Below are 64,953 nucleotides of genomic sequence, written 5' to 3' on the forward strand. Positions count from 1 at the left end.
TATGATTGTGCAATTGACCTTCTCCCAGGCACTACATCACCTCGGGGTTGGTTGTATTCTCTGTCCGGACCAGAGACCAAAGCTATGGAGGAGTACATACAGGAGTCTCCGGCCACTGGGGCTGGCCGTCCTTCTGCATCTCCTGCCGGCGCAGGGTTTTTCTTTGTGGAGAAGAAGGACAAGACCCTGTGCCCGTGCATTGACTACCGGGGACTTAACGATATCACTGTCAAAAATCGTTACCCCCTATCTCTCCTCTCCTTGGCGTTTGAACCTCTCCAGGGGGCTACCATGTTTTCCAAGTTTGACCTTCAGAATGCCTACCACCTGGTTCGGATACGCGAGGTGGATGAGTGGAAGACAGCCTTCAACACAGCCAGTGGACATTATGAGTACCAGGTCATGCCATTTGGATAATGCCACTTTAATAATGTTTACATATCTTACATTACTCATATCACAAGTATATACTGTATTATATATCATCTATTGCACCTTCGCCATCGCTCATCCATACTTACATGTACATATTCTCATTCACCCCTTTGATTTGTGTGTGTTAGGTAGTTGTTGGGGAATTGTTAGATTACTTGTTTAGATATTACTGTTAGATATTGCTGCGCTGTCGGAACCAGAAGCACAAGCATTTCGCTACACTCACATTAACATCTGCTAACAATGTGTATGTGACAAATAACATTTGATTTGATTTGTGGGATGCAATAGATCCCATATTAATACAACCACTAGCAGCAATGTGGCTGACGCAACAGATCAGAAAGTTTAGCTTAAAATGTTGATAAACTGTTAGGCTATTTCTTCCCATTACAAGAGCAGCAATGTGCACATGGTAGTAGGCTATAAGAGAATGTTCCATTAGCGGAAAACACCATTATCAAAAGTGACCGCAAATGCAATTATAAATCTCATGTTTTTATTATAAAGGTACATTTTTATGGTGAAAATGATTTTCCCCAAACTTGAAACTCATGCGTTGCTTATGTATGCCAGTTAGACTCTACACCCCTTGTAAAGCGGATTAATGTGCTTCATTTTAAGAAGTTATTTGGCCACTTTAGTTGTGATTACAAACCTTATCCACACATATAGGCCTATGGGAGACGCTACACGAGGTGTGCGACTATATTTCGAAAAAGATGCAAAAAAAGGGAGTTTCCTATGCTGGGCATAATTTACAAGTGATAATATATAGTTCACAAGTGATAGGCTATTCTTGATTTAATCTTGTCTTTACATATACTAAATAATGTATGTGTGAAATTCGTTTTGATTTAGAATGGACCATTATCACGCACCTGTCTCGAAAAACAGTGTCAGGGGAAAAAATATATGTCATCTATGCACTTAAATAGCGAATTGAGGACGCTTTTCCTGTGGTTGATTTTCATGCCAGCCAGGTAGGCTATACTCCTATTGTTAAGATAAACAATGTGCTTAATATTAGGAAAGTTGAGAAATAAATATAGTAGGCCTAGTCTATAGAAAGCTGATGGGATCCTCTTTTAGTAAAGGCCATCACTCTGTTTTCTCACACAATTTAATAGCCTATAGAAATGTTGTGCAACATGAGCTCATGGGCTCTCATGAAGTGATTAGATTTTTGATTACATTTACATTGATGTCAGAGTGATCAGAGGGACAATCGAGTGCTGAGTGCCAGGCAGTTAACAAGTTTGGTAGACTACTAATGACCAGCAGCAGCATCAGAGCTTGGAGAAGCCTAATTTGACTGCCTTCAGGACTCATGAGCGCCAGTGTGGGTGTAACACAGTCACCGCAACAGCCCTATCCATGACCTCTGGCATCTGTCAAGGTTACTGTGAGGGTTATTAGGCTGAAGCTTTAAAGAATTCTGACTATGCTGCTGGATCTAACATGAATCAAACACTAATGACTAAGACCGATTGAGTTCAGTGATGTTATCACTTTGTTAAATAAATAAATAAATGTATTATTGTATTGTATATTGTTACCATTAAAACATTTTTAATTCTCTCACATAACAGTATGAGGATATATTTTGTCCAAGATATAGAAACAGATGAACAGTAATGACCACATTTTATTATAATGCATTTAATCATCTAGTACTCTAGGTCATTATATGTAGGGTATAGGGTTTTTCTTCAGTTTTGAGCCATTGTCTGCAAGCAAAAGACAATTGACCTTAAAGTTAAAAACTCTTAGGGATCGGATCCCGCTAGCGGGATCAAAATCGACAACATCTGGTGAAGCTGGAGTGCGCCAAATTCAAACTACAAAATTGTAATATTAAACATTTATGAACATACACGTGTCTTACATCATTTAAAAGCTTAACTTCTTGTTAATCCAACCGCGTTGTCAGATTTCAAAAAGGCTTTACGGCGAAAGCATACAATGCAATTATCTGAGGACAGCGCCCCTACATCAAAATACTTTTCCAACCAGCACGGGCTTAACAAAAATCACAAGTAGCGATAAAATAAATCACTTACCTTTGAAGATCTTCCTCTGTTTGCAATCCCAAGGGTCCCAGCTACCCAACGAATGTTCGTTTTGTTTGATAAAGTCCTTCTTTATATCCAAAAAGTCAGTTTAGTTTGTGCCATTGATTTCAGTAATCCACTCCTTCAACATGCATACAAAGGAATCCAAAAAGCTACCGGTAAACTTCGTCCAAACAAGTCAATCAATGTTTCTAATCAATCCTCAGGTACTCTAATATGTAAATAAACGATAATATTTCAGACAGAAAGAACGGTGTTCAATAGAAAAGGAAAATAACAAAGAGCTCACCAAAAGTCTCCCTGTCCTGATGAGAACACCTTGGATAAACTACAACTACTTGTTTGTTTTTCAAGAAACAAGCCTGAAACACTTTCTAAAGACTGTTGACATCTAGTGGAAGCCATAGGAACTGCAATCTGGTTCCTATTTGTTTGTATATCCCATTGGCTAGCATTGAAAAGGTCTGTGACCTCAAAAAAAAATTTGGAATGGAGTTTCCTCGGGTTTTCGCCTGCCATGTCAGTTCTGTTATACTCACAGACATTATTTTAACAGGTTTTAGAAACTTCAGAGTGTTTTCTATCCAATTCTATCAATTATATGCATATCCTAGCTTCTGGGCCTGAGTAACAGGCAGTTTACTTTTGGCATGTCAGTCATCCGGAAATTCCTATGCACTGCCACTTGGCTTTTTTTACACCAACTCTTTTGCAATCCATGTGCTGTTGCAACAGTTCTGCTGCACCACAGTTCAGTCAGTTAATCCCTACTAGGTCTCGGGTGCCATTATTTTAACTATGTGATATTACTCAGCAGCTAGACAGCCTCGGCCTGGGGCCTCATAAATTACGTCATAACTCACCTGACTGATCCAGAGGATGAAGGAGGCAACACGGGTGAAGACAGTAGGTTTCTGGGGGATGTTGCAGCCTTTACCATTCGCAAAGCTGGTGACACCCTGGACATACCACCTACCGTCTGCCCTGACAGTTCAGTGGCCCACCTGAATCACCCTGGGGAGACACAAGAAGACCAGGGTGGAGGAGATGGGGAAAAAAGCAACTAGCCACATTGGAAATAATAAAAAAATGTCTGACGGTAGTACATACACAAAACACGACAAACATGCACTGTACATACCTGCGTTCACTCACGCACACACCCACACAGACATGCACTCATCCACACACACACATACTGTACATTCATACTACGACACACATCACAACTGCTGCTACCAGAATAGTATTATTATTGCTAAAAACTGTACAATTTGAACACTTGCCCCCCAATCTCCCCTTCCCCAAAACACATGTAAATATTGGATTATAAATTGGACCTTCCTGCTTAATAAATGCTTATTCTGCTGAGCCATTTACTTTATGTTCATATTCTTATATTTTATTATGTCTTATTGTTGTTGCATTGTCGAGATGGGACATGCAAGTAAGCATTTCGGTGTATACCATGTGTATCCTGTGCATACGACTAATAAAACTTAAAACTAGAATGCATTCATCCAGTTTGGTGACCACTACTCACATGACAGGCGGACTTGCTCTCTCCGCCAGCGCAGATCATGGTGGTCTTTGCAGAGCTGCCCCACCAGTCACTATGGCTACAGACACTGTGCTCCACCACAGGAAGCAGGGCCTGCTGCAGGTGGTTGGCTGCGGGACCACCAGCTGAGAGAGGGAGAGTGAGAGAGAGAGAGAGAGAGAGAGAGAGAGAGAGAGAGAGAGAGAAAAAAACAAACAACACTGTATAATCATATAGCCCTATATGTTTGCCATCATAATGTGTTATGTCTACATTTTGGCATTAGATGCCTTCATAATGCCTAATAAAGTGAGACAACAGTAAAAGTAAACAAACAGTATTTGACATGGGCTGCATTGAGTGTCTTACAGTAGATGCGCCCCCAGCCGGTGAAATAGCAGGGCTGGTTGTGGGTAAGGATGGCACCGCTCTCTGGAAGGCAGGCCAGCTGGACCTTGTCATTGATCACAGCACTCCTCACCAGCTTCAGGAGGGCAATGTCGTTCCTGAAAGTCATAGGAAACAGCAAACACCAAAGGAAAAGGGCAACACTGTCAGGGCAAGAGGATCTTATGACTGACTTTGACAATATGAGTTCTGTCTGTTATGTTACAGCCCATGTTTAAACAGCAAAGGTAGATGATAACAGTATCATGTTCTGTCGCTGGCCCAGTGCGTTTCAACACCGTCTTCCATTATTTATTCAGCTGTTTGTCTCTGAAAGTGACTCATTATTAGAACCTGTTTTGTACTATATTTCTGGGCAGAAGGCCTTACCCACGTGAGACACAGTTATCGTTCCAGTCAGGATGGAGGATCATCTTGTCCCCCGGACGTGCTTGTTGCACCCTCGACAACTACTATGATTATTATTATTTGACCATGCTGGTCATTTATGAACATTTTAACATTTTAACATCTTGACCATGTTCTGTTATAATATCCACCCTGCACAGCCAGAAGAGGACTGGCCACCCCTCATAGCCTGGTTCCTCTCTAGGTTTCTTCCTAGGTTTTTGCCCTTTCTAGGGAGTTTTTCCTAGGGAGTTTTTCCTAGCCACCGTGCTTCTTTCACATGCTTTGCTTGCTGTTTGGGGTTTTAGGCTGGGTTTCTGTACAGCACTTTGAGAATATCAGCTGATGTACGAAGGGCTATATAAAAATAAATTTGATTTGCTTGTCCACCATGATGGACTCCTCATAACCCTCCTCTGTATTCATGTCACGCGCTGCCACGACCACTCTGTATGTGTGGAACCTGGATCAGATCAGAGGGAAGAAACACTGGTGAAGTAACCTGGTTGGCCCAGATCTGTTTGTGCTGTATAGCCAATTCCCAACAGCCTTAGTTCTCTATACAGCACAAACAGGCCTGGGGAGACTAGGCTACAGGTGAAGAGAATGTTTATTTTACTCTACTGACGAGTGCAGCATTTGGTCTTACAGTGCCACATGCTGGTAGGGCAGAAAGAGTATCAAGTGTTTGTTATGCCCTAGTTTGGTGATAGCTAAGGAGTATGTAAGAGAAAGCTTCTCAGGGAACATTATGGGAACAGTTTTTGGCAGGGTTTCATAGAGCAGCAGGAGAGCCTATATATAAAGGTGTTCAATGTTTCTGTCATACCCCAGCCCTAATTACTTATTGGATGCCTATTATGATACTAGCTATATTTGATAGAATCATACAGCCATTTGCATGGCATATTGTATGCTGGATTCACGTAATGCAGTGTGCAGCCGTCATGACCCAGTTATCAGCGATGAGCGTACCTCCTCAGGTGGGGAAGAACGACTCCAGAGAAACCTAAGAATAAATGGCAAACCCATACATGGGTCTAAACAGTAGCATAATTGTGTGTGCATGTGCATGTGAGTCTATATTAATAAACCAGGAATGAAAAGTATGCATTATGTGCTCTCATCGGATAAGTTACAAATCAAAAAACAGGCAGGTCCCTAATCAGCAATTCAGGTCATATATAGGGACTTGTAGGTCAAGATATGTGGTATAATTAGTTCATGACTTGGGACATTTGTGAAATTATTTAAAAATACAGTATGTATCTACGTATGTCTCCAAAAACGTATGTTACAACAATTTGTCTATTTACAGTATGATACTTTTTATTGTAAACAACTTGTAATAACTCATTAACAACGCAATCAATGTAAGTTTATCGTTACGCTGTACTCTTATTCATACTGTAATTCCCAGTCTTACTTGCCATGGCCGGGGGGTAAGGGGGTATGCCACAACCTGAGACTAATACACACAGAGATAATGACTGGTAGTGTAAGTGATCTCTTAAAAACAGCATTGAAATCTAACCCTAAACCACACTGCTAATCCTAATGCCCACGCCTAACCTTAAACAATTTTTTTCATACTTTTTTACTACATAGCCAATTTTGCAGCTGACTTAAGCGGGAGTCAAGACTCATGACAATAAATGTCAACCTGCTAAAAAAAAAAAACACTTTACAGCAGTAATAATTGTGGAGTGGCACCTTATCACTCCACGGCGGAAGGTGTCAGTGTATATACGTGTCATTCATTATTTTGTGTTGTCACTACGGAAGTGCGAGACATGGCACTATTGAAAGGAGTGATTTCTGGGTTAGCGTTAAGTGTGGCGGTGGTGCAGTTGAAGTTGAAGATTTCTGGTGATGTGACACCTGCCATTTGGTGTGTCTGCTGCATCGCAGACCCGGTGGGGAGCGTGGTGAAGCAGAGGAGTCACTGTCAGCACTTTTGAGTCAATATCCGACAAAGTCATGTTATACAGTCCATTCGGAAAGTATTCAGACCCCTTGACTTTTTCCACATTTTGTTAAGTTACAGCCTTGTTCTAAAATGGAATTAAAAAAATCCTCATCAATCTACACACAATACCCCATAAAGACAAAGCAAAAACAGCTTACATTTTTTTGGCACTGAAAAATCACATTTACATAAGTATTCAGACCCTGTACTTTGTTGAAGCACCTTTGGCAGCGATTACAGCCTCGAGTCTTCTTGGGTATGACGCTACCAGCTTGGCACACCTGTATTTGGGGAGTTTTCTCCCAGTTTTGCAGATCCTCTCAAACTCTGTCAGGTTGGACGGGGAGCGTCGCTGCACAGCTATTTTCAGGTCTCTACAGAGATGTTCAGACTTGTCCCAAAGTCACTCCTGCTTTGTCTTGGCTGTGTGCTTAGGGTCGTTGTCCTATTGGAAGGTGAACATTCGCCCCAGTCTGATGTCCTGACCGATCTGGATCAGGTTTTCATCAAGGATCTTTCTGTACTTTGCTCCGTTCATTTTCCCCTCGATCCTGACTAGTCTCCCAGTCCCTGCCACTGAAAAACATCCCCACAGCATGATGCTGTCACCACCATGCATCAGGTTTCCTCCAGATGTGTCGCTTGGCATTCAGGCCAAAGAGTACCATAAAGGCCTGATTGGTGGAGTGCTGCAGAGACGGGAGTAAAAACTAACGGGGGCACTGTTTAATGCGTTTCACAGGACAAAACATTCCAAGCATTCCAATATACGTAAGCAGGGGGGTACTACAGGTGCCCTAAAGGGACAAACTAGAATATCAATACACAACATATTCCTCCCCCTTTACTTTTGATATCTCATAAGGAAAAAGTAAATATTCACTGTTTTGCATATTATTTTCCTTTTTAAAAACTGTTCTCTTAATGTAAATAAAGGACGTTTCCAGAATAACCTTTCCTGAACTAGGGAAAGACGGTAGACTGTCTGAGTTTCCAGACTTAACCCTGGGGTGTATTCTGCCCCAATGTCAGAGGTTAGTCTGAACTAAATATTCAACCTTTCAGGGGGTCATCTTTCTCTTGAAGGGTAATGACGTTGTACAGGTGAGTCTACAGTCACATTGTCTCTGAGTCTCAGTGGTGATGGTGTATGCCCACACTGGGGTGAAACAGTACCCTGAGTAGGCACTCTGCCTGGTTCAGGTGAGTCTGTAGCACTTTCCGAATTTGTAGGTCGTGCAGTGGATGTTCAGGTGATGGCTCGTAGACATGGTAGGTCTCCAGTAGCTGATCTTGGTTTGTCACTTGACAAGAGTCATCTCTGAGGTTGGTTCCTGGCAACAGTTGATCCATGTGTCTCTTCCAGATGATGTTCTCTGGTCTGTGAAATGTGTAGGACACATGGCCTGTTTGTGTGACCACTGTTGCTGGTTTCCACTTTGGACCTTTGCCGGCAGTTCCGAGCAGGAACTCTCTCTCCAGGTCTGAAGCAATGAAAAGCTAATTAACCTATTGAATTATAAGCATGGCTGGTCAAATGCATTTTCGGCAAGGAACCGATTAACGGTTAACCATCCCTGTATTCTGTGTGTGTGTGTGTGTGTGTGCGTGTGTGTGTGTGTGTGTGTGTGTGTGTGTGTGTGTGTGTGTGTGTGTGTGTGTGTGTGTGTGTGTGTGTGTGTGTGTGTGTGTGTGTGTGTGTGTGTGTGCGCGGCTGTGTGTGTGTGTGTGTGTGTGTGTGTGTGTGTGTGTGTGTGTGTGTGTGTGTGTGTGTGTGTGTGTGTGTGTATTTACCCATTCCGGTCTTGTTCCAGGGGAGAGGAGCAGTTCCCCAGTCCGTAACGTACCTTCTTCGGTGCAATCAAGTCCAACGGTAACATGTTCATCAGAGACTCCTCAGCAGCCCACCCCCTCGCCCTATTGCTGCTAATCGACTGTGACATCACAAAGAGGTACAATTCAATTACCACAACATCAGTACAACTTTATGGTTCCTGAGTGGCATTAGAAACTACTGGTACTGTAGAGAAATCACCATTCACCAACTACTGCACATACACTTGCAGTGACACTAAAGATAAGTCATTGAGGGCCTCAGTAGCTTTATCAATACCAATGTCAATTGAGAGTGGAATTATACAGTTAAATTCCGCATTGGTAAAAAGGGTGCAAGAAGCCAGTCGAATAGCCAGTGTTCAATGTACATAGGGCAGAAGTCTCTAAGGTGTCGCCTCTTGTCATGGACGTTGTAAGGATTGGACCAAGGCGCAGCAGGTAAAGTTCTCATCTTCTTAATTTATTTAAAGAAAACACTTAAACAAAATAAACAAAATGACGAAACAGTTCCGTAAGGCAACACAGGTTATACAGGAAAACAACCACCCACAAAATACAAGTGAAACAAACCCCAACTAAATATGGCCTCCAATTAGAGGCAACAACAACCAGCTGTCTCTAATTGGAGGTCCTACCAAAAACCCAACATAGAAATAGAAAACATAGAACCTAAACCAAAAACACCGAAACACACAAAACAAACACCCCCTGCCACATCCTGACCAAACTACAATGACAAATAACCCCTTTTAATGGTCAGGACGTGACAGTACCCCCCCGAAAAGTGCAGACCCCAAATGCACCTCAAAAACAACAACCCCACAAAAACAACCCCAAACTTAAAGGGAGGGAATGGAGGGTGGCCACCGTCAACAACGGTTCCTGTGCTACACCCCCCCCCCTCCCAATCCTCCCACTACGGAGGTGGCTTTGGGCGTCGCTCCCGTTCAGAAGACTCTAGGCTGGGGAGCGTCGCTGGAGCCTTCTGGCTGAGGAGCGTCGCTGGAGGCTTCGGGCTGAGGAGCGTCGCCGGAGACTCCGGGCTGGGGAGCGTCGCTGGAGGCTCAGTGCTGAGGAGCGTCCTTGCAGGCTCAGGGCTGAGGAGCGTCGCTGGAGACTCAGGGAATGTACCTAAGCAGACATGTTCTGGTCACTGTGCAAAAGTTGAGGGTTATGCCATATTTATTTCTATTAAGCGAAATATTGTTGTAAATGTAATCTCTATGACTGTTGATGTTATGTTGGCACAGTTCAACTGTTGTTCAAACTACAATAGAGTAATTTATTTAATTTGTTTGTCTTAGACAATACCCTGGTGCCTGGCTTCTTCCTGGAGTGGATTCTAGACACAAACAGAATTACTTTGCCTGTGTCTCATTGCAGCAGAACCGTATCCCGTGAACTGAATCCCTCTCGAGGGATTAGACTTTATGCTGGATTTCAAGCAGATGACTCATGAGGAGCTGAATGGCAGTTTGATCATGACAACACTCCTCCCACAGCTTTAAAAGTATTCCCTGATCACACTGTATGTTTCTTTGTGAATAGTAATTTTGTTCATGACCACCAGCTCTCTTAGCTACAGATTGTTACACCAGATAATGTGATTTAACCAAAGATTTTTGGTATTCATTACTCAAAATTACAGGATAAATACTGTTTGCTGTAGCACAGAGAATTTTCTACCAACCTTAGCGATGCCGTCTTCGTCCTTGATTCGGGGAAACAGGAGTCTCATAAAATGTCCGTGTCCAGTTGCAGGGGGTCAGTTTGAATTTAGAAAATGCTCCATTACTCTTTTTGCTCCATTTAATACATTTTTTTAATTTAACCTTTATTTAACTGCTCCATTTAAGTAATCCAACAATGTGTACAATGCCATCTTGTTTATTTCAAGTCTTCTCTCATTGATCGAGACAGGTATCTGTCATCATGAGGGCTACTGAGTGGCGCAGCGGTCTGAGGCACTGCATCTCAGTGCTAGAGGTGCCATTACAGACCCTAGTTTGATTCCAGGCTGTATCACAACCAGCTGTGATTGGGAGTCCCATAGGGCGGCACACAATTGGCCCAGTGTCGTCTGGGTTAGGGTTTGTCCAGGGTAGGCCGTCATTGTAAATAAGAATTTGTTCTTAACTGACTTGCCTAGAAAAATGTAATAAATCATGACACAGCACTTTGGGGTGGACACACACCGGTCTCAATCAATGAGAGAAGACTTGAAATAGATAAGATGTTGGTAAATCACATTAACTGTTGTAACAATCTGTAGCTACAGTTCTCTGCACTTGTGTGTCTCTACAAATGAGACACAGTGAAGTGTATTACACTGTTCATACAACAAATGTTGTATGTTTCTTTTACCCTATAACATTCTTGTTAAATACCCAGTTCTCTAGAGTTAGCATTAAATAGTGTACACTCCCCTGTATTTTAGATTTGGAAAATAAACATTATTCGGATATCATAATGTCTAATTAGTCAAAAAAAGATCCGAATTTGGCTGCTTGTGTAAATGCAGTGATAGTCCTTTATCCGGCTTCGGTACACTGGCAATGATGTTCGGCATGGTGGGCTGGGGAAGCTGAGACTCTTTGTGCTTATGGCGAATGGTCTTGTCCTGTCTGCGGTGAACAGCCAGCTGGATAAGACTCTACCGAATGCGGTGTATGTCTTCTTAACCACCAACTTTTTGGCCCTCTTGCAGAAGATTTGCTGGTACTGCATGTCTCTTGGAAAGAAATGGTTGTGGTGTTAGCATTTTACACATTTTGTTAAAGGGACGTAGGGCAACATGTCTTTGTTGGTGAAGGTGTCAACCGAATGGGACTGGCTAGCGTATTGTTTAGGGACAAGGAGGGGACATTGGGAGCGGCTTTTGAGAGGAAAGATTAGTCAACAAAGTGAATGGGCTGGGTGGCTGAAGGTGTGAAAAGTCTTAGGAGTGCAGTTCTTACACAGTATGAATTGTTGTGTATGTTAAATTGAGGATAAATGGCACCTCAATCTCTTTCATATACAACAATACATTTACTGTCTAAGCCAACATTTACTGTCTAAGCCAACATTTACTGTCTAAGTCAGCATTTCCCAAACTCGGTCCTGGGGACCCCAAGGGGTCCACATTTTGGTTTTTGCCCTTGCTGATTCAAATAATCGAAGCTTGATGAAGAGTTCATTATTTGAATCAGCTGTGTAGTGCTAGGGCAAAAACCAAAATGTGCACCCCTTGGGGTATCCAGGACCAAGTTTGGGAAATGCTGGTCTAAGCACAACCCAGTCATTCCACAGTGCCCTGCTGAAAAATACCCGAAAGCGGCAGCATTTTGGCTACAAAAGCATGAGGGAGCGGGCACACCTTGCATTTATGGAGCATAAGATTGTGGGACAGAAACCAGCAGAGGACACTGAAAGGTATACAATCAAGACTCCAACAGTAATGTCAGAACCACCTCATTCTTCTCTCTGCAGATTCTCAAAACACAATGAAAAGACATGTCTACAAAAAGCCCCTGCAAAGGGCTACTATTGACAAGAATGATCTGTCAAAGTCAATGGGCTGGGGGAGGTTTACAGACAGTACTTCCCCCAGCCCATTGACTTTGACAGATCATTCTTGTCAATAGTAGCCCTTTGCAGGGGCTTTTTGTAGACATGTCTTTTCATTGTGTTTAAATACAGGGGAGTGACTCCAGATAACCTGAGTATTACAACGACAAAAAGTCAAAAGAGAAGAGGGGTAGATTAAATTGATTACATGGTCTGAAAGGTGCTCTGTGGTCCTACAGAAGTTCTGAGATTGCTGGATATTGTTCGTTTGAAGTACATAATGCCATCGTCCAAGTTTGTGAGCACGCCCCATCTACCTTAGCGGGGAGTATCTGCATTTGCTATTAATGCCGGACTTTGTGGTTTATTATGAGCAGACGAATATACAGGAAGTCAAAACTTCCCGATTCTACCAGTGAAATGAAAATGTGCTAGTTTTAGCTTGCGGTTTGGATAATGTTTATCATAAAAATGTAATGTTGTTAATATAGTAATGATTATATGCCGTGGCAGAGCATGGGTGAAATTCCCCCTTAAGCTTGAAAAGCTGGTGAATGGCAAGTTGAACGGTTGCTTCCTGAGCTTAAGGAGAATCGCCATATTCCATGTGTCCTATAAAGCCATATTCTGCTTCAGATCGTAGTCAGATATGACTGTACTGCGCAGCAGAGCATGAGCAAATGGCTCAGCTTCAAAATGTTAGTGATCAATTTAGTGACACCAGAGCCCTGCCCGTACCTTAGTTATGGATTAAAAACAGGCCTTACCCACCCCTAACATGAAGTTTAATGTCGGGTAGCAGAGCTCTACTTTGCAGCCTGAATGGAGAATATTTTATGTACAAACCAGTCCATGGGGGATATGAGCACAGATAGAATAATGAGACAGATATTTCACAGGATGTATAAATGTGAAGCATCCACTTGGCGTTTCCACTCGCTACCAAATATGGTTGTGAGAGGAAGCCCACTGGCCAGCAGTGGGAGAAGATGGAATGAGATGGATTTTGGCCGACATTCTGCAAATGTTGTCATCGATGAAACATTTGATCTCAATACAGTTTTCTGTTCTCAAAACTAGAATATGTTATGAAGAGAGTGGACTAAGTTTGTAGACTTTACCCTTTGCAAAAGTTTTTTAAAATGCCATTGTTTGTTCTGCCCACTATGACTAATTTGTTCCCGTTGGAAACGGCAGGCTCTGGTCCATCTTGTGTATAGCCAGTTGTATAGATTCCATTTGGACGGTAAGATGAAACGACTCAATATCGCGACCTGTCGGACTTTAGGCTAGTGAACGCGTTATTATTGTATTAGACTCACTTTAAGTATAATTGATTGTTTTCCTCCTCATGATCAATAATATACTTATTTATCATTGGATATTATTATTATAATACCGAATACAGCATTCATTAACGTTGCAACAATTAACACGGTGTGCAAAGCTGTTGTTTTTTTCTCCATCTCGACCTCGGACCATGTTTATTAAGATCGGTTTCCATCGGAGGTAAATAAAGGACGAACCAAGCTACTTCCTGTTTTGATATTTTTTGGGGGGGGTTGTTTCGTTTCACTATCGTAGCTAGGCGAGAGACAAGCCAGATAGATAGCTACAATGAAACGCTATCACTTTACTAACAGGTAGGCTGTTAATTAAAAAAACAAGACTGATACAACTAGCGATACCGACATAGCTACCGTTGTGCTTTGGAGATTCCAACTGTTTTTGTGATTGTGGGATATGGCACTGAGTTCTGGCGGTTGGGGTAAACCGCCTGGTCCATCCCCGTCCCAGTCTGATCATGGCGGGCCCGCGCTGGCTAACTGCAATACCGTTTTGATGTCGGTACGGGTGTCGGTTTGCCATTCGGGTATTCGACCGCTTTGCCTCCCAGGAGCTGGCGATGAGGCTCTCCGTCTTCAACTTAGCATGGACCCCAGCAAAGCTGGAGAGTTTCGGCTAGCACTGAGGGACATTAGCGGAAGCGGCCGTAGTGTGGTAAGATACAGTAGATCTAGACGTTACAGAGCAGTGTATCTCGACACCTGATGTAATGCCATGCAATACATTTCATGCGTTGACATGAGAAATTGCAGACATGTTTGTTGGTTGGAGTCACTGAATTGGAATGTTGTTTAACCACATACTACAGTAATCCCATTGGTGGGAAACGATGTCTTGTGGTGATTACAGTTTACTTATCTGTCCTTGTGTTTGTCTGTACAAGGGAAGACAAAATGTTATTTATGGAAGATTATTCCAGCATGTAAACAACTAAACATCAAAGTTAGCACATTGCCACTGGGGTTACAGTTTGTCCCTCTAAGGTGAAGTAGGTCCATATCCATGAAGTCCACAAAGATAAGAGATCTAAGCAAATTATTCTCTTTATTTCTTTCTCCCAGTTCATTGCTGAGTTTGACCTGCGCTCTGTGCAGTATGAGGTCAAGTCCCCATGCCTTCACGAGATGCGCTTGGCCACGCCCCCTCATGACTGTATCCGCTTCAACTTCCGCTGTGACCTGGAGGCTGAGCAGTGGGCCACTGTGGTGATGTCATCACTAAGAGAGGCACACAGAGGTCAGAGGGCATGGCAGTCTTTTTCCTCTTGTCTGCTTGCTTAGATGCATTCATGTCGTTGTGTATTAGGAGTGTCTTCCTAGTATACCATACTATGGCCAGCACAATTGACCACTCTCTCCCTCACTGTAGTTGCTGTAAATAGTTCCCCACATCCTATGGATGACCGACAGCAGCACGCAGCAGCTCTAGAACAGCGCAGCACAGCCTCCTTACCACTCACTGGTGAGTACCCTCACCACACGATTCCCCAACTCTCTCTTTCTACAACATTTGCAAGACTACATAGGGTACATTTTTCTGTGTGTGAATGAACATGTTCTCTCTCTGAAGAGGAGCTGTGCTTGGAGCTTGCCCGGGCGATCGAGGCAGGTGACAGCCAGGGTGCTGCTCAGCACGCGTCTGCTCTAGCTCGTCAGAAGGCAGTGGTCACTATCCAACTGTCTGAGAAGTGTTACGCCGAAGGAGAGATAAGGTGAGAAGTAACAGGCAGTAGCTTGGGAGTAGTCCAAAAGAACATGGATAATTTGTGCTAATGAAGTTTCATGTCTCTATTGCAGTTTGTCTGTGGCAGTGGAAGACATCTCCTCTTCCTGTTGCGTTACAGTGAAAGTCTTTCCCCACATGACTGTCGCAGCACTCAAGCAGCAGGTCAGATATATTTCTGTCTCTGTTTGCTAGAATACTTGGGCTACATTCGGCAAATGAAACTGTCCACGAATCTCTCCTCTGTCATTGCTCTCTCTCAGGTGTTTTTGGAGTATGGCTTTCACCCTCGCGTGCAACGCTGGGTGATTGGACAATGCCTGTGCACAGAGCCTAGGTCCCTGGCCTCGTATGGGGTCCAGAGGGATGGGGATACGGCCTACCTTTACTTGGTCTCAGCCCGCCACGCCCGCCTCACCCGCCAGCTATTCCAGCAGGACCAGGAGGGTGCCCAACTCACCCCAGCCCCCAGCAACGGGCCTCTGTCCCAGGACTGGAGGGGCTACAGCACCCTGCCCTCCAGGCTCAGCCACAACACCCAGGGTAAGTTTACCTCTTGGCATGCACTTACACACATGCGCACACATGACTGAACTCCTTTTTCATTGTTGTGATTGGCTGTAGGGAGCACCGGAATTGGGACCGAGAGGTTGGGTACGAGTGAGATCCGAGACGCCCTCAACCTGGAGACGCTGCATCTAGACGATAAACCTGATAAGCCCAGCAAGGCCAGCAAAACACAGGTCAACCCCGATGTTTAAATTTGTGATTGACTGTTTTTACGCAAGATGATCGAGTTGAGCACCTACTCTTCCTTTACTTGATAGTTCCATGTAGCTAGTGTACCGCTGAACATCACTGGTTGTGATACACTAATAGAAAGTTCCTACTCTCACACACATCCTCTCTGTCCTTCTGATCTGCAGACCGAATGGGCGTGTCCCTCCTGCACCTTCATCAACAAGCCTACACGACCAGGCTGTGAGATCTGCAGTACAGCCAGACCTGACTCACGCAAGCACAGCCGCATACAACAGGTACTGTATCTATTGCATGCCTACAGACAGATGGCACACACTGTTATTCTCCCTTTAGTAAACTACAGTATTTTCTTTATTCTCATCTGTGTGATAAAGGAGAAAGGAAGAAGAGAGGAGCAGATCAGTGCATTGAGCAGTTAACTGCCTCAACCGTAACCTATACAATAACCTGGAAGACTGATCACTCACACACCAACTTAGAGCTACAAACCCACCACCACTACTGACATACTATGATGACAAACCTCTGGACGCTGCAGCACAGACATGGAACTCCACTTGCTGAGGCTCACGAAAGGAACTACCTGTATAGCCAATGAGCTGGCTTTTGACTCTGTGGACATGAGTCAGCATCCTTTGCCTTGTGGCAGACTTTACCATTTATTTATTTTACATAAGGGATGGGGGGGGTGGACTAGTCCAATATTTATTTTAGAGGGGTGGGTGGTGCTTCCCTCCTCCCTCTACCTGATATATCTCAGATGAGATAATATTATATATTTTGAAGTTGGCCAACTGTGAATGTTGATACTTTGAAAGCTGAAAAAAGCTGTTTTTAAAACCAGGGCCTGTATTCAAACAGTCTCAGAGTGCTGGCTGTCCCAACCCCCCAAAAAATATTGGTAGCCTTGGTCTACTTCTATGCGTAATCAGGTGCATGTCTTTACTCAACATTGAGTGCTCCAAACAAAAAAGACTGAGTAAATTTGACAACTAAAAAATGGAATGAAATAAACCGAAACTTGTTTCTCACAAGTGTAGCATAGGTTGTGCACTCCGCAAACAGTGTCCACTTTGACAATGAGAACGGTAAACGACTAATAATACTGAATGCATTCACAGAAACTACCGTAAATAAATTAACGGTAAATGTACTACTGGTGATATGGGTGTGGCATCCTCGCGGCCTCCAATGGATTTGTACACTGAGACAGGCGCAAATCAGACAGGTCTCGTGTGCCATAAAAAAAACACATTTGACTGCTCGACTAAAATCTTGGTCGACGAAACAATCGACCAGTTGGCTAAATGGGGTGAGCCCTACTAGGATCAGATTAGATCATAAATAAATAAACATTGGGGACCTGATCCTAGATCAGCACTCCAACTCTGAGACGATGAGGGGATTCGATTAATGCCCCAGGTGAACCGGGTAAGAGTTGATCGTGTTCGAGTTGGAACCAAGCGTGAGCCAGGTGCCCTGCTTTTGACGGTGAAGTCAGCTCAAAGCATCCATGATGTAGGTTAAGCAGGTGGGGTAATGAGTAGGATTCTGTTTTCACATGCAAACATGATTGCGTGGATAAAAACACTGACAATGAAAACTAGTTAAATTCGAACAGGTATTTTATGTAAAAGATGTTTCTGAACGATGCATCAGGATGCCTTGTTGACATGACTGAGCGGCGCAGATTGCTGTTTGATTTGAGATTGGCGCTTCTCTCTCACCGCTTTTGCCCGTTCATGGTTCAGCTTAATCAGGCACCCTCAGTGTGAATACAGGCCCAGGTCTCGTCTGTCATTGGTTGGTGCCATATTGTTTTATAGGTGGGGAATTGCTTGCTAGGAGGCTGTGGAAGTGACAGGGTTTTAAAGTGCTTTTATTTTTTATAACATTGTATTTAGTGTTTTAACAGAATGTTTGGCAATGTTAATGTTGGCGCGTAATGCGTTTCACCTACTTGCCAATAAGTTTCTGTCTGAACTGTGATAGTGACAATGTTTTGTCAGAAACATGACTGTATAAAATGGTGTTAACTGAATAAACGTAAGTTAATCAAGTTTGAATTCAGTTTTTATTTGAGCATTTATAAATTAGTGTTCAAGTACTTTTTTTATTTTTTATATTTGAAAGTAAAACCAATTCTTAGTTCATACAGTAGATGCAATTATGGATGTTTTTACTTACCATGAGGTTGGCAGTAGGATGTTGCTGCCTCCTTAACATTCTATTTTGCCCCTTCCAATGTCAGTGGTACTGTTGTTCAGTTTGATCAATTAGCAGAATATTCACGAACATAACTAAGAAACATCCAAAACAGTTTCAGTTATGTATTTGGGTATGATAAACCAAAACCATCCCATGCACACAAGCCTGAACCCAATACAACCTTATAGTTGTAATTCTACCACACAAGCCCAACCTAATGCACTTAACCACTCCCGGGCATGTCAGTCATCCTAATCCTTGGTGAAAGGCCAGACCTGAGCACACCTCAGTTCATTCCATAAATGCAGGTCTAGAACCCATTTCATACTTCAGGATAGGTGGAGTTCCCATAACGGCAGGTCTGGGACCAGTCTTCCCCCAGTTACCTTTTACTTCCAGAAGAGGATGTTCCTGAGCAGCAGCCAGCAGGGGTAGATCAGCAGAGCCAGGAGCGGATAGACCAATGAGCCGTAGAGGGCGTGGTCCAGAATGCCCTATGAGATGACGGACAGAAAGAGCATCCAACCGTCTTGCAGAGTACTGCCGGGGCTCAGCAGCACCATGATGGCTGCAGACAGAGCCCTGGGGAGAGAGGGTAAAGACAATACTACAGAACTCTGGTAGGGAAACTTAACAGTGGAGCACCATGACTGCAGACAGCACTCTGAGAGTGAAGGAGGGAGCGAAACATTACACATACACACAGGGGCGGAAATCCCGGGGGGGACGGGGGGGATACGACCCCCCCATCCTTGGAAAAATATGATTTGTCCCCCCCAATATATCACTGAAACATAACTATGTAATTTAAATAATATTAATAATACGCAATGAAAGCAATTGTGCTGATTATAGACACTTAATAGCGTGTTTTTAAGTTTCAAAAGATTGCGACCCCCCCACCCTTTGCCTCACAATGTTTTGATCCACTGCCAGTTCCTTAGTTGGCAAGGTAACAGAGGGGTCGTATCTACTGTCTGAAAGGCACTCAATGAACGTAACTGAAGTGAGGTTACTCCAGTCAATCGCGCACACACACTAGCTGAATATGCAGAGCTAGCGCGCAAATATTAACTATTAAGCTAGCTAGTACCTATTCCATTTATGTGGCCTTGTCAAAGATGGAATCTTTGCTATCGTCAATTTATTCCAAGATCAGCATGCAGATGATGTAAGTTAGTGCTTCAAAGTCCCTGCGATAAGGTTAGCGATAAACTGAAGTCCAAACTGAACAGAACTACACTCCTACCATTGTCTTAAATATATTTAATGGTCTCGTTGCAAAAGCTAAATTGTCGCAAGGGAACTTTTATTTATTTATTTTATTTCACCTTTATTTAACCCGGGTAGCAAAGATTATAGCAAACACCACTGAAACGGAATTGGTGCTCGCTAGCTTTGCAAATTCAGCTATTGTTGGAAGCCAGCCAATATGAAACAAACTATTAAAATTACAAAAGGTAGCAGCATATGTTGTGTAAATGGTGAACTCATACAGCTGTCAACTCTTGTCATTTTAATCCGTTTCACATTTGCTAGCTACCTTTTAGATCGAAGCCCAAATAGAATGATAAAAGATAAGATGATAGAAGCCCATCTCCTACTGTAAATAACCTACACACTGTGTGTGTGTGTAGCCAGCCAGCCAGCCAGGTAGAAAAATGGCAGAAAAATAAAAGACGGACATCAGAGTATTTTTCAGTACACCAAAACGCAAAGTAAGAACCCTAGTAGCCTAATATCTCAAAGACTAGTTGATAAAATGTTCATAAGAAAGAAATGAAATTCTAATGGAAATGTTTCACAATGATATCATTAGGCAGAGCAGGCAACAGATGGCACACAGACAGCAGAGTTGGGGACAGATATGCAGGGACAGACTGGCAGAGACAGGGAGTCTCAGGTAAGTTTGTTGAGTCTTTGTTTGGCAACATTATGAAAGGTTCTCCATTTTTTTTACTTGTAAAATAGGAACATAATTGGAAAATGCCATGGATACCCCCACTCAACTTAAACTGGTGACTGAACTAAGATTTGTTAAAGGCAATGGTATTGCTGTTGTGATTAGTTGTGTAGTTTTGGGTACCGGTAGTTAGGAGTACGGCAAACACCTTATTTCTTTGGTTCCTCAATATACATTTACCATATTACAATGTAGGCTATGTGTTACAGCACTACTTTTGGTGTCCCCCTCAGGAATTGCTCTTGAGAAAATTTAATGTAATTGTCCCCTCCAAAGTTGATATCAGATTTTCGCCCCTGCATACACAATATCCTCGCACTCAAGGAACAGTGGAACAAACACTGCATTGTGCCCTTAGGGCTCGATTCAATCCGTAGCACAGAAGACCTGCTCTACAGCGCGATAGAAATGTAAAGGCAATGTTCGCGGAGACTGATTTCACGGTAAACACTGCATATGTCGGCCAAATCGGGAAATAACCTTTCAATTTCAATAGCGCTACAACGCTGATCTACAGAGCTACGGATTGAATCAAGCCCTTAGGCATTAAACTAGAGTGCAACATCAATGAGAAGACACATACTGAGAAGTATTACTTCTATAAGAAACACAAAATCCCTGTTGATACTTGGTGCTAACATGCAACCTTTGTCCTGATGATGTCCACATTTAGACCAGTGTAGACTATTAAAAGACCCATTGTGATCTGATTGTGATCAGCTCTTCCTGACCACCTCTGTAGTCTTTATCAATAAAGTGTAAACCGATCTGGATGGTCAAACCATTGAAATAATCATTATGCCGGCCTCTAAAATCATTGACAGGTAGCACAATATTGACTTATGGCATCAGTAACTGTCTTAAGATAAAGAAATTCATTTTATTTTTAAACAATATCTGTTAAACGTGCATACTGGGAGGCACCAGCTAATCTGATGAAAATGCGGACACAATGGAGGGATAAGAGATCCATTTTAATACAATGTGTAGAGGCGACCAAGGGTGAAATTAAAATGTAAGTGTTCTCGTCGAACCACAACGCAATTTGGAACATATCCCACCCCTTTTTCATGCGGCTGACAAGTGGTAATGTTAAATAACGGTATTGTTTTTTTGGCATTGTGTTAATTAGTAATAGGCTCAACTTTTACTGGTACGGCGTATCCCCACTATTTATTTTGCCGAACCGGCTTACGCAGAGAGTAGTGACCGAGACGCGTCCAGACAGCAGTGGACGCATCTATTCAGACTACATGTGATTAGGTTACACATCTAGTTGTTTAGTAACCGCTGCGCCACTCAGAAGGCCCTTCTATATTTCATTTCATTCTATGATTACACCTAGGCTATCAAAAATTGCGTGCACACAGGGAGTCCCGTACCGGTAAGAAATTAAATTTACTTTCACCCCTGGACGCAACAAACCTTGATCAGATAATATCACAATACTCACGTTAGCGCAAGGTGTCACTGAGGCTGGAGTTACAGAGAGGGACATGGTGAAATGAAATAATTTACCGCAGCCACAGTATCTTCAAGGTGTGTGTGATAATTGGGGAAAACCTGGCATAGATGCATATTGTTAGTGTGTGAGACAAGATAGTTATGCAGGCAGTGCAGTTTTTTTCAACAAGCACATTGAGTAGCCAGACATAGAAAGAGTAGCCAGCCACACAGCGAAATTATTGAATACCTTCCAAAAAATGAAAATGTGTGCATTCAGTGTATTGTTTGTTTTGGGGGATATTATCTTGGCCTATATGATCAGGAGAATTTTCTCAGTAATCAGGAGTATTTTCTAAGTAAGAGAACATTAATAAACCTTTTTTAACATTTAACCTGTCCTCTCTTGTGCTGAAAGTATTTTACTGCAAGATATGTTGCCACAATGTTTGTTCTTCAAATTAAAACAGAAATGGAAGTAAATAGCCCAAATAGTTTTTATTTTTATTAAAGGTTAAATTTCAAATCAAACAAATTGTGTGATGAGCAATTTTACAAATGGAAAAGTAGGTCTCTCAAATAAACAGAATAGATGCTCAATTAAGTTCTGGGTCCATACATGTTAAGAGAAGAGAAAACAACATCAGTTAAATTTGTGTTTGCAACTCTGTGAATTGCAGTATGTCATTTATTTAAAAAAAAAATACTTTAACATCTGACCCACATATTTTTTTTTTTAAGAATCTTGTAAGAGTCTGCTGACTTCAACAAGCTTCCTTTTAAAGAGGCATTTTCTCAGCCATCTGCACTACAGGTATGATTGAAGAATGAAGGAAGTGTTAATCATGGGCTTGGCTACACAGAAAGCAGCAGTTGACTACTCTGTTGTCAACACATTGATTAAATCAGTAGACCTGTATCAATATCTCTGAAAATACCATATAAGTATCATTAGCTTTTACAACAATTCAATCTGTTTTCTTTTATCATATTTTGGACCAGTGTGAGAGTATCGCTCCACTAGCCTACAGTGGGGGGGAAAAGTATTTGATCCCCTGCTGATTTTGTACGTTTGCCCACTGAAAAAAAAAGGATCAGTCTATAATTTTAATGGTAGGTTTATTTGAACAGTGAGAGACAGAATAACAACAAAAATATCCAGAAAAGCGCATGTCAAAAATGTTATAAATTGATTTGCATTTTAATGAGGGAAATAAGTATCTGACCCCCTCTCAATCAGAAAGATTTCTGGCTCCCAGATGTCTTTTATACAGGTAACGAGCTGAGATTAGGTGCACACTCTTAAAGGGAGTGCTCCTAACCGCAGCTTGTTACCTGTAAAAAAGACACCTGTCCACAGAAGCAATCAATCAATCAGATTCCAAACTCTCCACCATGGCCAAGACCAAAGAGCTCTCCAAGGATTTCAGGGACAAGATTGTAGACCGACACAAGGCTGGAATGGGCTACAAGACCATCGCCAAGCAGCTTGGTGAGAAGGTGACAACATTTGGTGCGATTATTCGCAAATGGAAGAAACACAAAAGAACTGTCAATATCCCTCGGCCTGGGGCTCCATGCAATATCTCACCTCGTGGGGTTGCAATGATCATGAGAACAGTGAGGAATCAGCCCAGAACTATACGGGAGGATCTTGTCAATGATCTCAAGGCAGCTGGGACCATAGTCACCAAGAAAACAATTGGTAACACACTACGCCGTGAAGGACTGAAATCCTGCAGCGCCCGCAAGGTCCCCCTGCTCAAGAATACATATACATGCCCGTCTGAAGTTTTCCAATGAACATCTGAATGATTCAGAGGACAACTGGTGAAAGTGTTGTGGTCAGATGAGACCAAAATGGAGCTCTTTGACATCAACTCAACTCGCCGTGTTTGGAGGAGGAGGAATGCTGCCTATGACCCCAAGAACACCATCTCCACAGTCAAACATGGAGATGGAAACATTATGCTTTGGGGGTGTTTTTCTGCTAAGGGGACAGGACAACTTCACCGCATCAAAGGGACGATGGATGAGGCCATGTTCCGTCAAATCTTGGGTGAGAACATCCTTCCCTCAGCCAGGGCATTGAAAATGGGTTGTGGATGGGTATTCCAGCATGACAATGACCCAAAACACACGGCCAAGGCAACAAAGGAGTGGCTCAAGAAGAAGCACATTAAGGTCCTGGAGTGGCCTAGCCAGTCTCCAGACCTTAATCCCATAGAAAATCTGTGGAGGGAGCTGAAGGTTCGAATTGCCAAACGTCAGCCTCGAAACCTTAATGACTTGGAGAAGATCTGAAAAGAGGAGTGGGACAAAATCCCTCCTGAGATGTGTGCAAACCTGGTGGCCAACTACAAGAAACGTCTGACCTCTGTGATTGCCAACAAGGGTTTTGCCAGCAAGTACTAAGTCATGTTTTGCAGAGGGGTCAAATACTTATTTCCCTCATTAAAATGAAATCATTTTATAACATTTTTGACATGCGTTTTTCTGGATTTTTTTGTTGTTATTCTGTCTCTCACTGTTCAAATAAACCTACCATTAAAATTATAGACTGATCATTTCTTTGTAAGTGGGCAAATGTACAAAATCAGCAGGGGATCAAATACTTTTTTCCCCCACTGTACCTATTGTTCCTGCAGATAATAGACAAAAAGTCTACCAGTGTACAACTGATGAGTCAGTCACTTTAACATCACTGTCTGGCACGTCCTGATGGAGTTCATATCAAAAATACAAACGAGAACTTTAGTTTACTTGTCCCAATGCGATATCATAGACATAACTACATTGTATGATTTATGAATGTAAAGGATATGAGATCGCCTTTATTCAGTCAGTTCCACACCATTTATAAACTAGTCAAGCTTGCTGTTCGTCAATCAAATCAGAGTAAGCCTATGCGCCACCAATTTGTGGCTGTGTACGAATTGCAAAGGAAAATAAATGAATGTGCCAGAAAACAATAGGCTAATTGGAATTTCGACTCATCATGACGACATTATATGGGACGTGCAAATTGACTCACAGACGATGAAGGAGCATCATGCTCTCACCCTTCGTGTAAAGAAATGTGACTGCAACCACAGCGTACACAACACACACCCACAGGTACCGGGAGGTGGGACAGACAGTCAAACCAGCAGTGTTTCCCTGTCATCGCTCACTTTGTGATTGACAGGCACCTGTCCTATCAAGATCGCTAGAAGCTCTGCTGCCTATTTTTCTGATATGCGAATTGAAAAAGTAGCCTAGTTAATTTAAGTGGAAAAAGTACCCGGCTTATAATGAGTGTGTAACCGGCTCTATAGCCGACAGCCAGCGCTAGTGGGAAAACACAGGTTGTGTTTTCTTTGAGTGTGTGTATTTGAGAGGGAGAGAAAGAGAGGGATGTGAGGGTGTGTGTGTACCTGTGTGTGTTGTGTGGCAGGGCCTGCTGTGTAGATGACAATAGCAGTGAGGACCACAGTTTCAGTCTCAGACACAGGGAAGTGTTGCACAGCCATCTGCTGTGAGAGGATGGGGAGGGTGTACAGAGCTACCCCTGTCATATGACTGATCACTACTGGAGTCAGTATAGACAGGATCCCTGAGCTGATGGAAGGACAGAGGAGGAGAAAGTAAATTCCAACCATCCTCCCCTCTTGGCCAGGTCTCCCTTCGGAAAAAGGTAATCTGACCTCAATTGGTGTACCTGGTTAAATAACGGTTAAATAAAACTAGAATCCCCAAGGTCCCAGAGGTCAAAGGACACACGCAGCAGCATGATGACAGCCAGCTGACCGAAGGTGGGCATGTAGTAACCACTGGAGGAGGCAAAGCGAGAGAGTGAGGGCATGAGAAGTATAACTGGTGCAGACGCTCCAGGAGGTTGTTCAGCTTCCCGTATATCCCCTCCAGGAGCCTGAGGATGAGGGACACACACAGGCTTATTTGCATGGAATTTTAAGAGTGAAAATGTCACCATAGAAATTACAAAAATGTTAATGTTTTCTGATCATCTGAATTGAAGCTTGGACATCAGTAGCTGACCTGCCGATAGTGGTGGTGTCGGTCTTGTACTGTCTGAAGGTGTTGATGCCCCTGACGGTGGCAGCCTCTGTGGTATCTAAGGAATGGGCCGTGGTCCCTCCAGGGCCTCCCGCTGGCCTGCTTCAACACCATCATGGTCTGGGCCGCGTAGCTGTAGCCCGACCTCATTCCTCTGGAGCTGGATGGAGAGAGGGCAGTCAGCATGACAGCCAGATAATTACACATGTTATTACTGGCTCGTCCTTACCTGACACAAATACAGAGGAAGGGACAAGCTGAAATGTTTGTGGTGTGCTATTATTAGACCTCTGAAAACATTTTTCCAAATCGAAGTACCTTCTGCAAGTATATCAAATTAATTACTCACTGACGTAACTACTGGCATTTGGACTTCCTCCTTACCTTTCCCTGGATGGTACACAGGTATACCATCTTCTGGCAGAAGGCTTAGAAGAGGTTGGCCAGGTCCAGGTTTGGCAGCTGGCCATTGAGCCCCTCCTTAACCAGGTGCAGACTGGTGATGATGTCAGTGCTGCCTGGATGGAGCCACCTCTCCCCTGCAGCGGAGACCAGTCACCACCTGGGGGACCCAGAGTGAGGCACAGTGGTGGCAGGTTTGGGGTTGATGGTATAGAGACATTGAGAATACATACAGAGTCCATAATGGTGTCTCTACGACTGGTGCATTTCAGGGTTACATCATTACAGAGATGCAGGTACTGACCAGTGGTGTTGGTGTGGTGGTATCCCTCGAGCCAGGCCTGCATGCCGATCAGGTCATGTTCATTCGCCAGAAAGATATCCTTAGCCCAGTGGATCTGACCTGAGAAGAGACCGAATCATTGACTGATTAATTAAAGAAAGAAGGTAGGGGTGTATGCTTGTGTGGTGCTTCTCCAATGGTCTGTGTAAGTAGTATGCTTACTCCTGAAGTACTGGGAAAGGCCCAGCCTGGTTGTTGTTGTTTCCCTCACTACAGGGGGCGCTCAGCACCAGGGCTTCAGTACGAGGGGCTCTGGGGGCCCGCAGGATCCCATAAATGTTAGTGCCATGCACCATCTGACCGAGAGAGACAGACAAACAGAGAAAAGGATGAGTGAGAGAAAGAGAAGAAATTAAAGCCTGAGAGGAAGGAATGCATCTGTGTGAAAGTGTGTGCGCACTGTGATCAAATTAAATGCATGTTTAGACATCTTTGTCTTAGCACACACTCGCATATCTCTCTTTGTTTTCATCGGGGAAGGGAAGTTTGCAGGTGAAGCTCTGAGTAAACACTTCCAGCCCTTGAGACTGCATAGTATACACCAGCCAATCCACCGGCATTCCACTACAGAGGAGAGGAAAGGAGAGGATGAGAAACGCAGAAGGAATGTTATGGGAGAGGACAGGGGGATTATATCATTCTTACAGCTGGAATTGTGATAGGTAAATTAAGCACTGAATGTCAAAGTTGGGGTTAGTGATAGGAAGGGCAGATCATTTTTCCTGACCTTAGTGATAGGCAATAGGAAGAAGGCTTATCAGGCTGACTCACCCTACTTTTATAGGGGAACAATTTAAATGATACCCTACAAAGTGGATTGGATACATCAAGAGGATGCCCAGTTACATTCCATTCCACAATGGATTCTCCCTCAGGATTCTACAAGGACTCACCAAATTGGTGCATTGAAACAGGTGAGAAGGTCGGTCAGGGCTCGCCTTTGTTTGGGTCAGACAGCAGTCCCATATTGTTGCCTTGTACCACTCACACTGGCTCAGCTGGACCCTTGGAATCTAAGACTCACACAATAATATTCAATAATGTAGCGTTAGCTTTAGCGCTCAACATCGTTAACCTAGCTAGTAGCTAACGTACCTGCTAACCCAATATTGATTGGTAAGATGTGTTAGCTGGCGTCATAGAACCAGGTACGTTGCACACGCAAATCCTGAAACGGTGTTTATTTTCAACCAAACAATGTGTCTTAATACCTCTACAAATGTGTAGTTATAAGCCAGAGCCTACCTCTCTGGCACAGTAAGGGTAACACCCAAGATGACAGGTGCAGCTAGGCCATACTGCGCTACATGTTTTTCCTCGTTTCTTACCGTACTATTGTGTGACCAACTCAACTCTCGCTTTAGAAAAAAAAAATCACTTTACATTTTGTTCAGTATACATAAATATAGATTACTGTTTGCCATGTATGACTGGCTCTCCCTGTTGGTTTGGAAGATGACCTTAACAAAGTTTCACAGAAATCCATTTAAAAAAAACACACAGTTCAGGTGATGCTACAAAGCAGTAGGTTTATTTTTGCTGACTGATTTATCTGATGTAGACCCTTATCTATGGCTCTCTGTCAACCAATCATCTCAGTCAAGTTTATGGATCATTCAAAACACAGACAGAACACATCAATGGGTTTAGATTACATTTTTTTATAAAGCATTTCATACAAAAGCATAACACGATTGTACAATAAAATAAAAATGTTTACTCCATCTGCTCCTCTACCTCCCCTGCCTTTCACGCAGACCAATCTACCCCAAAGTCCAAGCTACATCACTCTCCAGTCAGCGCAGACACCACCTGTAGATGCTGCCTCACCACCTCGTCCAACACTTTGCTGACGCCCTTACAGGCCGTCATTGCCGCCTCCATCAGTGTCTCTAGGTGGTCCTGGTGGAGTCGGGCGTCCATCTGTAGCAGGGCGATGTGCCCGCCACGGGGCAACAATGCCAGGGCCAGTGATGTGCCCCCTCCACTCTCTTCAGCATGGCACAGGTCTGCCAATGGGGTCTCATCCACAAAGCCCGCAGTGCAGGCGCACACATAGTCACGCATGGGGATGCCCGCATCGACTACTGCCAGAGTGGCGGCGTTCACACACGCGCTGTAGTTCCCTCCATCTGACTGCAAGATCTGAGAGGGAAGAGGGAGTGTGAAATGTTTCAATTCAAGTCAGGTTTTTTTTTTTAACCCCTTGTTTCAGGGTTCAAATTGATGAAGAAATCTCTATACCCGAGAACATGAAACTAACCAAACAAAACTTAAAAATTGGTTCCAAACCCCAAAGACAGGATAAACAACCACTTTCATTTCACCATTTTATGAATAGCATCAGACTCCACCACAACCCATTTCATAGTTCATTCATATCTGAAATAGTGTGGTACCTTGACATAAATGTCTATTTGAGAGCGTGGGTACAGATTAGTCAACACCGCTGCCTCGAAAGTCTGCTTGAGGTGAAGGCTCATCTCTGTGGACTTGCGATCCCCGTGGGGTCTTCTCTTCCTCTCCGCTGTACTGAAGGTCGCCATGCTGTATTGGCAGTTGATGACAGCACGGTCATGGAGGGTCTTGCTGCGGGAGCCTCGCACCTGGAGAACAGAGAACATTTGATTTTAAATAAACTCCTCTCGAACCCCCTAACTGCAGTCTCACTGATTCTTCAGTGAGATTCTCAATCACTGCATTGGTGGCAGCAGTGGTATACCCTCACGTTTTCTTGGACCATAGGTGGAAAGTGTAGTCTCCCTGTGTATACTACCATATCTGCCAAGAGGTCTGGACCCTAGGCACAGGTGGAAGTGCGCAGGGTGGCTAGTTTAGCTCTCTAGACTAGAACAAGGGGGCCGAACACATTTACGTTGGCTATGTTGGAAAAATTACAATTTGGATAAACAAATTGATCTGAAATGCTAGCCGAGCTGAAGCAATTTCCGTAGGTAATTAATCTCAGTTGTATGTTAGCATGTAACGTTAGCTAACTAGTTATCTTGCTAACACGCTATTTTAGCAAGAAACTTACTTCATGAGGACCATACACAACTGCCAGCGCTTTGGTATTTCCCTGTTCTATGTACGCAGACCCGTCAGCTTGGGCAAATACACCCATACGAGCTTGTACTTTCCGCAGTTCAGCAGCTTTTCTTCCATCAAGACGATATCCTTGATCTGACAATAATTCCAGGCCGGCCATATTTTTAACGTTTGAACTGGCGATAGAATACTACGCACGTGTGTTATACACTACATTACCCACACGCCCACTGGAGTAGATACGGTGGCTTTAGGCAACCGAAATAGTGATGTACAGTTCGCGAATGAGTCATTATTTTTGAACGACTCTTTTTACTGACTCGATTTTTCGTCTTTCTGCGTGACTCGTTCATTTCAGTCGCTCGTTTGACCTACTAGTGCTGGTTGCAATGAGTCAAACAGCAGGATTAATACACGCTCCTACGTCTCAGCGGCCCCAGAGATGTGCTCCAACCACTAACCGTCTGTCATATGAGCGCAGTAAAATAAATCATGAAATAAGCATGGAGAAGAACAATACATGTTTAGAACTGATAATTATTCACATGATGCAAGAATGAGTGCAATTAATTGATTATTGAATGTTATGGACACAGCCTCTTTGTAGAACCAACACATACACAGCCTCTGCTCAAATTACTCGAACTCGAGAACGAATCATTTGGGACTGTGCTTATCACCAAGCAATGCATTCCGCCAAGAGTTGTTCACAATATAGTCTTGTTGCGCCACAACTAGATCTCGTTTCAAATGTATCAATAAATAATATTATTTGTATGCCTAGCAATCAACAAATGTACATTGTTTAAAGCACACGTTTACAAGTCTTGTCACAAATGATAGCTCCAATATACCCCCTATGGTCATCGACTCGAGTTTTCTGTTCATCTTTCGCTGATAGGTGGTCCTGCGTGCTCTGGGTATTAATGACTCAAATGAACGAAATGAGTCGAACGATTCGTTCTTCTGACTGAACGAGTCGGAAAGATCCAAGTCAGTAATAAGAGCCGAACTTCCCATCACTAACATATAACTAAACCAAATACGATGTGGCGACCTTACCAAGACATTTAAAGTAGTGATGACCTTTTTTTAACCAAATCTCTGTTTGATGTAAATTGCATGGAAATGTAACCATTTTCCATTCACTCTTTTGCGAGCATGCGCGTGCTTTCTCATTTGTCTTATCACCACAAGCTCGCACTCATAAGTATCGCTTGAGTCCAACAAAATGGAATAAGGTTGTGTACAACCTCTAAAGACCTGCATCACTGTAGAGAGCTTTGCTATTTACAAAAGTACCTTTTTTTGTGTACCTTTGTGTTTATCCATGGCCCTCTAGCCGAATATGTACTTGGAGCCCTTTCCTGCAGTCCTCATGGGTGTAATATTATTTTTCCTAATTAATAAACATCATGTACAAATTTTTTTTTTTTAACAGAAAATTGTGTGTTATAATTCGTATGTGCTGTATATAAAGTGTAACATTTGGATGCAAACTCAAATTGGAGTACATTTGAACTCTATCTGATATGGTACCAGTGTCTCAATTTTTAAGCCCATAACCATGTGTGTGACGTATATAGTTTTGTTTCAAAGAAGATTTGTTTAAGACCAAGAAACACTGTGACCCTGATTTAGCCCACCGCAGTAAAAAGGTTTTAAGGAGCCTACCGTTCGTTAATACTTAAGGTCCAACAAGGACCTTCTTTCCAGAAGTAGACTGGCTATGGCAGCCAAATACTCCATCTAAACGTGAATAGATTCTCAATTGCAATGCGGTTCTAGAAACGTAAAGCCTTTTACTTTCATATCACATCAAACTAATTTTACAAACGCGAAATACACACTTACTGTACACTGTTTTACCCGGCTTTATCACAGTTGCAGCAGACAGTATTTTTCCTCCGTGACAACACGTTTCTGGCGGCCTTTCTTGCGTTACATACAGGTGTTCGGGACATGCTAGATAGATAATTAGCACAGGCGGTCCTTCTGTCATCCGTAAACAGGCGCTGTAACATGGATATGGCCGTGTGGGGACACTAACCCTATAAAAAGGTGTATCAATTATTTTTTCCCCCTCGCTGATATGAAAGATAAGTATTATGCTTACAAAAATGTACCGCAAGCGATGCGTGTTAATGTTCAGACTGAGCGTCGAGGCTCTTAATTAAATTCCCCCGTACAGAAGACGCCTTTGTTCAATAAACTGACTAATGTAATAGAACTGAGAGTCATGGAGGGCTAGTGGGCCCCATACTGAAGCAGAAGGAGCAATGAGGAAGTCTGTTGGTTTCACAAAAGCAAGTGAAATCTAAAGGAAAAAAATGTCTGGACACTTATACCATTTACATAAAAACATAGATTTGGTACAAAATAAAAGTGAACCACCCATTTAAGACTTTTGGCATAATGGTTTTGGAATGACATTCACAGGGAAGAGGGTTTAAGGTCTGTTCAGGGTAACTCCTAATTAAACTACACTGGTGTCAGGAGTAGGATAGCACATCCCTGACGAGTTTCAGGCACATTTCATTTTGGAGGCAAACTGCCATTTTTTCATATATAGCAGTCTACTAGTAAATCAGACCTATTCTTACTATATTGAACCGCTTCAGCTTCTAAAGAGCTTTGATTCCACATTTAACACATCTCCCATTACCATACAAATATTTTAAGACAGCTAAGGAAAACACATTTTCTTCAGGAAATGTAATCACTTGTGAATCGTATACAATAAAATAAAATGTTGATGGAATTTCCCGAATTACTTAATTTATAGCCAAACTCATTGTAATGCCAAAGCCATCTCATTCGACTGGGAAATTATGAAAATGATTTAACTGAGAGAAGTGGACATGCCAAACAAAACCTATGACATACGCGAAAGTGATAAAAAAAAAGTGAACAAGTACATGAACATTTCAGTCATGATGTGTGATGAAGCCTGGTCTCTCTCTTGGATGATATCCTGCTTTATATAGTTTGACAAATATAAGGCCCACACATGAACACTCCTAGAGCAGTATGCCGGTATTTACACCACAAGATTACAAAAAAAAACTTTCCAAACGTTGACACTTTAAAAAATAAAATGTATTAGCATCTCTAATGTGTATAAATAAAAACATATGAAACAATGCATATACTTATGTAATGAGCTGAACAATGACTGGATTATATGTGATACAAAGGTCAAGGAGCAGTCTTGTTTGTTTTTTTGCCAGTGTATGTCTGTGAGAAAAAAACTAATGTACCTTAATCAAGCATTTCAAACTATGCATACCTATAAGTTGCAACACTACATTCTGTCATAAGAATGAAACAAACAAGGAAAGGAGGGAAATCAAGAACAGCAATAGGGAAAAACATGGGGGGGAAAAAAATTGTGTTTTGCGATCCCTTTTGAGAAGCTTGCAAGACTGCTTAGCATCAATATATTGTTATGAAGTGTGTACTGGTTTTACTAACAATGTTGAGGCAAAAGCCACAACACTATACACACTGAACTGATCAATTTAAAGAGCGCACCTCAAAAGGACTTGATTTCACTTTAACGCATCAGGAGCTCCGCAGCTCCACAAATTCATTTAAAAGTGTCCTTTTTTATTAGCGGACCTGAAATCTTAGGGACCAAAAAACCTTCAGTTTTAATCCATGTATTAAAATGTTAAATATAAAGGAGAGATTACAAATTCAACAAATTCTAGAATTTCTCTGACAACTTGTGTTATTTTCTGTTTGTATTTGGGTTCGCCATTCCCTGCAATGACTTCCCTGTTGCAGGGCTAGAATACCAATGGGCCAGAGAATGGACGCTTTGTGGGGCCGTTGGAATTGGTCTAAAGGGGTCTACTGACAAAGGCAAAGAAAGGAAGGGACCTCTCTTCCTCTGTCACCCAATTAGTTGTATTTTGGTCATGCTCTTAGCACTCAATGGTGTTTAATGTGTCTTACTTAGTGACAAAAAAATATACACAAAGGACAAATACTATTTCTGAAAGCTGGCCAAAACATTGTCCTAGTAGAAGGTGAGAATCATTTTCTATTGAAAAGCATCAGATTTGTAACAGACCATAAAATCGAAACGGTTGACGACTGGAGGCACTGCCCTACAAAACCGCACAACCATGTGTGATACTGCCACAGACGAGTCGGTTTGAAGTTACACTGCGTGGACTTACATGAAATTGGCCTCATATAGTTACCCTCTCTGGTTTTTCTCCTAAATCGAAAAATATCACATCTGTAAAGGGGAGCACAACATCCAAGACAACAACTGCTTCAAAGTTCAAAAACAGAGTGGGGAGAGGGGATAAAAAAAAAAAAAAAGTGGCGTGTCTGCTTTAATACGCAGGTATGTGTGACAGTGAAGGTGTTATCATTGGCACCCAAGGATCATGGCGACCTCATTCAGCCTTGTGGAATGAAGGAACTACGTAGTAATAGTTGAACAATGGTCTCTGCTCCAACCCCAAGTCTTTAGAAGAGTGCAAAGATCCCCTTATTTTTCATGTGTGTTTTAGCCCTGATATATCCACGTGTGCACGTCCTAAAACTCGGAAAACTCCTTTGCGCATTTTTCCGTTACGGAAACGCGGATCTCCTCCTCCTCGTAGTCGTCGAAGTTGCTCGTGTCTCCAGCGCCTCGACACTTTGGTATGAACGGGGCTTCCACCTGACAACACAGAGAGCAGGACAACCAGGAGCGGAGTTAGAGTGTGGATTAGAGGAGACCAAGCCAGTACTTCAATGAGATTCTAATACTGCAAGAATTTTCAGATGCCTAGGTAATACCTCCTTTCAGCAAAATGCATTATGAAGTCATTCTAGTAAGTCAAATAGAAAACATTATGACACCATATAAAGACTATTGTTGTAAGATCACAATACTCAAGAAAGTGCTACTGGACACTAATAAAATACAGAGGCCTTGTCTGAATACCCGTACTTGTGTTAGGATTTTTGGCGATGTGAAAATAGAACGTTTTATAGTACGTGAAATTTAAAAATGTAGCATACTTTAAATCCCAGGATGTCATACTCATTTTGGCTTTTCATTTAGAATTCGCTGCACACTATTGAGGAAGAGAATAAGTATTTTCAGACCCACGTCTGTTTGACAACAGCTAATCAGAATAGGGGACATGCTCTGCAAAAATGTACGAATGGCGTGTGACAAGAGAGATTGTGCATGTAGATTATGCCTTCTCAGTATGGCTGAGTAGTATGTTGATATTTGTTGCTGAAATAGTATGTAGTATGATTAATACACAGTATGTCGTTTTAGTAATTAGTTGGCAAGAATTTGGCCAATGTGTTTCATAAAAGTTAGATGCTATAAAAAGCAATTCAACTTCGCATTGATTGTCCTCATCCTCCAACACAGCCTTGTATGTACCTTCCTCTCGTAGATGGCAATCCAGTCCGTTGTAGCGAACCACTTGTGTCCTTTGATGTCGTTGACGCCGTTCTTCAGGTTGCCGTAGCGTTTGGTCAGGTCCACCTGCAGCAGGTTCCTCAGCAGGTCCTTCAGGTCAGAGCTAAAGTGGGATGGGAAGCGGACCTACAGGGGGACACCGAGGTTTGTCTAAATGGTCATGTATTGAGAAATGTAAATTTGCTCCTAGTTGGACCTGTATAGTAAGTGATTAAAGACAGAAGAGGCTAAGCCAAAAGCAAGCCAAGCATTCATTGGGCAGCTAAAACCTCCTACTGAGTTTAAACTTACTCCATGAGAACATGACAGGTGTTCAAAATGTGTTAAAACCTGAGGTTAAATAGGTAGGCCATTTCAGACATGCTTAATGTAAAAATGGACTTGTCCATACCTTTCCAGACACAATCTTCTCATAGATCTGAATAGGCTGGTCAGCAAAGAAGGGAGGGTATCCAGCAGCCATCTCATATATAAGGACCCCCAGGGCCCACCAGTCCACTGCTTTGTTGTAGCCCTACACACAGCACAATGACAAATGTAGTTCACAGACACATATCTGTAATCTAAATTCATGGCAACAAACTAATGTTCCATGTCTTCAAATGTAGTAATTTAATGCACTGTGTGTGTGTGTGTGTGTGTGTGTGAGAGAGAGAGAGACAGACAGGACTCTCACCTTGCTGAGGATGATCTCGGGCGCCAGGTACTCTGGAGTTCCACACAACGTCCAGGTTCTGCCTTTTACCCTCTTGGCAAATCCAAAGTCTGTCACCTGACCACCAAGAACACGTACAGTCGGTAAAGCATCATAGCAGAGAAAACATAACCCATCATTTCTGCAAAGCACTTTGAGATATCAGCTGATGTAAGAAGGGCTTTAGAAATCCATTTGATTTGACATTGCAGTATACGCCATAGGCAGTGATGTGTCACACACAGTGCTCCAGTTGGGCCGGTGCTCACCGGTACACAGTACTGGCACCTCAAATGTTCTGTTTGAGAACAAGGATGCAAACTGGTGAGGGCCCAAAATGGTAACACAAAAATTCACTTGTATACATGAACAATCTGTGCGAGGAGCAAGAAAATTGGCTTATTTTCAGAGAATAACAAGTAATAAATACACATTTGAATAATCGCAACACTCCTAACTTTACAAACCACAATAGACAGAGAAAATTGTGTCCTGGGGTAGGGGGGAGTTGGGCTCTTTGGTCTGGTTTAAGGTTTATCATGACAGATAATGATAATCTGCCTCCCCAGACAGCAATACATAGGGCACTCTAAAAATCAGTTTTATTTTTTTGCCAAATTCTGTTCTTGGTTTAGCTTTTCCAGGTTTCAGAATTTTCAGAAAAACCAACAAAATGTTATGTTCTAAGTCCACAACCATGCTTAAAAACACATCAGGAGACCACATTTGAGGTCAAGAAATGTATTCATCTATGTGGGAGAGTAGTTGCCTTTTAATTCAATTGTGCATCAGCAAGAGCCTATTGTGTTTGGCTAGTAGCAGTGTTTCTGTAGCGGTGTTTCATGTGAACCTGATTGGTACAAATTTATCATGATATCATTCTACCAGCCAGGTAAGCCTACTTTGCAGACAATATTTAATTTGGAAGTTTTTTTTGGAAAGCCTTCAGAAATGTTTCAGCATGCTAACTGGCTACACAACACACACACAAGTTTTACTTCTTCAGAAAGTTGCAGGAAATGCAACTAATGCATTATTTTCAGGAATTACGAGTTCAATACCTTTAACTTCCTGTGCTCAGTCAATGATTTCAATATGAGACACAGACCCCTTCCCCTTTTTCTCTTCGTATCTACACGATTCACTTGGATGGCCCATTTTGAGATCAAAACGGTGAATATCGCCGAAAAGCGACGGGTTTGCATCCCTGTCAGTAGGCCTACCGGCATCCCTTATGCAACATTGGCTCTAAAATAAGAACCCTGGTGCTGTACAATGAAAATGATCCACTTGAAGCACTGGTCACGCATACCTGGATGTAGCCATGCTGATCGATTAGAAGGTTCTCAGGCTTCAGATCTCTGTAGATAAGGTCTAGTGAATGGAGGTACTCAAACGTCAGTACTATCTGGGCCGCGTAAAACCGTGCGTGCGGTTCACTGTGAAGGAAAGGGAGGAGAATCTGTTTAACTGATCATGTAGTAAGCGCAAAAATGTAATCGGAGTTGTAATTAACTACCAGCTATATGAGCACTGAATTTAAAATAAACAAACACACTCCCCTCTGTATTTATTTGGACAGTGAAGCGAAAACATTTAATGCACTTTATCTAGTCCCCCCCATTTGAAGGCGTCATAAGTATTTGGATTTCTGTTGTAGTGTATTCTGTTGGTACAAAAGTTACAACAACAAAAAAAGTACAAAAGTTTACTATTTGGTCCCATATTCCCAGCATGCAATGACGACGTCAAGGTTGTGACTCTACAAACTTGTTGGATGCATTTGCAGGATTATGTCGTGTGGTAGGTAGCCTGGTGGGTAGGAGCGTTGGGTCGGTAACCAAAAGATTGCTGGATCGAATCCCTGAGCCGACATCTGCCCCTGAGCAAGGCAGTTAACCCCGAAAAACAACTGGGCACCGATGACGTGGATATCGGTTAAGGCAAGCCCCCGGCACCTCTCTGACTCAGAGGAGTTGGGTTAAATGCGGAAGACACATTTATGTTGAATACATTCAGTTGTACAACTGGTATCCCCTTTCCCTTTCTCATTTTGGAGTCATTTTAATTGTAAATAAGAATAGAATATGTTTCTGAACACTTCTACAATAATGTGGATGCTACCATGATTACGGATAATCATTACTTTACAGCCTTATTTACAATAAACGTAACTCCAAAATAACACATTATTTAGAATTAATTTCTATTGGGCACAAAATAATCTGAAACACAACCAAAACAAACTGAAAACGCATCCAACAACTTTGTTGATTCACAAGCGTGATGTAGTCATTGCGTGCTAGGAATATGGGACCAAATACTCAACTTTTATTACTGAATTTTCTAAATACTTCCAACAACCTTCAAAATGGGGGGACTAGATACATAAAGTGCATTCATTTCTAAATGGTAAAACATATGTATGAAAATACCCTCATATAGAAAATACCCTCATATAGAACTTCTGATCTGAAATCTAATTCTGGAGAACAAAGCCAAAATGTTTTAAATTCACTGTCCCCAAAAATTACATAGATGAATGTAGGTAAAAATAAATGTTTCCCAAAACAATTTTCAATCAACAAATGGAAAATCTATAAACAACTTATAATCAACCAGATACTGTATTGATGAGCAGAACGTTCAGACGGACACTCACCTGAACCTTCCGATTCGTCTTAGATGTGAGAACATCTCTCCTCCTGGAACATACTCCATCACCATGTACAAATTGGAGTTGTCCTGTGGAGGGACAGACAGACATAAACAAATCCAGTCAGACCCTGAGGTAACTGAATAATAAAGAGGCCATATGTATTAAGCGTCTCATAGTGCTGGGATAAGCCCCCCGCCCCCCGTGGCCATTTAAATCAAATTCATTATGATCAAAAAGGAAAAATGAGCCCTAAAATCAGCACTCCTAGTTTGAGACGCTTGATTCATAGCCTCTGATCTCAATGGCCAGATTAAAAACACTGTATGCAGAAGGGAAAAAAACTGAACTGTACCTTGAAGGCATAATCAAGTCTGACGAGGAAGGGAAATGACACGGCCTGCAATATTCTCTTCTCATTTAGCGTGTGTTCTATTTGCTTGAGTTTCACCACCTACCAGACAAAGAAGTGATCATCAGACAACAGTCTTGACCGACAATTTAATTACAGTTTAATGATGGCATGACAAAGTTGTAGAGGTTTTTTTGGGGGGGTAGGGCTTTAGTCTTGTAATTACCAGACCATTTATGTTAGCCCGCGAGATCAGGAGGCTTGCGTGGCTAGGACAGCTTTTAGATTGCATTCCAGTAATCACATTTTTGTCACACGCGCCAAATACAACAGCTGTAGACCTTACCGTGAAATGCTTACTTACAAGCCCTTAACCAACAATGCAGTTCAAAAAATTGAGTTATGAAAATATTTACTAAATAAAAAAAATAAGATACAATAACGAGGCTATATACAGGGGGTACCGGTAGCGAGTCAATGTGTGGGGGTACAGGTTAGTCGAGGTAATTTGTACATGTACATAGGGGTAAAGTGACTATGCATATATAAACAGCGAGTAGCAGCAGTGTAAAAACAAAAGGGGGGGGGGGCTGACCATTTTTTGGCCCTTCCTCTGACACCGCCTAGTATATAGGTCCTGGATGGCAGGAAGCTTGGCCCTAGTGATGTACAGGGCCATACGCAATACCCTCTGTAGCGCCATACGGTCGGATGCCGACCAGTTGCCATACCAGGCGGTGATGCAACCGGTCAGGATGCTCTCGATGGTGCAGCCGTAGAACTTTGATCTGGGGACCCATGCCAAATCCCTGAGGGGGAAAAGGTGTTGTCATGCCCTCTTCACGACTGTCTTGGTATGTTTGGACCAGGATAGTTTGTGGGTGATGTAGACACCAAGGAGCTTGAAACTCTCGACCCGCTCCACTACAGCCCCGTCAATGTGGGCCTGTCAGCCCTCATTTACCTGTAGTCCACGATCAGCTCCTTTGTCTTGCTCACATTGAGGGAGAGGTTGGAAAGAGACTATGGTATTATAATCCAGACACTAACAGGTCAGATCATATCCGTGCATGTGATGGGAGGAACCACTGGAAGACATTACTGCCGGCTGGTACTAACATTACACAATCATACTTATGTTATGCCACCAGATAACATCTACAGCAGTGGTATTCAAAGTTGGGGTCGCAACCTTGCAGTGGCGTTGCCCAATAAAAAATTACAAATATTTGAGTACATGTTATTGTATGGAACAAGTCACAACATACATTTGAGAAAGATAATAAAAAAATAAATTTACTCAATAAAATTCTATTTGTTTTCTTTTAGTTTTGATAAGAGATAAATGTAATGAATTAAAAGGTATTTGTTGATGTAAAAATCGAAATGTACCGATTTTTAAGGTTGTGTCATTAGATTTGGGATGGGGTTGCGAGAAATTCTGGTGAAAAAAATGGGTTCCCGCTGGAAAAGTTTGAATACGACTGATCTACAGTGTTTTAATTAATTCTTGTCCCATTTTTTGTTTGATATTATTTTATTGGAGAGTGGAATTGCACACTATCTTTACTGTATTTTTGATACTTCATTTAGACGGGTACAAACAGCTGGGATGAGAGTAAGGAGGTAGACATAGGTGGGGGGGGGGGAAATCAGGGTTGAACCCAGGTCTTCAGTGGGGAGGCATGCATGTGCTTTCTGCCTAGAGTGATACCCACTTGACCAAGGCTTTGCACTTGTTGCCCCGTTTGATGCCCTAAAATAGCATCTCTTCATCCTCTTCCCATAGCAAGGCGATACATTGCCTTGTCAGCTCATACATGGGTTACCCGTCCTTGAAAAGGCCAGCTGTTTTCCACTGGGCACCAACCTTTTGCTTGTCCAGTATTTTCATGGCGAAGAACTGCTCTGTTCCTTTATGTTTGACCAGCATGACTCTTCCAAACGAGCCTGTACCGAGGGTCTTTAGCCTGTCAAAGTCATCTAGGCCCGTCGTGCTCTAGAATGGGTCACACAAAACACAGGGTGTGGATTACCTAATGGATATACCACAGCAGCAGTCCCAGGCTTTTACTCAGTTCAACTTAGATATTCCCCACATCCACGTCTCCTTTTCTATACACATTGGTGAAGGACTTTGGACCTTCTCCCCAATTCGTTTTAGAAGAAGGCAAAGAGATAGGATGTGAGGAATCACAGAAAGAATAAACGAGAAAGAGTCCCCAAACCCTGGATTTGTGGCTCCAACCTTAAAGAGCATTGAAAACATCTCACCTGTGGTGGACATTCCCATTTCCGTAAGAAGTCTTCTTTGGCTTTGGCTAGGAACTCTTTCACTGTATGGAAGAAAGATATACACAGGCACAATTAGCTAACAGGAAGGAATTGTCTGTCAACGCATGATTCATTCCTATTTATTGACTTGGGATTTGATTTGCATGGAGTGGGCAACAAAGTACAAAGGAAATCTTATGTGGAAATTGTAGAACAGTGACAGGGTATCAATTGTAACAAAATCAGTATGAAATTTAATTCAATGGAGACGAAGACTGCTAAGGTCTAACTAACCGAACTCCTATCTGCATTTTACATCCACAAAATACATGTACGGAGAAGGGGGGGGGACAACAACATCAAAACGTTTGTTTGTAGTGATACAAAAAAACACACCAACCAAGACTGGCAGTCTAAGTAAGAAGTGATGCCAAGAGCTCCATTTCTCTTTTTTTAAATAGATAGGGGGATGTAAGAATTCACTAAGACAGGTGAAGAGGCTGGGCTCTCTCGAAGCATGCAGAACTCTTGTGCATCACTTTCTTTCTGCACTGACTGTGCATTAGGGCCCAATACTGTTCACGGGAAGGCTTTAACACTCAGCGTATTATATACAGAATTGTTTTTGACAAGCAAGAACAAACCAAAACACATGGAAAAACACAGCAGACAGGAGATATCCAGAATGACAGAATGCAGATGACAAAAACAGAGGTTGAGGTAATGGTTTTGACAGAACCTAGATCGAAGCATATACTGAACCACTACTACAAGCCAAGCTTGGGTTCATTTACAATAGAATCAATGTGTGCAAGGTTTCGGACTTCTGTCATTTTGGGAATCTAGTGGAAGAATGGGCATACCAAAAGTCTCTATAGATCACCCAAGGATTTGCAGGAACAATGTGGAAGGGATGATGTGGAAGAAAGAGACGAGAGAGAGAGAGAGAGAGAGAGAGAGAGAGAGAGAGAGAGAGAGAGTGCATAAATCTAAGAAGTATATCAGATCAACAAACATGGACCATATGCAGTGAAGAACAATAGAAGATGACAACGAAGGAAAGAAAAAGACAGTATTAGAGACTAGAGGTCGACCGATTAATCGGAATGGCCGATTAATTAGGGCCGATTTCAAGTTTTCATAACAATCGGACATCGGTATTTTTGGACACCGATTTGGCCGACTATTTTTTTTTAACACCTTTATTTAACTAGGCAAGTCAGTTATGAACACATTCTTATGTTCAATGACGGCCTAGGAACGGTGGGTTAACTGCCTTGTTCAGGGGCAGAACAACAGATTTTTACCTTGTCAGCTAGGGGATTCAATCTTGCAACCTTACGGTTAACTAGTCGAACGCTCTAACCACCTGCTTCACATTGCACTCCACGAGGAGCCTGCTTGTTACGCGAATGCAGTAAGGAGCCACGGTAAGTTGCTAGCTAGCATTAAACTTCTTATAAAAAACAATTAATCAATCATAATCACTAGTTAACTACACATGGTTGATGATATTACTAGTTTATCTAGCCTGTCCTGCGTTGCATATAATCAATGCGGTGCTCATTCGCGAAAAAGGACTGTCGTTGCTCCAACGTGTACCTAACCATAAACATCAATGCCTTTCTTAAAATCAATACACAAGTATATATTTTTAAACCTGCATATTTAGTTAATATTGCCTGCTAACATGAATTTCTTTAAACTAGGAAAATTGTGTCACTTCTCTTGCAACAGAGTCAGGGTATATGCAGCAGTTTGGGCAGCCTGGCTCGTTGCGAACTGTGTGAAGATTATTTCTTCCTAACAAAGACAGCCAACTAAGCCAAATGGGGGAAGATTTAACAAAAGCGCATTTGCGAAAAAAGCACAATCGTTGCACGACTGTACCTAACCATAAACATCAATGCCTTTCTTAAAATCAATACACAGAATTATTGATTTTTAAACCTGCATATTTAGCTAAAAGAAATCCAGTTTAGCAGGCAATATTAACCAGGTGAAATTGTGTCACTTCTCTTGCGTTCATTGCACGCAGAGTCAGGGTATATGCAACAGTTTGGGCCTCCTGGCTTGTTGCGAACTAATTTGCCAGAATTTTACGTAATTATGACATAACATTGAAGGTTGTGCAATGTAACAGGAATATTTAGAATTATGGATGCCACCCGTTAGATAAAATACGGAATGGTTCCGTATTTCACTGAAAGAATAAACGTTTTGTTTTTGAGATGATAGTTTCCGGATTCGACCATATTAATGACCTTAGGCTTGTATTTCTGTGTGTTATTATGTTATAATTAAGTCTATGATTTGATAGAGCACTCTGACTGAGCGATGGTAGGCACCAGCAGGCTCGTAAGCATTCATTCAAACAGCACTTTCGTGCGTTTTGCCAGCAGCTCTTCGCAATGCTTCAAGCATTGCGCTGTTTATGACTTCAAGCCTATCAACTCCCAAGATTAGGCTGGTGTAACAGATGTGAAATGGCTAGCTAGTTAGCGGGGTGCGCGCTAATAGCGTTTCAAACGTCACTCGCTCTGAGACTTGGAGTAGTTGTTCCCCTTGCTCTGCATGGGTAACGCCGCTTCGAGGGTGGCTGTTGTCGATGTGTTCCTGGTTCGAGCCCAGGTAGGAGCGAGGAGAGGGAAGGAAGCTATACTGTTACACTGGCAATACTAAAGTGCCTATAAGAACATCCAATAGTCAAAGGTATATGAAATACAAATCGTATAGAGAGAAATAGTCTATAATTCCTATAATAACTACAGCTTCTTACCTGGGAATATTGAAAACTCATGTTAAAAGGAACCACCAGCTTTCATATGTTGTCATGTTCTGAGCAAGGAACTTAAACGTTAGCTTTTTTACATGGCACATATTGCACTTTTACTTTCTTCTCCAACACTTTGTTTTTGCATTATTTAAACCAAATTGAACATGTTTCATTATTTATTTGAGGCTAAATTGATTTTATTGTTGTATTATATTAAGTTAAAATAAGTGTTCATTCAATATTGTTGTAATTGTCATTATTACAACAACAACAAAAAATATATAATAAATTGGCCGATTAATCGGTATCGTTTTTTTGGTCCTCCAATAAATCGGTATCGGCGTTGAAAAATCATAAATCGGTCGACCTCTATTAGAGACAGAGAGAAAGAGTTGTCATTCTTCTTCTGGAATTCAGTTTGACAAAGAAAAACACAAGACGACTAATTAGAATGTTTGTTAATGACTCCAGTGGATAAGAAAGTTACAACAGACATGACTAGAATGGCAAATTCTGTACAAATACAAAGATGTAGCAAACAGAAAAAGGCTTCAATAATTGTGCAGTTCTTTTTATATAGGCTACAGTGTGTTGAACCACTAAAAATCCCACATTACCCTGGTAGACTATACTGTATATGATTTTTTGTTTGTTTTAATTAACACATTTATATAGTGTATTCAGACCCTTTAATCAGTACATTGTTGAAACACCTTTGGCAACAGTTACAGCCTCAAGTCTTCTTGGGTATGATGCTATAAGCTTGGCACACCTGTATTTGGGGAGTTTCTCCCATTCTTCTCTGCAGATCCTCTCAAGCTCTGTCAGGTTGGATGGGGAGCGTTGCTGCACAGCTATTTTCAGGTCTCTCCAGAGACTTGTCCCAAAGCAACCCCTGAGTTGTCTTGTCTGTGTGCTTAGGGTCTTTGCCCCCCAGTATGAGGTCCTGAGCGCTCTGGAGAATGTTTTCATCAAGAATCTCTCTGTACATCATTCCCTCGATCCTGACTCGTCTCCCAGTCACTTCCCGCTGAAAAACTTTTGGTACCATTCCCTAGATCTGTGGCTCAACATAATCCTGTCTCGGAGCTCTACGGACAATTCCTTCGACCTCATGGCTTGGTTTTTGCTCTGACATTCACTGTCAACTGTGGGACCTTATATAGACAAATAATGTCCAATCAATTGAATTTTCCACAGGTGGACTCCAATCAAGTTGTAGAAATATCTCAAGGATGACCAATGGAAACTGGATGCACCTGAGCTCAATTTCAAGTCTCATAGCAATGGGTCTGAATACCTATGTAAATAAGGTATGTTTTTTTATTTGTAATATTTGAAAATAATTCTACAAAACCTTTTCGCTTTGTCATTATGGGGTAGTGTGTGTAGATTGAGGATTTTTTATTTATTTAATACATTTTAGAATAAGGCTGTAACGTAACAAAATGTGGAAAAAGCCAAGGGGTCTCAATACTTTCTGAATGCACTGTATGACCACCTAGCTAATGTAAATGTTTACATAATCAGAGCTGGTTATTGTTCACTTTACTGAATGTGATCCCGTTTAAAAGACATAAGCTAGGTGTCCAGTATTGTACACCACAGTACAGTTTTTAGAGATGAGCACCACTAAGTTCATATTTTTAGAACATGGTTGGTTAATGCAAGATTTTCCATTTTTTTTAAATGTGCCTAACATGTTTAACAACATGGAAGGTTGTGACGTGGAACAGTGAAACAAGGCTCAGAATTCAGTGTCAGAATTAGCCTACCTCCCTACCTCTTTCCCTCCCTGTCAAACTGGGAGTGTTTTTACATCTCCCAAGAGCCAAGCCAAGACAACGAGTCGGAGTTGGTGAGGAGGTTAGTGCAACACACACATGGGCTATTATCAGGAACCAGGTTGCCGGCCCTGTAAACAGCAATAGGGCAGACAAATCTGTAGCAGCAGCAGCAGTTGAGGGCACTGTGGCTTAGACAGGTTTAACACCAGAAGGTTGAGAGACTGGGGCTCATGTTATGTCAAAACAGACAGGAAAACAGACAGCACAGCACAGGCTTTTGGTTGCACTGATCAGATCAAAGAACACCGCTTGCTTCCTGAAACTGGAAAGATAGCTGTGGCTGACCAGGTTCCTGTGCCTCTGCCTGGTCTCTTCCAACACTTCAGTAAATGTCATATGAACAGATTAACAGCATTGTAAAGTGACAAAGCTTTTAAACGACCTAGATACATTACTACCTACCATAAATGTTCAAATTTGGCTGTACATTTATCAAAAGTGAAGTAGATGGAACAGCATATATCCAAACTCACAAGTCAGTGGCATTTCCCAGACTAACTTGCGTAAGATTAGTTTGCAAGCAGTTCACACACATTCAGATCTGAACACAAACCAACGCCTCAAACTTCCTGACTGTATAGGACTTCATGGGGAAACATTTCAAATGTATCAAGTCATGCAGTGAGTGCATTGATTATCAGCATACATATGTCAAAGTGTACCACTGCAAATGAATAGTCCCAGGGCTAGTTGCGTCAAAGCTTGTAATTCCCCTTATCCTCTTACGAAGGTCTGGTGACAAGCTGTTCCAGTCAATGACAAACTGTGCTGTGTGTGTGTGTGTGTGCGTGTGCATGTAGAACTGCACATCACTAAGATTAAACAGACTCTAAACCAAAATGACTTGTGAGATAAATCACTTGGGAAGGTTGTATTACGGGCCTGGTTTTATGAATGGCAAGTGGGCATTTGTCATTTCTTCACCATATTTGGTCACTGTTTAGAGGAGCGCTAGAGAGTACTGTAGAGGGAAAGCTGTATATATATACAGCGCCTCAAGACTGAGATGTGGAGGCACTGATAATTGAAACCCCATACTTATTAAACTACTTAGCATTATTGTGGTTAATCTAACATGACATTTGTAAATAGTTTAGGAGTGGAGTGTACTTCTGGTTGCTAATGATCTATCACACTTGTAAGATTACAAAATTAGCTAGCCAAAAACTCCAATCTGCAAACGCAATATCAAAACAACAGGCCTCATAGGCTATGGGACTAACACACGTCAGATAGTCAAGCCTTTGGCTGGCTATGCTACAGTACTGTAGCTGGCATTGAACGTTACTCTGGCTTGGTGATGTCTCACGGGCCTGGTGGTGGCTCACTAACGCTGATATACAGCTAGCTCTCACTGACGTTAGCTAGGTAGACAACATCATAGCGAAAGTGCTAAAACAACCCGCTAGCTAATGTCAGTAGCTAGTTAGGCCTCTGGATCAGGTTGTAACTATTTAGTTACACATCCCTTGTACTGTAGCTAGTGATCTAGCTGGGATTAATTCACAAACCAATTACTATAAATTACCGTCGATAGCAAAATATAGGGGCGAGGGTGTAATTCATGTAAATGTTTACAACATCAGCGATACATTTGCGTGTGCGCCCTCCCGATGTTGTCCATAGAAAAAAATCGAATGTGCTAATGTTAGCTTACTAACTGGGTAGTTAGCTAACTTTAGCTAGTAAAGATAATGCTCCACGACCGCCCCAACTCACCGCTCTCCAGCTCGTTGCCTTTCTTGGCGGTAGCAGCGTTTCCCATCGTATGGAAGACACGGCGATCGCTCAGACTGCGGGAGATGGTGGTAGCTAGCTACAGCTGTTGTTGAGTGGTGTTCCCCTTGTAGGCAAAATCGTTAATTTGGAACTATATAGAGAAATTTAATTGATAACGTTACAGCCAAATATGAAAGAAGGAGCCCAAATCCCTGTTCACCACCCCCCTTCTTTAGATATTCCCCTTCCTGGCTCTTCTCTATCTCGCTGACATGCAGCTAGCGGTCACTGCTCTCACACTTCTCCCCCCAAGCGTTCACTGTTGATTGCTTGGTCAAAGACCTTCTATGTGAAGAGATGGGATATCGCACTCAATCTGCTTCCGCCTTTACTAAAGGCTTTTAGTTAGAGGCTTGTGAGTTGGTCCAGGGGAGAACGACTGCCCCCTCTCACTGAAGCCACAGAAATTCAAGGCCGACCGTGGTACTGCAGGCATTGTTTGCAGAAAACAGGATCCCCCATTATAGTGAATGTAAAAATGGCATTCTCAATCTTCTTGGTCAATCCTCGTGTAAATACAAAAATACACCAGTGAACTGATTATAAAAGACATCTCACACAGAAGACGTTATAACGATAATTAAGTTGCTAATGGCAGACTGCAGTACCCCGGTCTGCCTTCAACATCACTTTCAACATTGCTCTAATAATACGGGTTAACCCACTTGGTGGGAATTGTAACTTTTCAAAATGATTAAATTATCTTTGGTTACGTGGCTCATATAGCAAGGACCGCTACAGTATGATCTAATACAGCTAACCCTTTAGCTAAATAGCTGTGGTAACTACAATACATGGGCATAAGTATGTGGACACCTACTCGTCGAACATCTCATTCCAAAATCATGAGCAATATTATAGAATTGGTCCCCCCTTAATAATAGCCTCCACTCTTTTGGGAAGGATTGCCCCTAGATGTTGGAACATTGCTGCGGGGACTTGCTTCCATTCAGTCACTACAGTCCCTGGTTCGAATCCAGGCTGTATCACCGTGATTGGGAGTCCCATAGGGTGGCGCACAATTGGCCCAGCATTGTCCAGGTTTGGCAAGGATAGGCCGTCATTGTAAATAAGAATTTGTTCTTAACTGACTTGTCTAGTTAAATAAAGGTTAAAAAAAAGCCTTAGTGAGGTCGCCCACTGATGTTGTCAATTAGGCCTGGCTCGCAGTCGGCATTCCAATTCATCCCAAAGGTGTTCGATGGGTTGAGGTCAGGGCTCTGTGCAGACAAATCAAGTTCTTCCACACCGATCTCGACAAACCATTTCTGTATGGACCTCGCTTTGTGCGCTGCGGCATTGTCATGCTAAAACAGGAAAGGGCCTTCCCCAAAACTGTTGCCACAAAGTTGGAAGCACAGAATCGTCTAAATGTCATTGTATGCTATAGCGTTAAGATTTCCCTTCACTGGAACTAAAGGGCCTAGCCCGAAACATGAAAAACAGCCCCAGACCATTATTCCTTCTCCACCAAACTTTACAGTTGGCACTATGCATTGGGGTAGGTAGCGTTCTGGCATCTACCAAACCGAGATCCGTCTGTCGAATTGCCAGATGGTGAAGCGTGATTCATCACTCCAGAGAGTGATGAAGCTTTACACCACTTCAGCCAATGCTTGACATTGCACATTGTGATTTTAGTCTTGTGTGCGGCTGCTCGGCCATGGAAACCCATTTCATGAAGCTCCCAACGAACAGTTCTTGTGCTGACGTTGCTTCCAGAAGCAGCTTGGAACTGCGGCTCCTAAATGTTGCCACTTCAAAATAACAGCACTTACAGTTGACGGGGCAGCTCTACCAGGGCAGAAATTTGACGAACTGACTTGTTGGAAAGGTGGCATCCTATGACGGTGCCACATTGAACGTCACAGAGCTCTTCAGTAAGGTCATTTTACATATACAGAAAATATACACTGTATTGGCAAGACATTCTATATAACAAAAAGTATTAAGATCTGAACATGATAAAGATCTGAGAAAGAGGAAAAATGCTGCAAAATGACTCACTCTTCAGTCTCCATTGACTTGCAATGGATTTGATTATACTGCATATGTGCATGTGTGTTTGAGAGAGAGTGTGTGTGGATTTCTTTAGATATTGTTTATATATAAATTGGTCTACATACCAACAAATATTAAGATCTGATCATTTGAACATGTATTCAAATGTGTAAATGTGTCCAAAGACTAAATATAGTACCATACAGAAAGGGATGTATTTCACAAACAACAATGAGTTGATCATATAGGGAACAATACTATACATTTTAAACAGTTTAATTCTGAGAAAAAAATAAGAAACCCTCATACCACTCTTGATAGTATCACTGCTCTTTAATAAGCTTTACGTATCGGCCTCACGGCTTTGTTTTTTCTCATTTAATTCAACTGTTACCATGCACCGGCAAAAAAGAAAGCTCAGATGTGCGAGTACCTTCTGAATTTTGAAAAACAGTTTAATTCTAAATTGTATTTCAAAATAGATACAGTACCAGTCCAAAGTTTGTACACACATACTCATTCAAGGGTTTTTCTTTATTTTAACTATTTTCTACATTGTAGAATAATAGTGAAGATATTAGACCGGTGGAAGTCTGTCCTTTGGTCTGATGAGCCCAAATTTGCGATTTTAGGTTCCAATCGCCCTGTTTTTGTGAAACGCAGAGTAGTTGAACGGATGATCTCTGCATGTGTAGTTCCCACCGTGAAGCATGGAGGAGGAGGTGTGATGGTGTGGGGGTGCTTTGCTGGTGACACTGTTGGTGATTTATTTAGTATTCAAGGCACACTTAATCAGCATGGCTACCACAGCATTCTGCAGCGATACGCCATACCATCTGGTTTGCGCTTAGTGAGACTATCATTTGTTTTTCAACATGACAATGACCCAACACACCTACAGGCTTTGTAATTTATTTATTTATTTATTTATTTCACCTTTATTTAGGTAGGCTAGTTGAGAACAAGTTCTCATTTTCAACTGCGACCTGGCCAAGATAAAGCATAGCAATTCGACACATACAACAACACAGAGTTACACATGGAATAAACAAAACATAGTCAATAATACAGTAGAAAAAAAAAGAAAAAAAGTCTATATACAGTGAGTGCAAATGGGGTAAGATAAGGGAGTTAAGGCAATAAATAGGCCATGGTGGCAAAGTAATTACAATATAGCAATTAAACACTGGAATGGTAGATGTGCAGAAGATGAATGTGCAAGTAGAGATACTGGGGTGCAAAGGAGCAAGATAAATAAATAAATACAGTATGGGGATGAGGTAGATAGATGGGCTGTTTACAGATGGGCTATGTACAGGTGCAGTGATCTGTGAGCTGCTCTGACAGCTGGTGCTTAAAGCTAGTGAGGGAGATATGAGTCTCCAGCTTCAGTGATTTTTGCAGTTCGTTCCAGTCATTGGCAGCAGAGAACTGGAAGGAAAGGCGACCAAAGGAGGAATTGGCTTTGGGGGTGACCAGTGAGATATACCTGCTGGAGCGTGTGCTACGAGTGGGTGCTGCTATGGTGACCAGTGAGCTGAGATAAGGCGGGGCTTTACCTAGCAGAGACTTGTAGATAACCTGTAGCCAGTGGGTTTGGCGACGAATATGAAGCGAGGGCCAACCAACGAGAGCGTACAGGTCGCAGTGGTGGGTAGTGTATGGGGCTTTGGTGACAAAACAGATGGCACTGTGATAGACTGCATCCAATTTGTTGAGTAGAGTGTTGGAGGCTATTTTATAGATGACATCGCCAAAGTCGAGGATCGGTAGGATGGTCAGTTTTACGAGGGTATAATTGGCAGCATGAGTGAAGGATGCTTTGTTGCGATATAGGAAGCCGATTCTAGATTTAATTTTGGATTGGAGATGCTTAATGTGAGTCTGGAAGGAGAGTTTATAGTCTAACCAGACATCTAGGTATTTGTAGTTGTCCACATATTCTAAGTCAGAGCCTTCCAGAGTAGTGATACTGGACGGGCGGGCAGGTGCGGGCAGTGATCGATTGAATAGCATGCATTTAGTTTTACTTGCATTTAAGAGCAGGCCTATTTGACCAAGAAGGAGAGTGATGGAGTGCTGCATCAGATGACCTGGCCTCCACAATCACCCGACCTCAACTCAGTTGAGATGGTTTGGGATGAGTTGGACCACAGAGTGAAGGAAAAGCAGCCAACAAGTGCTCAGCATATGTGGGAACTCCTGTTGGAAAAGCATTCCAGGTGTAGCTGGTTGAGAGAATGCCAAGAGTGTGTCAAGGCAAAGGGTGGCTATATTTTGATTTGTTTAACACTTTTTGGGTTACTACATGATTCCATATGTTTTATTTCATAGTTTTGATGTCTTCACTATTATTCTACAATGTAGAAAATAGTAAAAAAAATTGAAAAACACTTGAATTAATAGGTGTGTCCAAACTTTTGACTGTTACTGGATGGTGAAGTAATTTTAATGATTCTTTCAAATGTTCTCAAAATCCCAACTTTGATTGACACTGTAAGTATGATAGATCATTGCAATCTTAATATTTAAATTTGGCCTGTCTAGACACTTGAACGATGTTGACACCAAATTTGATGGATTTACACCAAACAGAATTTGTGCTGTGGCGCATTTTGATATTGTACTGTACATAGTTAGAGGATTTGAATGGGTGATGTGTTACTGATGTCAATACAGTGCATGGAATGTGCAATAAGGGACAAAACACAGAGCATTAAGTAATCCATTTGAACATTCTAGAGCAGTCAACATACTCAAATGTGTAATGTCATAATGGGCCATGTTTTCAAATCAGGATGTCCTTGAATTCAAGTTGTTATTTGTCACTCATATATCACTTTTTATGATCAGCTGTCACCTCATATTTCAATATTCCAAGTTCCTTCCACAATTTGATTTGAACATAAACATTGAAAAAGCTGAAGTTATGAGCAATTCATCAGCCCATCTCTGACTGTCATTGAGCGATTCTTTCCCTTTTGTCGTAAATGTAGTAGTAGCAATAGTAGTAGAAGTTGTAGTAGGTTTCATTGGTTTCTCGCGGTCATAGACTGAATTGTACACCAATTCACTGTCATGACATCAATCATATATAATTATCAAATAGTAAAATCCTAAACCAACATAACACTTAATATAATGTTAAAATATGCAATATATACAAAACAACATTATTACAATGACAAGGTTTGGGTGGTAGCTTTAGTAAATACATCTTTAGAGTCCTTAGGGAGCCATTTCTAAGGCTTCTGGGCTATATGGTGCGTGCATTGATCAGTTTAGTGTGGAATGGGATGGGAGAGTTCTGATAACAGCCTGTGCGTGTCATGGGAGTGTTACGTTTTTGGCTGTTGCAGGTTGCCCATCCTGCTCTCCAAGGACATGATTACGAGGGTTTCGATGGTTTCCCGGTAGCCTGTCCAGAATTATTCTGCAGGCTCTCTTCTGGACACGTTCCAGCTGAGCAGTCTGGGTTTGAGGCCAGGCGGGGACAGCATACTCCAGAACTGGTCTTATGTAACCCATGTAGATGAACAGTAGGCCTGCTGTAGCTACAGAGAAACATTTAATGTGCTTGTGGAGGAACAGCTTCCTGGTCTTAAAATATATATATATATATTTTAAAGTAAGACTAGGCCTCCATCTAGTGGAAATGTGTGATATACTGTAGATTTAATTCACGCAATAGTTTCAAATACAATAGCCATATAGGTCTTTCAACAATTGCATTGATATTTATTTTGTATATAATGTTCATATCTGATTCCTTACACATATTTTTATTAATTCTAACAGTCAAACCTCATGTGATGAAGTTAAGAAATAAATAATTAATTTCCCATTCTGTGATAATGTAAACATTGACTATATCTCACTGTTTATAAGTCCAAAGTATTTGAGGTTGGTTAAAGGGTCTTCAAAGTACAGACACCCTGATCTTTTCCAATTGAGATCACATTTTCCCCTAAGATTTTTTTCAAGCACATACCATGTATGGTTTCAAATTGACCTGACAGTACATACAACATCCAGCAGGGGGAAGCATTACTCTGTGAAGTAAATTGTTGATTCAACTTCGGAAAATGAAGCCTTATATAGTATACTAACTTGTAAGCATTGAGGCTATGCTTGAGGACCACTTTTAGCAGCCTCAAATATGCAGGAAACGATTTAAGTGAGAGTACGACTAGCTTGTTCTAGTAAGAAGTAGATTGTCATCTTGCACCAAATGCATGTGCAGCTAGGGCAAAAGAGAATGTATTTTAAAGTCAGACTGTGTGCAAGAATGTGAAGACACATGCATATTAAATGTGAAAGTGAGTCTGTTTTCACTCTTTCATTCCCTCTATTTTCCCATTCCTCTCACCAACAAACAGCATGTCATGTTCATCCCAAATAACCAGCTGCTCTCCATATTGCCTTTCTTGCTTTCCGTTTCATGTTCTTTGCAAAGCACGGTCAAAGGGAATGCAGATTGATGTTCTCAAATGATTGAATGAGAGGCCACATATTTTCCCATCACTGTTATGACTAATGTACAGTAACCCTGTCACATAGTTTTGCATTATTTATCTTGGAGAGACTTCCCTTGCATGGGATGTCCATTTCCTACCTGCCTTTCATTTCAGTGTGGTGGTACGCCAGCAGGTCATATACTGTAGTCTATGGCCAAACACCTATGTTTGTGCTTTGCCAATGTGTAGTGAGTGGGGTCACCACATGTTGAAAATAAAATCCTCATGTGTTTTTTATCATGGGAAAGTTATCACTGTTCTCTGAGGTGGTTAGAGAGAGACTCATTTAGAAGTTATGAGACGGTTATAGGGATAGGAGAAGAGAGAGGGAGGACTGAGGACACAGAGAGAGGGAGAGAGAGACAGAGAGAGATGATCTGGAAATCTCTTTATTATCAATCACTAGCTCCTATTAGGATGTTGCATGTGGTTCCAGGACATTACCCATTTCCTCCCCTGTATATCAGAGCCTGCATCCCCTCTCCTCCCCCCTCCTCCATCCTAATTCACTCCAGATGAGCACAAGGGGACATTTGATTTAGTGTGCAAAGACACATGTATACAGCTGTGTCTGCCTGTCTCAAACAGCTGGTGCCGGGCCCGAAATACAACAGCAGGCAAGCCCCAATCACACATTTGTTTATGTAATTAAAACAGAGAAAATCGGAGCCAAAGAAAGATCTTTCTCTTTTTCTCTTTCTGTTCTCATCAGCTGAGGACTGATCTGGTATTTCATTGGGATATAGTTCTTGGCTTTGTTTGCCACTCATATAGTGAGTGCTGAAAAGTACAGTTCATGGTCTAATGATGTGCAGGTGATATAAGCCATGTGCTGCCGTCAGAAGACATTCCAATAGCATGTCAACAGTGTAGTCTTGAGCACTGACCCCTTCGTTCCACTGACAATGTACTTTTGGCACTGACAAGCTCAAACAACGTGTTGTATACATGGAGCAAGTGTATTATGTACAGTGCCTTGCTGATGATTTGCATTTATTTAATCCATTTTAGAATAAGGCTGTATTGTAACAAAATGTGGAAAAAGTCAAAGGGTCTGGATTCTTTCCGAAGGCAGTGTATGTTTTTGATACAGTCTATTGCAAAGATGCAGCCTTCTCTCTTCCAACAACAGAGCATGAATTATTTTGTCAGAAAATGTATTATACACCAAAAGCAAATATTTCCTGACTCCTTGAATCATCGAGTCTTGAGCTCAACACAACATAGATTGGCTGTACAGTAGAGGCAACTGACAAGCAGCCTTCATGTCTTAGTTACACCAGGTTTTCTCCAGCTCTACCAGGTTTTTTCCAGCTCTACCAGGTTTTCTCCAGCTCTACCAGGTTTTCTCCAGCTCTACCAGGTTTTCTCCAGCTCTACCAGGTTTTCTCCAGCTCTACCAGGTTTTTTCCAGCTCTACCAGGTTTTCTCCAGCTCTACCAGGTTTTCTCCAGCTCTACCAGGTTTTTTCCATTTCCACACAGTTGTACCTTTGTAACTCACTCCTCTCCTGAGTGTCAAAGATTTGATCCAGGGGATTTACAGTTTAGTGCCCCCTCTGCCACCTCTCGACTGGTCGGGTCTGGGCACTCCGTCCCAGAACAGCGGGGTGCCCTTAGTCTGTATTTGTCTGGGAATGTTGATTTGAAAACCATAAGGTGTAGTAGGGTTCGTGTCTATTTTGTTTCACTCACTGTACCAGATCTCTTTGTCCCATTGTTGCTGTCTGGCTGCAGAGAGAAAGCTTGTGCTGCTGTTTTATGCTTCTATACAATGAACCCTGCATGGCTGCACTGTCTAGTGTCTGCAACATAAATGGTTGTAATTTCCCCTACACAGACTATTATGAGAGAGATAGAGCTAATTTATTTTTCAGAACAGAGGATGGCTCCAGAGTGCTCAGACGGTTGAACAAGCAGCTAATTTGAGATAGATGGCTAATCTGCCTTTGAAGTGCTGCTTCAGAGTTATACAGCTCAGAATCTTCCCTGCTACTTACAGAACATGAAAAGGATACTACAGTCCTTTTTGTGACACTACTGACTGTCCTCAAGTCACCCAAGCATTACATTTGTGCTGGTATGTGCAATGTTGTTAAGTAGCCTAATGAATGAAAGAAGGAAAAGATGATGATACTTGTGATCTTGTTTCAAATCAAATCCAATTTTATTGGTCACATACACATGTTTCGCAGATGTTATCGCGGGTGTAGCAGAATGCTTGCTTTCTCTAGTGCGCGTTGTTTATTTTACCCAGAGAGGAGAATATATCTTGAAATTGGTAATAAATGAAATCATATTTTCCTCTGAACAACTAACTCCAAATAGTTACTGTTTACAGGAGGACATTCAAGCTTGACATTAGAGGCAATGCAAAGATGCAGAGAGACCCAGTCTCAGCTATACAGTCTACTGCCACATTTTGGAGACAGAGCAAAGATTATGGGAGGATACAACATGGCCGTCTGAGCCAGATCAAAGCAGAGACAATGAAAGCCAGAGTGAGTGCTCCAGCCCCAGTAAGCTCCTTTTTAAATGTCTGCCTCCACTACCCCACCCACACTGACTGTTACATCACTCTCTTCAACTGTTTCCATACCCAAATGATCAACTTCTTGGAGAGAGGCTCACATACTCTTGGAGGCCCCTTTTGCATGAAGACTGGACATTGCACAGTAAGTGGCTCAGACATAAATCCTTCAAACGAATGCAAACACCCCAGTAAATGCTCTGCTGAACGGCAAATGTCATGAAGCCTATGTAATGCTAATATAGATATGACATGACACAGGTCCTAACCATTTATGATGGGATATATATGATGACAAATGGCTTGTCATTACTCATGCAGGGGGTTGAGATAGAAACTAAGCAAGATGTTGTCTCACAGGGCGGCTCTGACAGGAAGTTCAGCTGGAGAAGTGTTACCCTGCCTGAGAACTCCACGTGGAATCTCAACAGAATTTCAATAGCCTATCGGGAGCTGTCAAATGACTCACCTCCTGTTCTCCATTGAGTCATCCATAATTATTTTCTTGAGTTCCATATTGTCTCTGTTATTTGGTGAAGGGGTGTCAATGTCATTTTGCTGAAGGGGCCATCTGAGTCCAAGTGAAGGCAAATCTCTTAGACACCTGTGTAGATACATGCTCATAGTGTAGCAATTGATTTTCCTAAACAGCATTAACTTTACATGAGCTGTTATGTGAATAATTTCCCGCCAAACATTTTCTTTCCTACTAATCCGAGGCTAGTGTTGGGATGTCTTGTGTGGGGGAGATTGGATCAGATTGTGTGCCTGAGGCCATTATGACTAACAGGCCACATGTTCGACACCCCTGTCTCAGGCCTTTGATTTCACCTCATTGACCATAGTGAGAAGGGCAGGTACAGTAGTATAACTAGTCTCTAGGTGTGGCCACCACTTCCTCCTCCTTCCTGAGAGGACCAGATAAAAACAGGACCGTCCACGACACAGACACAGCGTTGCCTTCACTGCCTGGACTTCTGGACGGACATACTGCGGCAGAACAAACCTGTGTGATAATGATTGAGATCAAACCCCCCGTGACCCGACAACGCTTGTCACTTCCTACAGACAGCAGCTCTCCAAGCACTTATGATGTCTGTGGAGATAGTGAGGATGAACCTCCTCAGGGGACGAATCCTCACTTTGATGATGCTACATTTCATCAAGCCTTTTGAAGCTTTTTTCTCTCCCCCCCTTTCTCTTTCGCAGTGGGCTAGTGCTTGGTTTGCTTAAGCATTGGCTTTCTATGAGTCATAGCAGTTACACTATGTCCTCAGTAGTCCCTATAGACAATTATACACATGAATATAGAACAGCACCTCGTTATGAAAAATCTGTATTGTCCTCTCTATCTATGCTGTTGGATTAGAAGGTGTTTGGTTTGCTGCTGGTTTTAGAATAGTGCAAGAATGTGTGAAGCTGGTATGAATATGGTGGTCTTCATAAATGCCACATACAGTAAATGCTTCACAAAGTGTAAGTCATACTTATACTACTGTACTAAGGCAAGTGGAAATGGCAGAGAGGATACGCTGTCCTTGAGCAACATAGGCTTACCTTTCTTTAACCACTGTTGATGTTGATTGGAATACGTTTGATTACTTTTTAGAACTGTTTCATATGCACACAAAGGTACAGTGTTTTCTATTGAAAAAAACCCACCACACTCCATTCAGCTCTGTCTCTCTCTCTCTCTCTCTCTCTCTCTCTCTCTCTCTCTCTCTCTCTCTCTCTCTCTTTCTCTCTCTCTCTCTCTCTCTCTCTCTCTCTCTCTCTCTCTCTCTCTCTCTCTCTCTCTCTCTCTCTCTCTCTCTCTCTCTCTCTCTCTCTCTCTCTCTCTCTCTCTCTCTCTCCCTGAGTTATTGTTTCCTTCTTTCTGTCAATGTCATTTGTCCAATCATGGTAACCTCATGTCACCTGTAGTTAGTTATTTCATACACCGAAAACAAGTTATTCCTTAGCTCTTAAGGTTCCTTAGAGAACTTTTGCCCAATAAAGAACCTTTGAGTTAAGTGGGAGGTTCTTGACGTAGCATCTACGGTTCTTTAGAATTCTTAATGGTTCTTGAAATGTATGGAAGCCTGCAGACGTGTCCCTTTCATAGCGAATGGCAAAATGGCCAGTGTTAACTAGTCTTGACTTTTCAGTGTAACATTTCTAGTGTTGATTCAGGAGTTAAATGAGCACTAATTGGTGTAAAAAAAAAATCGAAGTGTTGGTGTTAATATCCAGAGTTGAACCAAAACCAAGCCCATCATTATCATATCCAGTATGCTCTATTGCAGGTAGATTTTTTTTAACTGTTATTTTCAATATCTATGTTTTTGTTTAAACATTAATTGATTAATTCATCTTATGCTACTCAAATATAAATAACATTTTTCTTAACTATTCCAATCTGTTATTTGAAATGATTGCACCCATTACTGAAATGGTTGTTCCAGTTTAGATGTTTTAACCTGTCTCCTACAATATCAAGTGCCTTGGGAAAGGATTCAGACCCCTTGACCTTTTCCACAATTTGTTAGTTTACAGCCTTATTCTAAATTGTATTAAATCGTTTAATCCCCTCATCAATCTACACACAATACCCCAAAATGACTAAGCAAAAACAGGTTTATAGAAATGTTTGCTAATCTAAAAATAAAACCCAGAAATATCACATTTACATAAGTATTCAGACCTTTACTCAGTATTTTGTTGAAGCACCTTTGGCAGCAATTACAGCGTTGAATCTTCTTGGGTCTGACGCTACAGGCTTGGCACACATGTATTTGGGGAGTTTCTCCCATTCTTCTCTGCAGATCCTCTCAAGCTCTGTCAGGTTGGATGGTGAGCGTTGCTGCACAGCAATTTTCAGGTTTCTCCAGAGATGTTCGATCGGGTTCAAGTCCGTGCTCTGACTGGGTCACTCAGGGACATTCAGAAACTTGTCCCGAAGCCACTCTTGCGTTGTCTTGGCTGTGTGCTTAATGTCGTTGTCCTGTTGGAAGGTGAACCGTCGCCCCAGTCTGAGGTCCTGAGTGCTCTGAAGCAGGTTTTCATGAAAGATCTCTCTATTTTGCTCCGTTCATCTTTCCCTCGATCCTGACTAGTGTCCCAGTCCCTGCCGCTGAAAAACATCCTCACAGCATGATGCTGCCACCACCATGCTTTACCGTAGGAATGGTTCCAGGTTTCCTCCAGATGTGACGCTTGGCATTCAGGCCAAAGAGTTCAATCTTGGTTTCATCAGACCAGAGAATCTTGTTTCTCACGGTCTGAGAGTTTTTAGGTGACTTTTGGCAAACTCCAAGCGGGCTGTCATATGCCTTTTACTGAGGAGTGGCTTCTGTCTGGCCACTCTACCATAAAGGCCTGATTGGCGAGTGCTGCAGAGCTGGTTTTCCTTCTGGAGGATATTTCCATCTCCACAGAACTCTAGAGCCATGCAATTTCCATAGACAAACATTGGCAGTAGAGTGGTCTTACTGAAGAGCTCATTGACTTTCAGTGTTGCATCTTCATAAGATGCCACCTTTTCAACAAGTCAGTTTGTCAAATTTCTGCCCTGCTAGAGCTGTCCAGGTCAAATGTAAGTGCTGTTATTGTGAAGTGGGAACATCTAGGCGCAACAACGTTTCAGCCGCGAAGTGCTGAAGCACGTAGCGCAACACTCACTACCAAACTGCTTCTGGAAGCAACTCGGCACAAGAACTGTTTGTCGGAAGCTTCAAGAATATGGGTTTCCATGGCCAGGCAGCCGCACACAAGCCTAAGATCAGCATGCGCAATGCCAAGTGTCGGCTGGAGTGGTGTAAAGCTTGCCGCCATTGGACTCTGGAGCAGTGGAAACGTGTTCTCTGGAGTGATGAATCACGCTTCTGGCAGACCAACGGAAGAATCTGCGTTTAGCGGATGCCAGGAGAACACTACCAGCCCCAATGCATAGTGCCAACTGTAAAGTTTGGTGGAGGAGGAATAATAGTCTTGGGCTGGTTTTCATGGTTCGGGCTATGCCCCTTAGTTCCAGTGAAGGGAAATCTTAACGCTACAGTATACAATGACAATCTAGACGATTCTGTGCTTCCAACTTTGTGGCAACAGTTTGGGGAAGGCCCTTTCCTGTTTCATCATGACAATGCCGCAGCGCACAAAGCGAGGTCCATACAGAAATGGTTTGTCGAGATCGGTGTGAAAGATCTTGATTTGTCTGCACAGAGCCCTGACCTCAACCCCATCAAACACCTTTGGGAGGAATTGGAATGCCGACTGCAAGCCAGGCCTAATTGCCCAACATCAGAGCCCGTCCTCACTAAAGCTCTTATGGCTGAATGGAAGCAAGTCCCTGCAGCAATGTTCCAACATCTAGTGGAAAGCCTTCCCAGTAGAGTGGAGGCTGTTATAGCAGCAAAATGGGTACCAACTCCATTTTAATGCCTATGATTTTGGAATGAGACATTCGACAAGCAGGTGTCTACATACTTTTGGTCATGTAGTGTATCTTAGTCTTCTCAACCCTAGTAGTCATTCTGAATCAGGTTGTGGATATCCCCACTGGCTGGATTCCAATTGGAATTACACATTCCTTTGCAAGCCAACATAATGTGACTTGCATGCCTGATGTGGCATGTTTACTATGAGTTTCAGGCCAATCTATTAGGGTAAAACTAGGCCCTCAAAATAAGAAACATGAATTGAATGGTTTTAAATAATGTAATTTGAATGATAACATATTCACTAATGGTGACGACCACAGGGCTAAAATGAATGAACGCAACAGCCATGTCTCTGTCACTAGCAAGCACAGTCATGGGGGGGTACTGGTAACTCTAAAATTCACTCTAAAGTCATCCTGGGAAATATGGAAATAAGGCTTAAAATCCTACAGCAGGGCTATTCAATTCCGGTCCTGGAGGGCCAACTAGGTTTCTGGTTTGGGATTTTTGTATGGTTCTTCAAAGAACCATCCCATTTATGGTTCTTCAGAGGCCATAAAATGGTTCCCCTATGGCATTGCTCTCAAGAACCTTATTTGGTTCCAACTTGCACCTTTATTTGTAATTCCTGTTTGAATATAAGCTGTTCCACTGTTCGTGTCTCCTGGTTCTCAGCACATCCAGATCTCAGCATACTCTAGGAGAATCCCTCAATGGTGTCAGTGCGGCGGAGTGTGGTGGCGGACTCCAAGCAAATAAAACGACCACTGCCTCAGCCTCTGCTCTCAATATCTGTCCATTATGATCATCTGGCATTCCCCTGCATAACATTTCACTAAACAAGATGTGACTATGGACTGACCATTCACAAACACCACTTAGATTATCCAAGTTTTAAATGGTAAGAATGTTGTAGGAGGTGTTTTAATATTTTTTTTTACCTTTCTCTTTTTTGTCATTTGAGATGAGAGGCCAAAACTGTATTAGTGCAGCTGTGTTTGACAGAGAAAACATTGGTAACATTATAGAGTGCATGCAAAAGGTTACAGTATGGCTGACTGGCTGTCTCTCATTATTTTAGTCTCAGCACATTGCAGGAGTGTTTTCAACCCCTCTCTTTCTCTCTGAAAAGTCTTACAGTCTGTCTCCAATGGACACCAGACAGACCATGACAGTAGGTGTCTACTGTCTCTGGCTTTTCGTTTTATTGCAGCTCTGCCTCCTGTGCCTAATGTCTTTTTTTTTAAAGTCCACACCGCTCTGCCTTTACCCATTGTAATTAAAAGAAAGTATTCAGAGACAGGAATCAGATGAAAGACCCAGAACGAAGGCACCGCTGAGACCAGCCAATGCAGAGCTCGGTTACACCCTTAATTCATATTCCTTTTGTTCCCTTTCAGGCGCATAGAGGGGTTTTAAGCAGCCCCGAGGAGTGATGGGCCTAATGATAACCGAACAGGTATCATTTTTTTTTTATAGCAATTTCCATTGTTACCAACTGATTCAAAGACCCCAACCCAGGGTTTTATGTGAAATGAAACAGATATCATACTATAGAGGGTATATTATATCTCCTTATGTTCCGATTGTGCCTTGAATAAGTAACGCTTGGTGTCAGTAGTGCCTTGGGTTATGAAGGACAGAAGAGAACAGCATCCCACTGCTCGCTATATATCCTCCCCATTAGCTTGGCCCACAGAACCACCTGTGGATTTTATACTGTAACGTATTAAAGAGTAATGTTCATGCCATTTGTGCAAAATCTTCAAATCTACTGTAGGTACTGATAATGATGGAAGCTCATTTTAATGGGAATACTGCATATACAGGATAGTGAGCCGTTGCTATTTTTCCATCATTCCTTTTTGCTAGGGCCCTGGAGTTGGATTGGTAACCCAGGCAATGACAGTTGTATGAAAGAGTATGTTGCACCTTTCTTCCCTCACTCAGACTGTGTTGAGTGGGTCTTTTTAGCAGTCTTGTTAGAAGTAGCTGTAATTCCGGAACAAACCATGTTGTGGCGCTCTGTACACTCTCGCTGTGACACATTACCCTTTGCGCTCTAGATGCCCTATCGCTTGCTACCTCATTAAAATGAGTGATGATAATAAGTCCCAAAGATCCCATGATCATGCAATGAAGTCGTCTCGAGTCACAGATACACACGCATCGGCTGAATATACGTCCTATCAATCCTAGCCCTTATCTCTCCTCTGAAATGACTGCACTCCACATAGTTACTTATTCCCCACACATTCGCATGCGCACGCACACACGCACGAACACACACACACACACACACACACACACACACACACACACACACACGTACAGTCACATGTGCAAACACACACACACACACACACACACACACACACACACACACACACACACACACACACACACACACACACGTACAGTCACATGTGCAAACACACGCACACACACACACACACACACACACACACACACACACACACACACACACACACACACACACACACACGTACAGTCACATGTGCAAACACACACACACACACACACACACACACACACGTACAGTCACATGTGCAAACACACACACACACACACACACACACACACACACACATACAGTCACATGTGCAAACACACGCACACACACACACACACACACACACACACACACACACACACACACACACACACACACACACACACACACGTACAGTCACATGTGCAAACACACACACACACACACACACACACATTCATCAGAACTGACATATCAATCTTTTCTAAGAAGCCATATTTTACTGTTCTTTTTATACCTCTCATTTCCATTTCATTTCTTCATAGGTGTGTGAAATGTGTTTATTTATTACTGATTTCAAATAATTAGAAATTGCTTACAGTCATTTCAAAACCTTGGGCTGGATTCAGTCCGTATCGCTGAAGATCTGCGTTACAGCTCGATTGTCTTTACATTTCAATGTTCCCGCGTTCACGGAGACTGCATTCACGGTTAACTCGGCATATGTGGGCTCAATCGGAAATTACCTTTGAATTTTAATGTGAATCTTCTGCGATACTTCTGCGATACAGATTGAATCCGGCCCAAGGTTTTGAAATGACTTGAATCCAGCCCCTTGTTTTTACAGTCCAGCACCCTTGTAGGTGCTCAGTAGATACACAATGTAGACCACACGCACTCCCGGCATGGCTTTGACAAGAAAAGCAGACATGCGTCCTTCGTCCTGATCTTGCCGTTTACACTGATCTAGGTAAGAATCTGTTCAGAATGCGTATTTTAATCGTCTACACCTGTCAAAAAATGTGGTGCACAATCAGAATGTGGACAAGTTCAGGACTAAGGATGCATGTTAGAACTAGGTATAAACAGAGCTAAGAAAACACATGTTTAATCAACAAAGGTTAGAGCATTGAGATAGATGGGTTACAGAGCGTTGCCTTGCTATGTTGTTCGAGGAGGTTTAACGAGAAAGACAGACATCTGTATTCTCCTCAGATGGCTTGTGTTAGTAGGATCATGCAGATATGGGTCTTTTTCCTCTCAGAATTAAAACCCAGATGTCATGCTAACGGACACACATCTCCTCACAGCTATAAAATATTGTTTATGACTCCGCAGTCAACATGACTAATGCTTCACACGCAGTACTGTACTCACTCACTTTGAAAGAGGATTTTTGATTTTGGAATTTGATGGCAGTAATCAATTCCACCCCATATACCAAACTAACTCCGTACCACAAGCCCCCACCTACGGTGTTCTGCATGTACAGAGTTATGACACTAGGCCCCATCTTGTTGAAATCATGTTTTTTTTAATCTGGGAGGCCAGCAATGTGTACTAAAATATGCATTGTGCTAATTATTTTAATTTCTGGAGTCGAATGTAGCGATAATAATATTACTGTCTAATAAAAACCACCCATGCCACAACAGACAAATAGGTTTATGTAACGTTGCCAACCTCAGAATTGCTCCAGGGTCGCTGTTGATACGTTTTCAGAACTCTATTGGAGGGATGCGACAAACTTCTTCCACAAGAAATTCAATAGTTTGGTGTTTCGTTGATGGTGGTGGAAAACGCTGCCGCTCCAGAATCTCCCATAAGTGTTCAATTGGGTTGAGATCTGGTGACTGAGGAGGCATATGGTTTATATCGTTT

General features: G+C 42.2%; 3 protein-coding genes and 2 pseudogenes across 5 annotated transcripts; 1 reads left to right on the forward strand and 4 right to left on the reverse strand.

Annotated features, from left to right (window-relative positions):
• The window catches only part of LOC106599647 (proproteinase E-like), a 12,547-nt pseudogene extending 2,159 nt beyond the window's left edge, over positions 1 to 10,388 (reverse strand).
• Positions 10,389 to 13,731: 3,343 nt separating this feature from the next.
• Positions 13,732 to 18,089, forward strand: LOC106599747 (ranBP-type and C3HC4-type zinc finger-containing protein 1). 2 transcript variants are annotated; one of them, XM_014191047.2, is made up of 9 exons: positions 13,732 to 14,200; positions 14,608 to 14,782; positions 14,915 to 15,007; positions 15,116 to 15,257; positions 15,343 to 15,433; positions 15,532 to 15,811; positions 15,893 to 16,011; positions 16,195 to 16,305; positions 16,405 to 18,089. In XM_014191047.2, the coding sequence occupies exons 1-9, from the start codon at positions 13,943 to 13,945 to the stop codon at positions 16,447 to 16,449; spliced, it is 1,314 nt and encodes a 437-aa protein (XP_014046522.1). In that variant the 5' UTR covers positions 13,732 to 13,942; the 3' UTR covers positions 16,450 to 18,089. The 2 variants fall into 2 exon arrangements, with proteins under 2 accessions (XP_014046522.1, XP_014046523.1); XM_014191048.2 differs by having other exon boundaries at positions 15,893 to 15,996.
• A 6,190-nt stretch (positions 18,090 to 24,279) lies between these two features.
• On the reverse strand, positions 24,280 to 27,005 carry LOC106599651 (glycosylphosphatidylinositol anchor attachment 1 protein-like; annotated as a pseudogene).
• A 1,082-nt stretch (positions 27,006 to 28,087) lies between these two features.
• exosc4 (exosome component 4) lies at positions 28,088 to 30,081 on the reverse strand. The gene is given in 3 exon segments (NM_001140832.2): positions 28,088 to 28,590; positions 28,845 to 29,051; positions 29,483 to 30,081. Coding segments are annotated over 3 exon segments (738 nt in total). The 5' UTR covers positions 29,654 to 30,081; the 3' UTR covers positions 28,088 to 28,230.
• A 2,366-nt stretch (positions 30,082 to 32,447) lies between these two features.
• Positions 32,448 to 47,606, reverse strand: prkacbb (protein kinase, cAMP-dependent, catalytic, beta b). 2 transcript variants are annotated; one of them, XM_014191049.2, is made up of 11 exons: positions 47,255 to 47,606; positions 41,776 to 41,784; positions 40,913 to 40,974; positions 40,509 to 40,637; positions 38,642 to 38,740; positions 38,293 to 38,375; positions 36,943 to 37,069; positions 35,613 to 35,708; positions 35,328 to 35,450; positions 34,898 to 35,062; positions 32,448 to 34,174 (listed from the first exon to the last, which is right to left on the reverse strand). In XM_014191049.2, the coding sequence occupies exons 1-11, from the start codon at positions 47,298 to 47,300 to the stop codon at positions 34,049 to 34,051; spliced, it is 1,065 nt and encodes a 354-aa protein (XP_014046524.1). In that variant the 5' UTR covers positions 47,301 to 47,606; the 3' UTR covers positions 32,448 to 34,048. The 2 variants fall into 2 exon arrangements, with proteins under 2 accessions (XP_014046524.1, XP_014046526.1); XM_014191051.2 differs by lacking the exon at positions 41,776 to 41,784 and having other exon boundaries at positions 47,255 to 47,604.
• Between the last annotated feature and the right edge of the window lie 17,347 nt (positions 47,607 to 64,953).

The sequence above is a fragment of the Salmo salar genome, chromosome ssa03, assembly GCF_905237065.1.
Source record: "Salmo salar chromosome ssa03, Ssal_v3.1, whole genome shotgun sequence".
In the NCBI taxonomy this organism is placed as follows: domain Eukaryota; kingdom Metazoa; phylum Chordata; class Actinopteri; order Salmoniformes; family Salmonidae; genus Salmo; species Salmo salar.

What these genes read in the sequence shown, in the direction of transcription:
- LOC106599747 (XM_014191047.2), top strand. Translation starts at nt 13,943, where the DNA reads ATGGCACTGAGTTCTGGCGGTTGGGGTAAACCGCCTGGTCCATCCCCG. An exon ending in ACTAAGAGAGGCACACAGAG is followed by an intron (nt 14,783 to 14,914) that starts GTCAGAGGGCAT and finishes CCCTCACTGTAG; the next exon opens with TTGCTGTAAATAGTTCCCCA. An exon ending in AGCCTCCTTACCACTCACTG is followed by an intron (nt 15,008 to 15,115) that starts GTGAGTACCCTC and finishes CTCTCTCTGAAG; the next exon opens with AGGAGCTGTGCTTGGAGCTT.
- prkacbb (XM_014191049.2), bottom strand. Translation starts at nt 47,300, where the DNA reads ATGGGAAACGCTGCTACCGCCAAGAAAGGCAACGAGCTGGAGAGCG. An exon ending in AAATACTGGACAAGCAAAAG is followed by an intron (nt 38,741 to 40,508) that starts GTTGGTGCCCAG and finishes TTTGTCTGGTAG; the next exon opens with GTGGTGAAACTCAAGCAAAT. An exon ending in AGACGAATCGGAAGGTTCAG is followed by an intron (nt 37,070 to 38,292) that starts GTGAGTGTCCGT and finishes TTTCCTTCACAG; the next exon opens with TGAACCGCACGCACGGTTTT.